We start from the raw sequence: 69,796 nt of genomic DNA, 5'->3' as shown, positions 1-69,796 counted from the left end.
ACTTGCCGTACGACTTCTTCGGTAAGGGCAGGAAGCCGTGCTTGCCTTTCGCCACGGCGGCCTTGGTGGTGAGCTCCAGCCCACGTTGATCCTCGGCGGGTCGAAGCCGTAGAGCGTGATGCGGCGGAACATGCACCCGGTGCCGACGTAGATGGGGCCCTGCATGCCATCCAGCGCCCGGAGCGTGCCGTCGAAGAAGATGCGGTTGTGGTTGGCGTACAGGTCCGTGGGGTCCACGCCCTCGAACTGTTGTGGGAACTGCACGAACGCCACCGTGTCGCTGTCGCGGCCGAGCATGAAGCAGATGCCCGTGCGCAGCGCCTGCGAGTTGTTGATGTAGTGGTCGCAGTCCAGGTTGAGGATGAAGGGCGAGTTGGAGATCACGGCGGAGCAGCGTTCAGCTCGTTCATGGCGCCGGCCTTCTTCTCGTGGTTGAACCCGGGCCGCTTCTCATGGGAGACGTACACCAGCATGGGCTTCTCACGACCTTCTTCTCAATGTGTAATTACAGTAGTAATTAGTTACTCCTCTCCTACAGTACTTGGGTGAAGGTGAAAGCGAAACTGGCGGCGAGTGCAGGCATGGCTCCACCGACGCAAAAAGTCAACGTGCGTGTATGCATGCGTGGACCTGCAGTGAACCATTTTAAAAGTTCATGGACCAAAAATGCATGAGTCAAAGTTGATGGACCTAGATGACACAAAACGAAAGTTAATGGACCCAAACATGCAGTTTCAAAGTTGATGGACCTAAATGACATTTCACCGAAAATTAATGGACCTCCGGTGTATTTTACTCTAAAAAATATATAAAACAACCTATAATTTAGAACGGAGTGAGCACTTACAAATCTTATGCCACTGGTTTCCAAGATCTAATGTTAACTAAAAAAACTCTACTTTAAATTAGACCGTTGGTTTGAGTCGTCGCTGATCGATCACGAGGGCATGATATATACAACAGAAGATGTCTGCGAGAAAGCCCCGCAAAGGATGCACGCACTTCTTGACGATCCTGTGCATGGCGCTGCCGCGGCGGGTCCCCAGCGGGCCCGGCGACTGTTGCCGGCGGTGGTGCGACTTGCCATCCTCGCGCGCGTACAGCCGCGACGCCGTCCTCAAGAGCGGCTGAGCGGGTCGCTGATGGAGGCCTCCAGCGGCCGGCCGCTTCCGTCTCGGTACAACGCGGCGCCGCCGATCACGTCCTCGAAGCTCACGTACCCAGGCGCGGCACTGACATGGAAGTAGGCCTCGGCGGCGTGCTCGTCGGTCGTCCAGACATGGAAGTTGGCGTCGACGGCGTGCTCGTCGGTTGTCCCGCCTCTTCCGTTCCCATGCCGCGGAGGCGGCTTGCTGCTGCACTGGAGTGGGGCACCGCCAGCGGGAAGGATCGCGACGTCCCCGTAAGAGCGTCATCGCAGCTACGACAACGACCGGCCGCCCGAGCTGGCGGTGCAGCCGCCGCCGCGCAGTAGCTCCCCGCTAGAGGAGGATCCGTCGTCGTCCTCCAGGTCGTTGTAGCTCTGCCGGCTTAGATGCGGCTGCGAGTGGATCATCGCCATGGCCGCCTCCATGGATGAGCTGTTAGGCTGTTAGCAGGGAGAGAGGATGCACATGCACGCGCCCGCTTGGATGCAGGCAGTTAGGATTGGGACGTGGAAAGTTGTTATAGTCAGGGCCGGCCATGTGGTGGGCCGGGTGTGCCGCCGCCATGCCTCAATTTTACATGGGCCTGGGTTATAGTCCAACGCATCAACGCGCAGGAAGGCTTTGCCGCTGTTCGAGTTCCGCTCAGAAGAGGATGGACGCCGGAAGCAACGCACACATCGTGGCTAAGAGATCAATTATTCTATTGGATGCCATCCGTCCTGACACAAGAGAACGCGAGTGTGGATTGAGTCAACGGATCTACGAAAAAAGATTAGCATGACCCCACCTATATTAGGAATAATACTATCAATCTATTCCAATTTATAAGACGTTTTGATTTTTTCGAGATTCATGACTTTTGCTACACACTTACATATACGCTATACGCTATGTCTAAATGTATAATGAAAGCAATGTATCTAGATAAGCCAGAACGTCTTATAATTTGAGACGGAAAGAGTATTAGGTAATTCAAGAGGACACCTGGTAATTTTAAGGACAAATGTTCGTCTCTCCTGTAAATATGGAGTTTGTAACTTTTGAAAGCTAGAGAACTTTCTACCCTTTCTCCTAACGTTTTACAAACCTTAACCTCACTAAAGGGAACCGGCCCCTACACGGCACCCACAAATAATTAGGAGTAGAAGAATCTCTATCAAATATGTCCGTGAAATCTCTTAATTAGGAGTAGAAGAAGCTCTATCAAATTTGTCCGTGAATTAGGACTACTACAAAAACTTTACTGGAGGCGGGCGTTTTCGGTTTTCCGCGGCGGGCAAAGCCGTCCGCCGTGGCCTAGAGGCCACGGTAAATCGTGGCTTAACCGCGGCGGGCGATGTAACGTGCCCGCCGCGGTAAATATACTTTTACCACGGCGGGCACGTTACACCGCCCGCCGCGGTTAATCGTTTGGAAAAAACAAAAAAAACCCAAAGCCCACCGACGAGCCCATTGACTGAGCCCACCGGCGAGCCCAATCCCAAACCAAAACCCTAGCGCCGCCATCGTCGTCCCTGGATCCAGCTACAGCCGCCTCTGCAGCGCCGCTGCCGAAGGTGAGGCCGGAAAGGAGGAGGGCGCCGAGCAGCCGCGCATCCGCGTGCGCCGCCACTGCAGCTCCGACGTCCATGCCGGCTCTAGATCTGGGAAAGGGGAGAGGGCACAGTGAGGGAGATGAAGAGAGAAGAGCGAGGGAGACGAAGAGAGACCTGTACCTGCATTGGCAGTGCCACCATTACGGCATTCACTGGATCCGGCCGGGATCCGACGGATCCAGCCGCCCTCCTATAGGATCCGGCAGCCCTCCACCTAGAACCGCCTGCCGCCGTCGTCAGGGAGGGATGGGGAGGCCGCCTCCCACTAGATCCGGCCAGGGAGGAAGAAGGGGGCCAGATCCGCACGAGGGAGAGAGAGGAGACCAGGGCGCACCACCGGTGGATGTCGCGCCGCCGCGCGAGGAAGGGAGCCAGGTCCCGCGCGCAGAAGCCGACGCGCGCCCCATGTCCCCAGCGCCGCCGGTGGATGCCGCGTCGGGAGAGGAGTGGAGAGGTGGTGACGACGGAGTGGAGAGGAGACTGCCTCGGTCTCGCGCGGAGTGGGGAGGTCGCCTCACCTCGGACTCAGTCGCGCGGAACGGAGAGGAGGTCGGGCCGACCGGTGGAGGAAGAGAGAGACAGAGGAGTGGGGTAGAAAACCCTAACTCCTCGTATATATAGTTCAAGGTTAAAATCGGGCATTGCTGGGGATTTTGGGCTTGGGCCTTTTCCGAGGCAGGCCATATAGGATGCCCGCCACGGTAAATCGATTTACCGTAGTGGGCACCTTAAGACGCCCGCCTCGGGAAATAGGCTATTTTCCGGACGCCCGCCTCGGGAAATAGACTATTTTCCGAGGTGGACGTCTTAAGACGCCCGCCACGGTAAATCGATTTACCGTGGCGGGCAAAAGTGCCCGCCTCAGAAAATAAAAAACGCCCGCGTACGTAAATCGACAGGCATTAACCATGGCGGGCAAAAAGATGCCCGCCACGGAGGCCACCCGGGCGACGTTTGCCCGCCACGAAGGCCACCCGGGCGACGTCGCGCAAATTCGATCATGTAGTAGTGTATAGCTAGGTTTTCACGACCTAATAATGGCCTTTAAGATGAGCACGATAATGTACAACAAACACATACCACATCGAAAAGTTAGTTGGTATGCATATTTGCATAGTATAAGTGGGATCATGATGATATGCCTCCATATGCAACGCTACGTGTGTGTTAACCTACGCCACGTCCATTTGCATTTTCTTTCTCTATTTATTTATTACGGCGTGGAGCTGCGCATGCGTTTTGTTCTAATAATCTCTTGGCCTAATATTTCCTCATGTACTATATAAGCTATATTACCGTCATGGATCTTGACTCCGCAGTGAATAATATGTTCCACCCCCTTTTTCTTTTCTGAAAAGACATCAAGAGATTTACTGCACTTTTTTACGAAATATAGTTTAGACGCGAACACATTCTATCGCTATTAGCACCTCCAAAAATACAGTGTTGACATATCTCAAGATTAACACAACCACATCAAGGTGAGGATTTAAACCTGAGTGGACAACAAAGAATCTAATTGGTTGAGTTACACTTGTCAATTTACGATTTACCACAAATTTTACTAGACAAGAAAAGAAAAAAAATTAAAAAAAAGTGTTCAGCCAGGCCAAAGAAATCACACAAAACAAAACCACTATACCGCAACTCCCGGAGGTTAACAAACTCAGGTGCTATATTTTACTGGCTTTTTGATAATTTATTAGGGCAACTACATTGGTATTGTCTCGTAAATAGTCTCATGTAGTGCCACGTACTTGTGAGATGACTTAAGAGGTAACACATACAATAGATTGTCTTTTAAGTTGTCTCATAGTAATTTTAGGGTCCTTAATTTATGCATACAACAAATGAACATTTGTGAGTCACATGACAACAACCATTTTTACAATACTGTATAAGCTGTCTCGTAGTCCTAAATTTTAGCTTACGAGGTTGCTTCACAAAACAACTATCTCTTTCTCTTACCTCCCTCTCTCTTTCTCTTCCATGTCACCAAAAATCTGACGCGTGACACTGCATGAGACCACCTATGAGACTGCTTACGTGTACCCGTGCATTTGCCTTAAGTTACATGCACATACTTATTCGACCCCTGAAGCTTAAGTTCATATGAAAATATTGGTAATATTCACCTATACCTAGCAATTCACTTATATTTGAACCCCTCACGTACAGGCTCAATCAGGCCTTAGAAATAGAAATAGACGGTTGTATTTATTTAACAGAAATGCTTACCAAGATCCGAAATCAATGTCGCTTGTCTTGGTATCATATCGAGTTGCATCCACTAAAAGTTTAAATAAAACCAGTGCAAAAGTTTAACATTATTACAGATTAAGATATGCAATTCACTTTATATACTTTAACATTCTCAATCTCAATTCAGTTTATAGGAGGATGACGACGCATCACATAATTCGTTTTGTTGTTTGGACCTGTCGTGCACGTTGCTTTCTTGACCTAACCTTTCCTCGTATTTTGTATATCGACGACACCCGGTCGATAAGCTGCATAATCGAGATTAGGTACACGAATGAGTTGAGCAGATTCAAGAACAACATATTTGTGGGCTCGCGGACAATCCTTTACAAGCTTACACCTCTAATCGCGACTGATATTGACCAGGTTCGGTAAAGCAAGTTCATCAAATGCTAAACTACAAGAACAGATCGACCAGCTTGACATTATTTTCTTCAGTCCCTTGAGATCACATATAACTGTTACTAATGGACTCGTCGTCATCAGCAACTGACGACAATGTCACCAACATTGTCCCTAGCTCGATATCATGAGGCAACATACGTATAGAGGCGAGGGTTTCCAAGTGACAAGAAATAATGGGTCAGAATAATCACATATACTTGTTCTATGGTTCAAAAGTAGCACGCACTTTAGGTTCTTTTTGGAAGAAGTCTTTCTGCCCGAGCTTGTCTTGTCACAGCACTAGCCCGGTACTACAGGAGAAGTCGCTTCTCTCACGTCCCTCAAATAAAATAGAAGCTGGTAAAGCAACTCATTGTTTTGGTCCCCAGCCTTTGGTATGGATTCTCGTTCAGCTTCTGAAGTTGTTGAGAGCATGCAGTTATGTACCAAACGGCTCCACAATGCTCAGCTTCAAGGGATAAGCTCCGGTATTTCCGCTGAGACAAGCACGATGAGCTGAAATATCTACCTTCTCCCAACTTCTTCTCAAAGTGGTGGCCCCCGTCGCACCCATGGTCGCCTTTGCCCCCGCGGTGCCTACGCGCGGGCACAGACGCACGGTCATGGCAGGCGAGGCTAGCACAGAAAAACAGCTTTAGCTCCATGAGTGAATCTGTTCCACCAGGTGTAGCCAGAAAAAAAAAATACTCTAACATTGAAGCAACAGTCACTTTATTTCATCGGTTCTAACTACTATAGTAATCAAAGCTACAAGGAGCCCCAGACGGGGCCACTTTGTTAATTGTTCTGCCTCCTTCACGGTAGCTGTTGAAACTTTTTTGAAAACCATTCACCAAGCACAATTACACAGTGGCAACATGGGTAACACTGAATGCTTAGGAAGGGAGGATAAGCAATCTAATCCACCTTTTTTTTTTGCCTCCGTCTCGTGTGTGTGTCCTTGCGTGGAGCACTTTTTCTTCTGGTCATTTGGTATAGCTTCATCAAGAGGTGGTTAAGGAGCCGGCTGCTGGAAGGGCTAGCGTTAGCTAGCATGAGAAGACGATAATGATGCGAAAAAGGGTGTCTTTTTTCCTTGCGTTGGCAGCACCTACCGGCCATATATTCCAAGCTCCTCGTCGTCGTGCTCGCGCATCACCATTCGCCCTGGCAGAATATGCCGCCACCGGTTGCATCTGTCCTCGCGGCCCGTTTTGAAAGGCAAGCGCCACCAACACCGAGAGGGATTATCAGAGAATCATCCATCAGATCAGAGATCACAACAGGTAGCCTCGAGTACTCCTACTGTGTTTAAAAAAATGTTAGCATTAGTGATCTGTGTATGTTCACGTGTGCAGTGTGTGCTGGCTCCTTTGTTACTAAGGACAGTGCTGTTGATAGTACTCGACCGATCACTCAGTCATGCATGCCAGCAGATTAAAATACCACCATGGCGTTTGGCTGGCTGAATTTGGCTGAAAAACACTGTTCCGGTCGAAATATTGTGAGAGAAAAATATTGTTCTGGTTAAAAAAACAAGCTGAATAGTATCGTTTTTGGGTAAGCCGAATGGGGCCATAGTCCATAAACATTCATATTCTCTACTCCCTCGATACTGTAATACGATATATTCTAAAAAATCTAAGTTAACTTAAGGGAACAATCAAATGGCATATATATACTCATGGTTAAACCTATTTAACAAGTTTTTCCTTAAATTATGTTTTTTTCACAAACTCTATAAAATGTGAGCATGTTCACCGCGTAGAATTCCTTAATTTTAATATAAAATTTGAAAGTTATAATGAATTGTATTCTACTAGGGCAGGACCCAGTATCTATTAAAATCTGAGGCATTTATTATTTTGCTATACGTCCTCCTATCTTTGAATAAAATTACTTTATGGAAAGAAAGCCCACCATGATCTACATTAGTCAGAGTTCAACGATCTTTGAAAGGCAGTGTATCTGGGACATTTTTAAATTTCAAATCTTCCCCGGCAAGTTTCTTCAGATATTATCGTTTGATTTGATTTCGGGTCACTTGGATTGATTGTACAGTTGTAGTACCCTTGGACTTGACAACTGGGTCAAAGTAGTGATAAGGTAGTAGCTTTGAAAAAACAAAGCTCCAAGTACTACATCGTCCTTAATTGCCTAGTGAGACTAGGGTCTTGTTTAGATTGTAAATTTTTGCAATCTGGATACTGTAGCACGTTTCGTTTGTATTTGATAAACTTTGTCTGGTCATAGACTAACTAGGCTCAAAAGATTCGTCTCGTGATTTACAACTAAACTGTACAATTAGTTATTTTTTTTACCTACATTTAATGCTCCATACATACGTCTAAAAATTGATGTGACGAAGAAAGAATGAAAAACTTAAAATTTGGAGGTGATCTAATAAGGCCTAGACTAAAAAAAAAAAGATAAAGGGTCCCGTAACTCGTATGGCCTGGCAGAAACGATGACTGTCAATTTCCTAGTCTGAAGAAAGTGACTGACAATGGCAGAAACGAAGACGGTCAATTTCCTTAGTCTGAAAATATATAATTAATTAACCCGCTGCAGTGCATACGACATATAGGCCCTGTTCAGCTTACCTTATAATTCACACTATTCAATTTATTTTTTCAACTAGAATAGTATTTTTCTCTCACAACAATTCAGCCAGAACAGTGTTTTTCAGCCAATTCAACCAAGTTTCAGCAAGCCGAACGAGGCCATAGACTTCACTTCACAGAGCCCCGATGCATGGCAGAAACATTGTTTCTTCGCTGAAAAATACTGCTGAGATAATACCGAAGAACAGTGCCTAAGACTCCTACTCGTGCATGGCCAATTTGCATAAAAATCTTTCTCGGCAAGATGTTCTGTTATTTTCGTCAACTTGACTCCCGATCCTCACTTGGAGCGATTTCAAAGCACCATCACCTCCAGGACTTGAGGACTCGATCAAGTAAGTCAATGGTGAGGTAGTGCCGTAGAAAAACGAAATGCAGTACCGTGCTAGTACATTGGCCGTCGTCCATGCCTGTAATATATAGATGTGAAAATTAAAAACCAGTTTTAATTCGAATTCCATCCATCCAAAAAGAATATACGTTAAGTTAAAAAAAGAATATACGTCTCATTTCCCAAGAATTTAAATAAAATATGACTAAATTAATAGAAAACAATATCAATATTTATATCTCTAATAAATCTACTATAGAAATATATATTCTATGATTAATATAGTGATACTTATTTCATATCATAAATCATTTTTAAATATATTTAGTTAAATTAAAAATGTTCATTTTCTCGTAAAACGAGATATATATTTTTCAAAGGGAGGGAGTATGACATATCCAGGGTGGAGAAAAAAAAGGCAACGAGTGCCAATTTTCTTGCCCGAAGAAGAAGAGGAGGAAGAGAAAGGCTGTGAATTACGCAATCTCTAGGAGACCAAGGAAGCCGTGTGAAGATCACTGTGGTAGTGGAGTACAATGGCAAGACCACTTGGAGGGAGCCTCTGCTTGAGGAATATCTTGATGTAGGGTCGAGATGACGGACTAGAGGGAGGATGAATAGTTTTTTCTAAATTTAATCACGCCGGCTAACCGAAACAAATGCGGAATTAAAATAATCGGTTTAGCCAAGACTACACCCCTCTATCTAAGTTCACAAACACCTTATAAAGATCATAATTAGACAACCAAGGTGCCGGGCTAACTGGAGCTCACCTATCTAATTTTAGGAGCAAGACCACACAAAGCTATGCCACTAGTATTTTACACACCGAGAAGCTCCTACACAATTTTAGTAAGCAAAAACACAAAGCTCCTAAGCTCACTAGCAATGCTCAATAACAAGACAACCAATGCCAAATTAGAGAGCGCAAACACTTAGCTACATAAACTAAGCAATGTGACTAACAAGGTTACATAAACCAAATTAGCCACGCAAGGGAGCTATTTCTATGCTACATAAGCAAGTAGGTAACTAGTGAGCTACACAAGCTAACTAATTACAAGAGCAACTACACAAGCACAATGTATATAAAAGTAATTAAGGGGATTACAAACCAACGGAAAGAACAATATTGACATGATGAATTTTCTCCCGAGATTCACGTGCTTGCCAACACGCTACGTCCCCGTTGTGTCGACCGCTCACTTGGTGGTTCGGCGGCTAATTAGCATCACCCGCTAAGCCCGCACGTCGGGCACCGCAAAAACCTACCCCGAAAGTGAGGGTAGCTCAATGACATGCTTAACTAGAGTTGCTCTTCTTGGCTTCCGCGGGGCGAGCACAATGCCCCTTACAAAGCACTTCTCTGAAGCACCACACAAGCTTCTTGTGGGCTTCGACGGAGGCCACCATCCAAGTCGTCTAGGAGGTGACAACCTCCAAGAGTAACAAGCACCACCGACTTGCAAGACGACCACCTAGTGCCACTCGATGCAACCTCACGATGCAATCGCACTAGAATCACTTCTCTCACTCGATCAGATGAACACTATCAAGCTAGAGTGAGTTAATGACTCTCAAGCACTATCACATAAGCCACCAAGGCTCTAGTGTGCTCAGCTCTACTAAGCTTATGATCAAATGCTGACCAACACTTCTATTTATAGCCCCACGGGCGAAAATAGCCGTTACCCCTTTATTGGGTGTTTTTCGGGACGACTGGACGGCACCTAGCCAGCGTCTAGTCAATGGATGCACGCCATGCGTCAGCCTCCGTTCAACCTCAGTCATTGGATCACAATGGTTGATTGTCTCGTGCCAACAGTCAAGACAGCGACCGGATGCAACACAGTGAGATGACCAGACGCTGTTATGCCTGAGTCTGGTTCATTTCTAGAGAGTTCCCCGAGCCTCTGTTTTGCGACCGGACGCGTCCGGTGCTGTATTACCGGACGTAGACCAGCCAGAGTCTGATTATTTCCAGAGAGCTCCCCAAACCTCTAATTTGCGACCGGAACGCGTCCGCTCCTGCACGATCGGACGCAGCACCTGAGTCCGATCATTCTCCGACTGCCACAGTGTCACTATTGTTCCTCATGCCACCACGTCAGCGTACGTCAGCACTAACCAGACGTAGGACCTGAGCGTTCGATCACTCTTTACGCCAGTGTCCGGTGATGAGACCGAGACCGCGCGCTCACTGCTGCCACCGACCGGACGCGCCGGTCCTGCCGAGGCCAGCGTCCGGTCACTCACAGTGACCTCTTTTTCTTCACCGAGTTGATCCATTTCAACTCCAACTTCTCCTTTGCAAATGTGCCAACACCACCAAATGTACAACACCTTGTGCATGTGTGTTAGCTTTTCACAAATATTTTCTAAAGGATTAGCCACTCAAATTACCACGTCACTCGATCCTAGCGACGATGCAAAGTTAGATCACTCAAGTGGTACTAGATGACCGATATGCAAACAAGTTTGTCCCTCTTAATAGTACGGCCATCGATCCTAAACCTGGTCATAAACTTCTCTACACACCTATGACTGGTGAAATGAAATGCCCTAGGTTATACCTTTGCCTTGCGCATTCCATTCCATCTCCATTGTTGATGCAACACATGCACCAACCAATCACCAAATGATATGATCCACTTTATATCATCACGTGACCGTATTGGTTCATCGATCTTGACTTCACTTGCTTTTCATCGTTGCCTTTGTCCATCGGTGCCAAGTCTTGCTCAAGCTTCACCGCCACATATGAAAGGTCCTAATATGGCTAGAGAGGGGGTGAATAGCCTATTTAAAAAACTATAAATCAACTAGAGCAATTTGATTAGTATGACAAATAGCATAATGTAAACTTGCTCTAGCTCTACAAGGGTTGTAAGCCACCTATCCAACAATTCTAGTTACAATGATTACTTAGGCACACAAACTTGCTATGTAATTACCCACTAAGAGCTCTCAATCCTGCTACTCTAAAGAGCTCAACTAGATGAATGTAAATAATAAAGCAAGCTCTCAATTCTAATTACAATAAAGAGCTTGTATCAACTAGTTTGCAAGAATGTAAATAAGTGAGTAGGGTGATTATACCGATGTATAGGGAATGAACCAATCACAAGATGAATATATAGCCAATCACTGGGAGAATGCCAAAGATAAGAGACAATCGATTTTCTTCCGAGGTTCACGTGCTTGCCAACACTGCTACGTCCCCGTTGTGTCAACCAACACTTGGTGGTTCGACGTCTAAGAGGTGTTTCACAAACCTCGTCCACACGATAGGACACTACAAGAACCGACCCACAAGTGAGATAACTCAATGACATGAGCAATTTACTAGAGTTACCTTTTGGCACTTCCGCCGGGAAAGGTACAACTCCCCTTACAATCACCGAAGATGGCCACGAACAATCACCAACTCGTGCCAATCCTCCACCGCTGCACTGAGCCATCTAGATGGTGGCAACCACCAAGAGTAACAAGTGAAATCCACAGCGCAACACGAATACCAAGTGCCTCTAGATGCAATCACTCAAGCAATGCACTTAGATTCTCTCCCAATCTCACAAAGATGATGAATCAATGATAGAGATGAGTGGGAGGACTTTGGCTAAGCTCATAAGGTTGCTATGTCAATGAAAATGTGCAAGAGAGTGAGCTTGAACCGGCCATGGGGCTTAAATAGAAGCCCCCACGAAATAGAGCCGTTGTACCCCTTCACTGGGCAAAACGCGCTCTGACTAGACGCTCCGGTCATACTGACCAGACCCTGGACACAGCGTCCGGTCCATAGATGTAAGCCATGTGTCATTCTAAGTTAAACTTGAGCCGCTAGATCACAACGGCTATTAACTGACCGGACGCTCCAGCAAAACTGACCGGACGCTAAACCACTAGCGTCCGGTCGTTTACAGTAAGGGTCCAAATCCGGTTTTCTACAATCGGACGCGTCCGGTCCACCTTGACCGGACATAGACCAGTGTCCGGTGCTAAACCCTAGTCACTGTGTTGCCATGTCGGTTTGACCGGACACAGAAACCAGCGTCCGGTGCAACACTGAAACTAGCGACCTCTCTGCTACGCCTGATCGGACACATGCTGCCAGGGTCCGGTGCTTTTAGACCTAGTGTCCGGTCAGTTGACCGACGCCAGCGTCTTTACGATCAACTCGTTTTCATTTCTAACTTCTTCACCCTTGCTCCAATGTGCTAACCACAAGAATTTGCATCCGACGCAATAGAAAATAGGCATTCCATTTTCTCGAGAGAGGGACCCAAACCCATCTCAATCCTACAAACACCACCTCCTTTGTAAATGTGCCAACACCACCAAGTGTATCACCTTGTGCACAAGTGTTAGCATATTTTCATAAACATTTTCAAGGGTGTTAGCACTCCACTAGATTCTAAATGCATATGCAATGAGTTAGAGCATCTAGTGGCACTTTGATAACCGCATTTCGATACGAGTTTCACCCCTCTTAATAGTACGGCTATCAATCCTAAATGTGATCACACTCTCTAAGTGTCTTGATCACCAAAACAAAATAGCTCCTATGGTTTATACCTTTGCCTTGAGCTTTTTGTTTTTCTCTTTCTTCTTTTTCAAGTTTAAGCATTTGACCATCACCATGCCATCACCATTGTCATGATCTTCGCCATTGCTTCATCACTTGGAGTAGTGCTATCTATCTTATAATCATCTTGATAAACTAGGTTAGTACTTAGGGTTTCATCAATTAATCAAAACCAAACTAGAGCTTTCAACGTGGTCCATCACTCCAAAGCCTTCGACTTGCCCTTCACGCTTGCAACCAGTCCATCAAGCCAAGTCATGTCTTGATCTTCGCTACCTTGATCACATGACTCCATGTCATGTCTCATATGCAATGAGCTCCTTCATCATCACATGGGTGAGCTTTGCAACATCTTTGAGCCATTTCCATCTTTATGGCATATGTTGCTCAGACACATGTACCTGTGAACTAATCACCTGTATATCTCATATAAATACAATTAGTCCACCTAGGTTGTCACATAATTACCAAAACCACACAATAACCTTTCACTTGGGCTGGCACTCGGCACCGACAAGGAAGGCAAGGGTGCCCATGAACCCCGCAACAGGCAGTACGTTAGCAGATGAGGATGTCGTCACGTTTCTGCCTCGCACACCTGAATTTTTTGTTTTTAGCCCTTTTTAAAAAAAATCACAAATATGCCCCTAGAGGTATGCTTTCAAAATCTAGTCTCTTATCTTGGCATCATCGTATGATCTTCATTTGCTTCACCACTTAGAATGTGCTACCTATCTTATGATCACTTGATAAACTAGGTTAGCACTTAGGGTTTCATCAATTCACCAAAATCAAACTAGAGCATTCAATCTCCCCATTTTTGGTAATTGATGACAACCCTTTTACAAAGATATGAATTGAAATTCAATTAAATCCATGTTGCTTGTCCAAGCATATTTACTATGTGTAAAAGGATATGGACAAGTTTCATGAACTCCACATGATAGCAATTGCTCCCCCTGCATATGTGCTAAGAGTTTGGATTAAAGCTTGCACATATGCTTAGATAGGAAATATAGGAGATAATGTCTACCAAATGATGCTAAGGTATAAAAGATGGATCTTTGAAGCGTGATACCAATCGAAGTGCACCAATATACCATCCTTAGCACCATGGTTAGCTCGATACCACTTGGAAACACTTGGAAATGAAATTACTAGATAAACTTATGCATGCTAGATTTCCATTTCATCATTCAAACCTACACCTAGCATACACCACATAAGCATGGATATTGAAATTTAAAACTTGTGCCATGCAAGCAAATATATGAAATGCACCATATAAGTTTATGAGCTTGCTCCCCCTACTTGTGTGCTCAAAATTTAATCCCTTTCCTTTGTCATATCTCTCCCCCTATGTCAAATTCTCTCCTATCACTCATATCTTTGTTTCTCCTCCCTTGTTATTAATGACCACAAAGACTTAAATTATAGATAGGTTAGGATTATCAATGTCAATCAATAGAGTGAGGATCATTTTTCCAAATTTGGTCCAATCTAGATCATTTACCAAAGATATTTAACTTGGTTTGATCCAAGGACAAGCTTCTTCACACCTTCAAATAAGGGTTATCTTGTACCATGTTGAGTTAAACACTTAGGGCTCATTTTCTAGATCAAACACTAGGTTTACAAGCCCATATAAATGTCATATGCTACCACTAGACCAAATCAAGCATAAAAGCAATAGTGGTATCATATAATCATCAAATTTATTTGATTTTCATGAATGCGTCTAATAAATGTGAAAGATGTCTAGATGCACTAAACATGTCCTTAGCAAGGATATATGCCATGCCAATCAACTTTTACCTTGGATTGCTCGAAGGAGTGGCATGTCATATAAGTGGGGGGATGCATCAACACATATTTGAGAAATCCAATATGTTCAACTCATTCCTTAGCTTACAAAATCTTTTCTCATCCAATGGCTTGGTGAATATATTAGCAAGTTGATCTTCGATGCCTACACTCTCAATGCAAATGTCTCCTTTTTATTGGTGATCTCTTATAAAATAGTGGCGGACATCAATGTGCTTTATTCTTGCATGTTGAATCAGATTGTTGGTTAACTTGATTGCACTGTTATTGTCACATAGCAATGGCACTTGTTTGAACTTGATCCCAAAGTCATTCAATGTGGCCTTTATTCAAAGTATTTGTGTACAACAACTACCGGCGGATATGTATTCGGTTTTGATGGTTGATAATGCAACACTATTTTACTTCTTTGATAACCATAAAACAAATGATCTTCCTAACAATTGACATGTGCCCGAGGCGCTCTTCCTTTTAACCTTGCATCCCGCATAATTCGAGTTGGAGTAACCAACTAGCTCAAACTTTGCTCCTTTAGGATACCACAAACCAATATTTTGTGTATGCTTCAAGTACCTCAATGTTATCTTTGTAGCCTTCAAATGACTATCTCTTGGTGAGGATTGAAATCTTGCACATATACATACACTAAACATGACATCCGGCCTTAATACGGTCATATAGAGTAGGCTTCTAATCATAGACCAATATAATTTTTGATCAACCATATTGCCACTTGCATCACTATCTAAGTTGACATTTGTTATCATTGGCATACTAATGGCTTTGCTATCACTTATGCCAAACTTCTTGATCATATCCTTGATATACTTGCCTTGACTCATAAATGTACCATTCTTTAATTGCTTAATTTGAAGACCAAGGAAGTAACTTAACTCTCTAATCATGGACATCTCAAACTTATTTGCCATCATCTTTCAAAATTCTTCACAAAAGTCTTGATTGGTTGATCCAAATATGATGTCATCAACATAGATTTGCAACACAAATAAATCTTTTCCAATCTTCTTGATGAAAAAAGTGGTGTCAACCTTACCTATCATGAATCCTTTAGAGAGTAGAAAGTCCCTCAGTCTCTCATACCATGCTCTAGGTGCTTGCTTCAAGCCATACAATGCCTTCTTCGACTTGTACACATGGTCGGACTTCTCATCATCTTCAAAACTGGGAGGTTGCTTAACATATACTTCTTCATTGATGTAACCATTAAGAAATACAATCTTAACATCCATTTGATAGAGCTTGATGTTGTGAGCACAAGCAAAGGCTAGCAAGATTTTAATTATTTCCAATCTAGCAACTGGGGCATATATTTCTCTAAAGTCAAGATCTTCAACTTATGTATAGCCTTATGCTACTAATCTTGCTTTGTTCCTTACTACTATCCTATCTTGATCTTGCTTGTTTTTAAAAACCCATTTGGTTCCAATCACATTGTGTCCCTTTGGTCTTTCTACTAATTCTTATACTTGATTTCTTGTAAAGTTATTCAATTCTTCATGCATAACATTCACCCAATCAACATCCTTCAATGCTTTATCTATCTTCTTTGGTTCAATAGATGACATAATGAGAAATACTCACAAAATGAAGCCAATCTTGATCTTGTTTATACACCTTTAGAAATATCACTAATTATAGCATCCAATGGATAATCCCTTATAATATTTATTGGTTGGAGCATTGGAACTTGATTACTTGCACTTGCTTGATCATTGGGTTGAGATAATGTACTAGCCACTTGATCTCATTTATTGTCATGAGAGACACTTGTACTAGCTTGATTTGTATCATCTTGCATATTTGAGTTAGATAGTACTTGTACTTGATCATCTTCATCATCATTCACTTTCCTAGGCCTTAATTCACCAACATCCATGTTCTTCATGGCATTTGAAAGTTGAATGCCACTAATATCTTTCAAGTTCTCATTCTTTTCTTGTGAACTCTTGGTTTCATCAAATTCAACATCATGAACTTCCTTAAGAGTACCACTATCTAAATTCCAAACTCTATATGCTTTGCTTGTAGTGGAATAATCAAGTAGGAATCCTTCATCGCATTTCTTGTCAAACTTGCCCAATCTAGTGCCTTTCTTCAAGATACAACATTTGCAACCAAAGAATCAAAAATATGCAATGTTGGGCTTTCTACTATTCAAGAGCTCATATGGTGTCTTCTCTTTCAATGGGTGACAATAGAGGCGGTTGCTACAATAGCAAGCCATGTTGATAGCTTCGGTCCAAATAGATTGACTCATATTATACTCACTAAGCATAGACCTTGCCATATCAATGAGTGTTCTATTCTTCCTCTCAACAAGACCATTAGATTATGGAGTGTGCTTGGCCAAGAATTGATGTCTAATTCCAAATTCATTACACAACTCATCAATTCTAGTGTTCTTGAACTCACTACCATTGTTACTTCTAACTCTCTTGATGGTTATTTCAAACTCATTGTGAATGCCCTTGACAAATGATTTAAATATTGCAAACACATCACTTTTGTCCACTAGAAAGAATACTCATGTGTATCTAGTATAATCATCCACTATTACAAAGCCATATTTGTTACCACCAATGCTAGTATATTGTGTTGGCCCAAACAAGTCCATGTGCAATAACTTGAATGTTTTACTAGTGCTCATCATGCTTTTCTTAGGATGGGTGTTTCTAACTTATTTGCTGGCTTAACAAGAGCTACAAAGCTTATCCTTTTCAAACACAATATCTTTTAAGCCTCTAACCAAGTCATGCTTAACTAATCTATTCAATTATTTTATTACAACATGACTAAGCCTTCTATGCTATAACCAACCCATGCTAGACTTAGTGAATAAACATATAGATAATTTAGCTTCACTAGCATTGAAATCAACCAAGTATATATTCTCATATCTAAAGCCCTTGAAGATCAAGTTAGAGCCATCTACACTTATGATCTCTACATCATCTACCCCAAATATGTATTTGAATCTAAGATCACATAATTGAGCCACGGATAGTAAATTGAAGTTCAAGCTCTCTACTAGCAATACATTAGATATGTTCATATCATTGGATATTGCAATCTTACCAAGCCCCTTGATCTTGCCTTTACCATTATCACCTAAATGTGATACTATCATAATCATCATTGCCATTGGTGTTGATTGAGTTAAACATTCTTGCATCACCGGTCATGTGTTGAGTGCGCCCACTATTAAGAACTTAATGCCTTCCTCTGACTTTATAATTAACCTACAAAAAAAGATCAATTCTTTTTAGGTACCAAAATTTGCTTGGGTCCTTGAAGGTTAGTCACTAAGCTCTTTGGTACCCAAATAACTTTCTTCTTTAAGCCCATCCATGGTTTACCAATAAACTTAGCCTTCACACCATTTATACCCTTAGTAAACACATAGAAAGAATTAATCTTAATTGAGGATACATTAGTATTTTTGCTCTTGTTCTTGCACTCATGCTCTTTATAATCAACTTGCTTGCAACTAGTGCAAAACCGACTATTGTTTTTCACAAAATTAGCCTTGTGAGGAGCAATGGTTGTCTTACCTTTCTTGGGGGTATAGCCTAATTCCTCTTTATAGAGAGAAACTCTTTAGCTATCCAAGCACATAAGCAAGCGGTCCTCACCACCATAGGCCTTAGCTAAGGTGTGAGTGAGCTTATTGACCTCCTTCTTGAGGTTCTCATTCTCAGCCATTAGTGAGGCATCACAAGTGAAACCATCACTACTTGATGAGGTGAAAGTGAAGGTACTACAAGAAGGGTTAGCGGGAGCAATAATGATAGGCATAGATAATGATTCATTAATTATATCACAAGTCAAGCCTATATTGCAAGTTTCAACATGCTTCTTTTTATTTTGCTCATCAAGCAAAGAGAAATGAGCCTTTTCAAGATTTTTGTGAGCCTTACCAAGCTTCTCATGGGCTTCCTCTAGCCTCTCATGAGATGCATTGAGCTTATCAAAGGCTTGCTTAAGGGTTTTTAGTTCCTTATGCAAGTTTTTGCATTTCCTTCTCTAGATGTCAAAGTGTTCTCTAGCATCTTCTAACATGTCAAACAGTTCATCCTTAGTAGGTTAATCATCATCACTATCACTTTTATTTTTATTTTCATTATCATATTCCTCATCATTTCTATCATCACAAATCTGTACCTTAGTGGCCTTAGCCATGAAGCATGATAGAGTGTCGAAGAGAGAAGGCTTCTCATTGATTGCAATGCTTGCAAGTGCCTTCTTCTTGGTGGTCTTTTCATTATCACTATCATCATCATCACTTGAGGAAGCATCACTATCTCAAGTGACCACATATGAACCACTCTTCTTCTTCTTGAAGGTCATCTTATCCTTCTTCTCTATCTTTTCCTTCTTGTCCTTCTTGTTCTTCTTATTGTTATCATCATTATCGCTATTGTATGGACATTGAGCAATAAGATGATCTTTGCTTCCACATTTGAAGCATATTCTTAACTCTTCCTTACTCTTGGATGAAGATTTCTTTCTTCTAGTATAGTACCCTTTCTTCATCATGAATTTGCTAAATTTCTTGACAAAGAGAGCCATCTTCTCATCATCACCATCATCCTATGAACTATCATCTTCACTTGATGTTTCTTGCTTTGTCTTGCCCTTGGATGATGTGGCCTTGAATGCCACACTCTTCTTCTTCTCATCATCATCTCTATATGTATTATCGGTCATTATATCTCCCAATACTTGATTTGGTGTCATGGTGTCCAAATCACTCCTCACTAGAATAGTGATCAATGTGTCAAATCTTGAAGGCAAACATCTCAAGAACTTATGGGAGAAGTCCTTGTCCTTCACCTCTTCTCCAAGTGCTTTGAGATCATTGATAAGCACTTGAAGTCTATAGAACATCTTCGGCACACTCTCATCCTCCTTCATCTTAAAGCTTGCAAACTTCTCTTTGAGAATGTATGCCTTTGCACCCTTTATGGCTTGAGTGCCCTCAAATGATTCTTCCAACTTCTTCCAAGCCTCATGAGCCATCTCAATATTCTTTATTTGCTCAAATCTTCTCTCTTCAATTGCATCATGAATGGCACTTAGAGCAATGCCATTGTTTTGGAGAAGCACTTCTTCGGCTGTGGTGGGATTCTCTGGATCATTAATCTTAATTTTGGTTTCTATCATCTTCTATACTTTTCTATTGATTGACTTAATATGTGTGGTCATCTTTAATTTCCAATATGGATAATTTGAGCCACCAAATTGGGGTGGCTTCTTAGTATTGTTGATTTGAGCCATTTTTACACCAAAGGTTGTTAAGTCTCAAATCATAGTGACCTTGGCTCTGATACCACTTAAAAGGTCCTAATGGCTAGAGGGGGTGAATAACCTATTAAAAATTTCTACAACAACACTTAATAAATCGGTTAGACAATTATGAGACAAAACAAGTGTTGCGCTAGCCTACTAAAAAGCAAGCCACCTAACACAATTCTAGTTTATATAGTTTCTATTCACACAATAGCTATGACACTACACTAAGTTAGTATGCTCTCAAAAGCTAACTAAAGAGACATACTAACTAAACTAACAAGCTCTCACAACTAGCTACACTAAAGAGCTTAACAACTAGTTTGCGGTAATATAAAGAGAGTGAGCAAGAAAGTTATACCGTCATGTCGAGGAGGGAGCCAATCAATCACAAGAATGAATAACAATGAAGACCAATCACATCAGAATCAAATGATGACATAATGATTTTTTACCAAGGTTCACTTGCTTGCCGGCAAGCTAGTCCTTGTTGTGGTGATTCACTCAGAGGTTCATGTGCTAATTGGCATTACACACCAAACCCTCAATAGGGTGCCGCACAACCAACACAAGATGAGGATCACATAAACCATGAGTAATCCACTAGAGTACCTTTTGGCTCTTCATTGGGGAAAGGTCAAGAACCTCTCACAATCACCACGATCGGAGCCAAAGACAATCACCACCCTCTGCTTGATGATCCTCACTGCTCCAAGCTATCTAGGTGGTAGCAACCACCAAGAGTAACAAGCGAATCCCATAGCGAAACACGAACACCAAGTGCCTCTAGATGCAAACAGTCAAGCAATACACTTAGATTCTCTCCCAATGTCACAAAGATGATGAATCAATGATGAAGATGAGTGGGAAGGCTTTGGCTAAGCTCACAAGGTTGCTATGTCAATGCAAATGGCCAAGGAAGTGAGCTTGAGCTGGCTATGAGGCTTAAATAGAAGCCCACATAAAATAGAGTCGTTGAGCTCCTCACTGCACTGAACACGGGCCGACTGGATGCACCGGTCAGATTGACCAGACGCTGTGGTCGTGCGATGCACACCACATGTCTCCTTTCTTCAAATACTGAGCACCTGATCCCAACAGTCAAGAGATGATCGGACACGCTGCTGCAAAGTGACCGGACGTTGGACCTTAGCGTCCGGTCGTTTCCAGTAAGCATCCAGAAGCGAGAAATCACGACCGGACGCGTCCGGTCATGCTCGACTGGACACACCCAGCGTCCGGTCACATGGCATCTCCCCTATGCACTACCACACTAGCAGGGCCAGACACACCTCGTCAGCGTCCGATCACTAAATGACCCAGCATTCGATCAAAGACCGACGCAGCGTCTTCGCTGCTTCTTCTGACTGGACACGCCAGTCCTACCAAGACCAGCGTCCGGTCACTTACAGTGACCTTCGTCTTTTCTGTCTAGGGTGCCAGTGGCACCATCGGATGTCCACACTCTATGGGCAGACACTCTGTCGGTGAAGTTTCTTACCCTTGCTCAAATATGCCAACCACCAAGTATATCACCTTGTGCACATGTGTATTAGCATATTTTCACAAACATTTTCAAGGGTGTTAGCCCTCCACTAGATCCTAAATGCATATGCAATGAGTTAGAGCATCTAGTGGCACTTTAATAACCGTATTTTGATATGAGTTTTACCCCTCTTAATAGTATGGCTATTGATCCTAAATATGATCACACTCACTAAGTGTCTCGATCACCAAAACAAAATGGCTCCTACCATTTATACCTTTGCCTTGAGGCTTTTGTTTTTCTCTTTCTTCTTTTCAAGTCCAAGCACTTGATCATCACCATGCCATCACCATCATCATATCATGATCTTCATTTGCTTCACCACTTGAAATGTGCTACGTATCTCATGATTACTTGATAAACTAGGTTAGCACTTAGGGTTTCATCAATTCACCAAAACCAAACTAGAGCTTTCAGATCTTCGAGAGCAAGGTATCCTCGCTCCCTCCTTGTTTTTTTGAAATTGATTCAGTATATATTTATCGGATTTTTCAACTTAAGAATCATCATTACTTAGGGTTTATTGCAATTTTAATATTTATATTATACAACCATAGGATGCCAAGGAGTGGAAAATCTTCTAAACCAAGGTAACCTCAGCGTACGTTGTTATGATATGGGTTAATTGCTTTCAGTTCTTAGAACAAAAATGGTTAAATTGTAGTTATGGTCGGATGACAAAAAATACCTTCGACCCATTGCCTCTGCCTAGTGGTGTTCCAGTGCCCATGTGCTTTTATGGTGATCCTTGCAAGGTAGCCAAATCCGATGAAGAGGACACGTATAGGCAGAGGTATTGGATGTGTTCCAATTTTGCGTTTGAGCCTACACTTCGTCAGCACCGCATTAGGAAGATGGTGATGAATTGATGTTTGTGTCATATGACATCTTGCATGATTTTTTTGTTTTGTAATAATTGCATTTTTTGTAGACCCCTCCACCGTTCTGTGATTTTGAGCAGTGGATCGACACTGAGATCAAGCCTGAAGATAAGAAGTGGATGCAGAACTGTTGCGGTGGGAGGCAAAGGACAAGGAGATGATGGAGAAGAGACTGTAGAGAGGAGGCTGCAAAAAAGGAGCATAAGGAAAGAGGAGGAAAGGAGGTGTGTTGCTACGTATAGGGAGGATAGGGAGAAGAAGCTTGAGCATGCATGCCGAGTGAAAGCAGCGATGGCAGGAGAATCCCGATGCCTCGAGGAAGGGAAAGTGGCCTCGTTGCACTCAGTAGTCTCCATTACTTGCTAGTTCTATGGTTTATTCATGAACAATATTGTCTACTAGTTGGATTTTTCATTGTGTTGTCATATAATGCACTTTAAGTATGGGCATGCTTAGGTCATGTACTGCGTTATTTAGTTTGTCGGCACGTACTTCTAGTATTATTATGTTGTTTAATGTGTCATAGTATTAGACTTTTTATTATATGGTTGTTTTCATTATTTGTGGTCATAATATTCAATTTAATATTGTGGATGTAGTGAAAGGTGATCACGTGCTGCAAACAAAACCTAACGAAGTAGGGCATTATATAATTCAACACACAAAACACATGAAATGTCATGTGAGAACATATACCGAACTAGGGTACAGAGGTCCTGAACTAAACCTAACATGCCTTAGGTTGTTGAAGCAAACAACAAGCACAAAAAATGACATGTGAGAACATGTACCGAACAAGGGTACATAGTTCCTTCGGCTAAACCTAACACGCCTTAGGCTAATTAAACCAAACAACAAACACATGGATGTGTCATGAGAATAAGATAGGATAGTCCTAGTAGTGTGGCCACATAGCAAATTGTGTTGTACCTTATCCACAGTAGCCTCCCATTATTGGTGGTGGTGGTGGCGGGGGTGACGGCGGAGGGCCCTTATTCTTGTGATTAGGGTAGGTGCAATATGGATCATTGCAGAGTGTCTTCTATGAACTTGTACCATTATTGTTGTCATCATCTTCGTCTTGCTTGTATCCACTGCTAACTTCCCTTTGTAGATCAAAAATTTGGTCCTGTAGGTAGTAGATATGCTGACGCAGATAAATTGGTCGAGAATCGACCCACCTAATGAACCCATAGTTTTCTTCGGACTCGGAAGACTACAATAAGTATATCCTGTGAGTTGTAAGGGTATTCGAGAAACATATTTAACAAAGGAAATGTAATAGCAATTACCCATGCTCGTGGGCATTTGAAGAAGCAACGACCTACGTCAATCTCCTCGGTGAACATCTGCACTAAGCAGTCCTCACCATGCATGCATTTTGGCCAATCTTTCTTCCTGTTATCGTATCCTCTGAGAGGGCACTCTTTAGTGAAATTACTCTTGCTCTCGGGGGAAAACTAAAACACTGGTTTCTCAAAGAAATTAGGCCTAAGAGACCCCTCCCACACAATGGGAGTTCCCTTCGTCCCCTCCTTTCCTCTCCCACTCTCGAAACCCTTTTCTCTAGATGGCCCTCCAGACATTCCTACTCCAACAAAACCGAATACTAGTTTAGTTTTCTTTTTGGTTAGCAATGCATCCTAGAACGCATATATATAGGCGGAGGCAGATTTGCTAGCCATTGTATTGTGCTGTAAATGCTCCTGGAAAGTATACTCAGAATCACTAAAAAGCCTATATCGTAGGACACTAGAGAGCCTAGATTCCATGACTGAAAATCCTATTCGATTTCAGACTTCAATCACTATTTCGAATGACACTGAAAAGTCTATTCGACGGTGACATGACAAATAACTGTAAAGGCTATTACCCCTAGATTCCATGACTGAAAAAGCCTATTCGATTTCAGACTTCAATCACTATTTTGAACCAGAAAAACTGATGCTGCTGATTAATACGTACTTTAGGCAGAAAATTTTGCTATAATTTCCTCTATTTTTATGCCATCTATACACAAATATGAGATTAATATTTAACCTCAATACAACATGTACAAACATACAAATATATACCACATTCATCTAAAACTATATACATGAGCATATTAATAGTCCACACAGTCCATAATTATAGTCTATAGTAGTTCATATTCGATAATTATAGTCTATACAGTCCACAATAGTTTATAATGAAAGTCCACAAAGTCCATAATACTACATAATAATATCTACCACAAACCCTAACTGCCTCCTAGTCTTACCCTTACCCTTATGACCAAGAGCGTCGGTGCCTGAAGTGTAAGGGTTAGGTGGATGGTGTCGCCTAGTGTCTGAAGGCTGAGTCGAGGGAGCGTCCTAGAGCTCAGATGAGCCAAACTCCTCATGTCTCTAGTCCATCTTGTCATCGTCCTTGTCCTTGTCCTCGTCCTCATACGCAATGTCTATGGATCCTATAAGTGCTTGGTTAGACGAATCTAAGCCTTCTCTATCCGCGGAAGGAACGTGCACGTATTGTGTCGTGGCTGTCCTGCAACCACAATGAGAAGCCGCATGGTATAGCTGGCGTGACAATCTCTGTTGTACAAAATAATATTAACTGAAAGAATTTAACGTATTAATAATATATTTCAAAGAATATTTTGAATCTTACGTCTAGAAAGCTACGTGTGTCGTCGTCCCTGACTCTTGGACGAAAGCGCTCAATGTCTTCAACCAAGCATTTGAGGGTACTGTCCTGCAACAAAGTTCACAGTGAGATTATGGTGGACATTGAAAAATGAGGACGCTACTAATCTAGTACATAGTACTAGTTAATTCTTGACCAGTTCCTCAACTCCATCTGTTGTACTGAATTATAAGGATGCTACGACTCGAATGTGCCACTAACTAAAATAGAGACTTCAAACGCAGAATGTATTGGTATGCAACTTAATATAGAAAAATAAGGCAATTGATTTACCACTCTGTCTAAGATTGGTCCTGCCTCCACTTGCCTTCCTACACGAGTAGTTTGGTCATATGTCGTGTCTTCATCGTCGGAGGACTTGATGTCAGCGTAGTCATCTTCTGTCCATTGTAGCCTCAACCTGCAATGTGTCGCACGTTGGTACCAAGCTTGGTAGCGCCTGTACTCACGGTTCGTGTGCGGCTCGTTGTTCTTGTCCATGTTGTCGTGCAACAGCTCCCATTAGGGTGCTTCTCCCAATAAAAATTTTTCCTGTTCTTCTAACGATCCAACCTGCATGTCACGTAAGATGTTAGTTTCTGGCAGGTATGAAATTGATGTTGTAAAACGATGACGCCTAAGCTATATAACGTGACTATTTGATGTAAGCTTATCAAGAAAGGTACAGAATGATTGAAGAAATCATACGTAACAGTATCATCATATGTAAGCTTCACTATAGAAAATGTTACCATGTGGGTTCCAAAGAAAGAAGAGAAAATATATCACGACATGGGTTGAACCCATAGTCCTATAACTTGCCATAATGATGAGAACAAGAAATGCCCACGTCTAAACTTTGGAACTGTCATTTCATAGCTGATCTCACATAGTTCTTCCACTGGTCTACACATCCAATTAGGATCATCTTCCTTAGGATGTTGAGAGAGGAACCTAGGTGAAGTACACCCTCCACTGCGATGCCATCATCATCATCAGCTCAATGGTAATGTAGCTCCTCCCGAGCCCTTGCAACCAACTCACTAAATGAAGGCTTCTCATTGAATAACACAGGCATGCTTTGCATCTCAACAAACTCAATATATCCATAGCGATCTCTTTCCACGCTGTCTCTATGAATATGCTCACTAGGTTGTCCATCTAGTAGTTCAAACAAAAATTGGAATACAGTTCATTTAGTCCAAAGTAGCTGCTATATAGTATCTCTCTAATAGATACTAACCAACTACACCCTAAATAACTATGTCACTAGCTATCTAACTATATTTATCTCACTAACTAAATCAACTAGCTATCTAATAACTATATCTATGTACCTATGTCACTAGCTATCTAACTATATATATCTCACTAACTAAATCAACTACCTACATCATCAAATTTACTAGAAACTACCAAATAATCAAAGTAGCACTACAATTCAAGCTAACTAAGTACCACGGCGCCAAGATCTACGACGTCAAGCTCGGCGCCAAGATCTATGGCGTCAAGGTGTCTACCAAGTCACCACCATGTATGCGCCGAGCCCAAGACCTAGACGCCAAAATCTATAGCGCTGAAACGTGTAAGCTCAGCGCCCCAACGATGACGCTGAGTTAATGTCTATATTTTAAAAGCATACCTTTAAAGGTATATTTATGATTTTTTTTAAAAAAAAGCTAAATAAAACAAAATAAAAATTCGGCCCGCACGCAGACGCCGGCAGCTTGTGCAATCAGCCCGGTGACGCACGCATGTTTCACCCACCGAGCCCAGTGGCTCAGTGCAGTCCCATGGAGACGTGCAAGGATCGTCGCTGAACGCACTGCACTGGCCGAAGGTTGGTTCACTGGGTGGCGAGCGGCGTGGTGGCCGATGCTTCCCGCCGCCTGCCGATCCCATCCCACCACACGACACGATCACACGACAACACGCCGAGCCGACGTGAAGTGAAACTGATCGGAACCTCCGCACTGCACTCCACTGCCGGCGAACGCGACATCGGTTGGGGCCAGGCCACAGGCCAACCTGAGCATGCACGGACTGGCATGGCGGGCATCCCAAACCCCAGGGGCTGGGCAGGCGCCAGGCGGGACCAGCTGCCGTGACTGACCGTCACCGGTGGTGCGCTCAAGCAAGCGGGAGCCCGCGCGGGCGGGTGCGGGTGCTGGCTGCCGTGCCGGGCCGGGGAGGCAGAGCCAGACAGCCAGAGCGCGCAACGACAAAGGAACCGGAAAGCCAGCCCGACGCGACGAGAGGGACACTGGGACAGGGACTCAGGAGGCGGCGAGGCGCGCGCCCCCGTAGCCAAGCGAGCCGGCCCCGGCCGCCCATAAATGAGGGAGGCCGTCGACTGCCCTGGAGCCGAGGAAGAGGGGCAGCCGAGCCAAGCAGACCGACCACGCGACGCTTGCTGCTGCCGCGGCAAGCCGGGACACGCGACCTGACCTCCCCAGCCAGCTAGCTAGCTACCAGCCGCCTACAAGGCACAGGCAGGCGGCACGCCCTCCAGCAGTGAGGGAGGGAGGCCCTGCTTGCCACCCGTGCCGTCCCGCCCCTCCCCCGCGGCCGAGAGAGAGAGCGCGCCGAGCCCGCCTGCCCGCCGGCGCCGCGCGATTCGCCGATGCCCAGCCATGAGGCCTGCTGCGGCACCATGTTCTGGGTGTACCTCATGTCCTGCTTCGGGCTCGTCATGTTCGCCGGCCTCATGTCGGGCCTCACCCTCGGACTCATGTCCCTCAGCCTCGTCGACCTCGAGGTGCTCTCCAAGGCCGGCACGCCCAGGGACAAGCGCAACGCCGGTACTCCTCCTCCTCCTCCTCGTTTCGTCTCACCCGCGGCGGCGGCGGCGGCATGTCCGGAGCAGTTGCTGCTGCTTCTGATTAGCAGCTAGCCCGCACCCTTGTTTCTATTCTGATTCTAAGCTGTGTCATGTGTGTTGCCCTCGCCCCTCTCGCGCGCGCAGCCAGGATCCTCCCCGTCGTGAAGAACCAGCACCTGCTCCTCTGCACGCTCCTCATCGGCAACTCGCTCGCCATGGAGGCGCTGCCCATATTCCTCGACACGCTCGTGCCGCCCTACGTCGCCATCCTCATCTCCGTCACGCTCATCCTCGCGTTCGGCGAGGTGCTCTGCTTGCTTTCATTCATCCACTTGCTGATTCGGTTCCTGCTGCTACGTCGCCCTTTCGTCCTGAAAAATAGTGCCCCCCGCCCCCCCCCCCCCCCCCCCCCCCCCCCCCCCCCCCTTGCTTCCTGACGAATGAATTGAGCCACCATCTGATTCGGTTCCTCCTCCTCCTCCCACAGATCATACCGCAAGCCATCTGCACGCGCTACGGGCTCAGCGTGGGGGCCAAGGCGGCGCCCGTGGTCCGCGTACTGCTCATCCTCTTCTTCCCCGTCGCCTATCCGATCAGTAAGGTACGTTACGTGCTGCTGATTTGTTCCTCGTGTTTGAAAGAGGCAGTGAGGGATTGGAGCCTTGTGCTTGGCGGATTGTCCGCCTGAATTTGGGATGGGACGGCACAGGTGGGCGGCCGCGAGCAGGATACAGATTGATCGCTAGCTGGTTCATTATTTTAATTTCATTTGACAACGAAAAGGGATTTTCGCTCGTCTAGTCGTCCAAGTTACACGGTGTCATTGGCCCTTCGTCCTTTTATAAAATTGAATTGGATTGGATTGCGCACGCTGACTATGAAGTCACTTATTTAACTTGGTATCCGCCCAATGACACAAGAAGAACTAACTGGAACCGTGAAGTAAGAACCGTTGTCTTGATCTTATAATGTCGCTGGACTAAGTAAATGGAGATGTCTATATATATGCACACGTCTAAATGTGGCTGACTCATTTAGGGCAAAGCACTTCCAGTTAAAGAACAGTTTGATCACTTCCATGATAACCTGACTGTTACTGATTAGCAATTCTATGGAATTAATTATACATCTGATTGTGAAGTGAATACCACAATTTGTCAATTCTATAGAACGTGAACGTCAGAAACATATTTTTCACCAAATAAAAAGAAGGCAGCCAGTTTGGTTGAGGGCAGCAAACTTCTTATTATTGTAGTATATGTAGTATGTGTTACTTACCCTTTGCAGTACCTTATTTGATTCTTATAATTGTCTCCATTTAGTTGTTGGACCGGCTACTGGGAAAGGGACATTTTGCACTAATGAGAAGAGCTGAGCTAAAGACATTAGTTGATATGCACGGCAATGAGGTTGGTATACACTTCTCTTCAAAGACTTCATATACAGTTTAAACATTGTCATATGTACCTATCAGTTTCTTGCATTCATGTTATGCTACTTCATTTATTACATGTTTATGCTACTTGAATTATTGTGCCTATTTTACTCATGCAACTCGAAAGTTATCTCTAAAGTTCCTCATTTTCTTGTTCATTGGATCCCAGATAACCCTTTTTCATTATGTTTTAACACTTAATATGAGTGAACAAGGACGAACGCCCAAACAATTGTGATTGCACATTCCTATATGACATCAATATTATCTTTTTGACTTTTATTTAATATTAACTCTCAACGACTAAACAACAGTATGGGCTACCATCTAACTCATGGTGTTTTGTTACTTTGTTGTTAGGCTGGAAAAGGTGGAGAGCTGACTCATGATGAAACCACTATCATTACAGGAGCTCTGGAGCTGACTCAAAAGATTGCAAAAGATGCCATGACTCCTATATCCGAAACCTTCTCACTTGACATAAATGCTAAGCTGGACTTGTATGAACCTTTCAACTTAGAGTATTTGCATTCCCTAATTGTTATATTATACTCATAGAACTATTTGATCTTTCTGTAGACACACGATGGGTATGATAATGACTAGAGGGCATAGTCGTGTTCCTATATACTCTGGGATTCCAAGCAATATTATCGGCCTTATATTGGTGAGTGACCTAAATTGATTGCACTTTTGGATAACATCAATTGCTACCCTGGTTTATTTTTTTCCAGGGTGGCCCTTAATGTAAAAAAAAAATGAACAATTTATAAATTTCCTAATTGTTTGTTGACCAATAGTAAAAAAACCTCCTTTCAGGTAAAAAACTTGATTAATTGCCGAGCTGAGGATGAAGTGCCCATTCGTAATGTTACTATCAGAAAAATTCCAAGGTATCATCAGACCAGCCCTAGCCCCTAGGGGCAACCATAATTTTTTTTTTCTTATTTGTGCAATCTTATTTTGAGGTTCATAACTGTATAAGAGCTCATTGCGTTCAATATATTATTCATAAATGTTTTGGATAATATGGGTGCATATCTTTCTCCTTAGTAATCTGCGTTGATTGTCTTCTAATTTCCACAACATGTTGCCACTGTTCTGTATATCAGGGTGGCTGATGATCTTCCTCTCTATGACATTCTAAATGAGTTCCAGAAAGGTCACAGCCACATGGCTGTGGTAGTTAAACGAACAAAGGAAGCAGGAGCATCCACTGAAAAGCAAAAGAGCACTACTGCAGATTATAAAATAAACCCCAAAGATGCTCATGCTGATGGTACATGCCTTTTAATTTTTCTAGTAATTTTTCTGCAGTGATTAAGTTTCACTCTAAAAAATGTGTGTTTCTGTGTACGCAGTACTATTCCATTAGCCTTTTGCTGATCACACGCATTTCCAGGAAATGACTGTGATTTGTCTTTGGCTTTCAGGCTCATCCCCTTCTTCTGCTAGCACTGCCGGAAGTCGTAGAATTAACATAGAGAAGCATGGAGACGGGCGCTCATATAATAAGAAATCAGAAAGGAAGCGGGAAAATATTCTTGATTTTAACACCGATCCACTTCCAAGCTATTCAATGGATGAGGAGGCAGTCGGAATAATCACGATGGAAGATGTCATGGAAGAACTGCTACAGGTTGCGCATATTTCTTAATTGAAGTTCCCATGGTGTGGAACAAGTATTTACATTGTTCACAGCATGACATTTCTATCATGCTTTCAAAGTATGCGCTTAGATCACCAGATAATGATGCTATGTGAGTGTTCTCCATATCCTATGGAAACATCATTTGGTTGCAACATGTTAGCCATCTTTAGGTACTATTCAATTAGGAGAGAAACTACAAAAGAAGCGTAGTTGAACTTGAATTGTGGTAATTTGTTTGTCTTCTATTTTTTTTCTCGAACAAAGTTTGGCTTCTCTCAGATATTGTAAACTGACATGACTCTCTTCGCAGGAAGAAATCTATGATGAAACAGATGAGTATGTTGATGTACATAACAAGTAAGTATTTCACTAATTCCCACTTATTCTGAATAGCTGATCTAAATCTATGCCACAGCTCATGATTTTCTTGTTTTATTACAGGATCAGGATAAACATGTTACCTCCAGGCAAATCACTGTCACCTACTATATCTCCTGGTGGTGGACCCTTATCTCAGGGGCTTCGAAGGACTCCTATGGCATCTCCATTCTCACCATACCACCATGGTAGTTCTGTCTTACGTTCCCCAGCTTCGAACCATGGTCAGTCACCTGGGATTTTACCGACAATACTTTCTCCTGGAAGATCACCTACTGCACAAACACCTGGGCAAAGTTCACCAAGTGGAAGTCAGGTGAGCATTCATTTTGCGTTAATAGACTGTTGTGTGAACTGTGTACTTAATTTTTTCAATAACTATTAAAAGAAGTCTCGAAGGTCTCAATGTTGTCCTCGTTTTTGGTAGGTTTCAATAAATTCCAACGGCCAACATAAAAAGGACGGTGAGAGCTAACATCCCAGAAGATTGTTTTTCAGATGAAGGCGTCTCAAGATTCAAGACGGCATGCATGATCAAATTATGACATTGCTAGCGTAGGATTAAGCTGCGAACATAAGTAGCACAGCTCTCTTGTATGGTTATTAGCCCATATTTATTGATTGCTTGCCTGCATATATATGCTTCAGCATCCGGACCTCAGTATGGCCTAATCCTCACTATGTATTGTAGAGGTCTTCCTAAGGATTCTCTCTCTTTTTGGTGTCGTCCTGTAGTTATCTGGAGAGGGAAAAAAGGTAAGCGTTGGACTGAATATATTTACGCAAAAATTAAGCCGATTTTGCGACTTGCCCTGCCCCGCTCATCTCAGCTGGCTTTGCATTGTTTTCATGGACTCGGAGGAGACGACAACAATTCAGATGTGATTGTGCAGAACAGCTGTCGATCTTCATCGTTAACAATAAGCAGGCTTTGTGTACAATGATAGGTTCAGGCCTAGTCAATGGCTGGTGTGTCAGCAGCATCAATAGAATGATCAAAGTGTTGCAGTCAGCTCCTGGTCCTCCGCTACATGCCTGCTTAGCTGCTGTTGCCTGTTTCTGTGTCCAGGAAAGGAGCAATGCAATCTCACCAAGTAGCCTGGTAGGTACGATCCCGAATCCCGATCCGTTGAGAGTCTCTTAAATTATTGGTTACGAGTGATTCTTTTTTTTTTTGGTCAATGATGTGAGACACTGCGACTAACCATTGAAAAAAACGTGCCCAGATGAGCTACTCCTCCTCTTGTTCTTGGCGAGCTGCAAGATGCAACCGGTTAGTGCTGATGCCGTGGTGCGTGCGACTATCTTGCAAAGAGAAAGGACGTCTGGTGCGGAGAAATTCAGGGACAGGCAGTGCCGCTGGAAAGAGTGTAACGACCACTAACTTACTCCAACGGCCACTCGGCCAGCCATGCCCTCTCCCAAATCTTCCACTCAACGGGTGCAGTGCAGTGCAGCGCACTGAACGACGACTGCAGCTGCGGCGGATCCGCGTTGCCGAGCCCGAGACCGGACCCGGACAAGGCGGCGTTCGTTGAACTGGCCTATCAGCCCGTCACTCACCCATCTTCTAGCCTTGTATGCCTGCGACCGAAGGCACGGGCCGATGGGCGCACCGCCCGCCGCACGCTCGCCTGCCTCTGCCTGAGCCTGGCTTCTAGATTGCAGCGTGCCCCTTCCCCACAACAGCCCACCCATCGGTTTCGTGAGCCGAAGAAGATCCGCCGCCCCTCTGGACGGGACGGGGGCCTGGCGTGTATCGCGGTGCGTCCGCGCGTTGCGTCCCGCGCCACCACCACCACGTTCCAAGTCGCCGGATCGTCGCGCTCGCACCCATCCATCGATCACGGCCACCACCGCTTCTTTTATATCGCAGCGGCCACGAACAGCGAGCAGCGCCCAAACACACGACTCCACGCGGCTACCTGCGACCATCCGCTCCCGCTCGCTCGGCGGAGTGGTGGACGACCGCGAGCGCGGAACGGGAACTGGGTCGATCGATCGAGGTGGTAGGACTGTGGGACCGACGGAGGAGTAGGCATGCTGCGGGCGAGCTCGGAGCGGCCGGCGGCCGCGGCGGGTCTGCTGTGGGTGCCCGGGATGAGCGCGTGGCCCACGATGGACGCGGGGTTGTCGGCGAGGGCGCACGAGATCGCGCGGCGGCGGGAGGAGATGCTGGGGATGCTGCACGACCTCCCCGAGTCCGAGTACGAGCTCTCGCTCACCGACCTCGTCGAGAAGGCCGGGGGCGGGGCCGACGGCGACGGCGGGGAAGCCGAAGCTGCGACCGCGGCGCCCGCGCCAACGGTGAAGACAGAAGGGAAGGACCCGGGCGCCGCGCGGTCGGCGTCCGGCGGGGAGCAGCAGGCGCCGCCGGCAGCGGGGAAGCCCGAGCGGAGGGCGTCGGCACGGCGGCGGGACAGCGGGAGCGTCGGCGGGGGCAGCTTCCGCAGCAGCAGCGACGGCGTCCTGCTCAACTTCTACATGCCGCGGTCGCTCACCCGGAGCTTCACCGCGCCGCGCCACACCCGGACGCCGTCCGCCTCCGGCTGCCGGAGTCCCAGCGTCGCATCCGACTGCAACAAGAGGTAATTAATATAATCGATCATCTCCAACTCCAACCTCCAAAACAAACAAATTCAATCATCTCCAAACACTGCGTAGGCGTTTGCCATATGACTTGATCGATCAGTTTGATTTTATCCCAAAACACGTAGCATAATATGAATGGCGAATTCATATGTCTGTTTATTTTATTGGTCGAAATACATGTCTGTTTTTTTTATAAAAAAATGGCAAACCCACGAGTGTGCAAGTATTATTGCTCCAGTTTTAGTTTTGTTGAGTTAGGAATATTCTTGGTTTGGTATGGTAATCATAGTATAGTATAGGGCCCCATCAAATCAAATCCATGCGATGAAAGTTGGCACAAATCCGAGCTAAGTACAGCTTGTTCGCTGGCTCGTATATGATCGTGGATTATAAGCTGGGACAATATTTTTCTCTCACACAAAACCAGCCAGCAGTAAATAATTCACGATCGTTTACGACGAAACGAACAGGCTGGTAATCCAAAGCCGGCACGACATTTCCAAGGGAAGCACGCCTATCTCCTGTTCGCTTGGCTGATAAGCCATAGCTAAAAGTACTGTTAGCTGATTTGTTGTGAGAGAAAAATATTATTTGTTGGCTAAAAAAGTACGGCTTAGATGAACAGGGCGCTAGTCGTCGTCTTCTGAATACATGGTCGTAGCTGAGGTGCTGGGTGCCGCCAAAGCCAAGCTGTGTTTGAGGCTTCAAGCTGAGATGTGTAGACACTTCCTTCCTTAGTCTAAGTGTCAAGTGTCCACTGCCGATGGTTTATTCCATCCCTGTCCGTCCACGTATCATCTTACAATGTATTAGTACTGGCTACTACTTAGCAGCATGATCATGCATCATCATGCACCTGTCAAGTAGTAGCTCGGCTGGCGGATCTAGGATTTTTATGTAGGGTATGCCGGATTAAAAAAAAATTATATCTAAACCGGTGAAAATCATTTAACAATTCGGTAAACTATCATAAAAATTGCTCACAATCCAATATAGAATTACCAAATCTAACATATAATAAGTCAAATTACAATACAAATAGTTCACATGCATTATACTAAAGTCCATTTACGAACTCACTAAATAATCTTTGGACGGTGACCGCTAGGCAAATCAACGCCAAGATTATTCTTGCAAGTGCAATATTATGCAGACATTAAATGGCAAACCCTTTCGCAGTATCTAGCCTCGACGCCATGCCTCCACGGCTCCGCCTCCAGCAGTCCAGCCTCCGTGTGAGGCGCGATGCTGCCGTGACAGCTGACCAGCGGAGGTGGGGACTCCATACTTGCGACGAATGTGTGATTGACTGAGTTTGTGTTTACAGTATATATATACTCCTATATTTAGTACTTTGCACGGCTCGATCGCAGGGTATGCCGTGGCATATACGGCATACCCTGTAGATCCGCCCATGGCTCGGCAGTAGGCAGGCACTGAAGGCTGATAGTGATAGCCAAGGCCTGTGAAAGCGACTCCTGTGAAAGCATACTCCGTAGATAGGTTGGTTACCACACAACCACACCTTGGCTTGGAAAACGTCTTCGTACCAGTCAGTCCGTAGCTGCCGTGCGCTCTTGTTCGGTAACCACGTACTCCTACTGTTAAGTAAAGCAGCAGTCCATAGTGCCGTGCACTCTTGTTTGTTTGGTGACCACGTACAGTTCAAGTGCGTGCATGGCCCTGGTTCGATTATTATTATCTACTAAGTATATTGCTGTTTGTGATGACTGATATAATAACCGATGATGCGCCGTGCGGTTGGTGGTGGTGCAGGGAGAGGGACCCGGACGCCGAGACCGTCAAGTGCTGGTCGTTGCTGTGGGATCGACGGTGGCGCAAGTCCAGCCGGCGGGACCCGGGCGCGCCGCCCAGCGAGAGCGACTCCGCCATCCGCGCCGCGTCGGCCGCCATCCTCAAAGCGGCCAAGCACTCCGGTCCGCCGTCCAATATCTGAGCCGTTTCTTTTCGTCTGCTGCCGGATGCGTTGCTGGCTTCCAGTTGCAGCTCTGTGCTGTACGACTCTGTACATATGCTCTGCGTGTGATGTGATATAGTACTGAATTACTGATGCGTTTTGTTTAGATTGCTCGCTCAGTGTCTCTAATATAGGCCTTGTTTACACGCTCACTCTAAAGTTTACTCCCCGTCTCATCGAATATTTGTCACATACATAGAGTATTAAATATAAACTAAAAATTAATTAATTACATAGTTTGCGACTCATTTGTGAGATGAATCTTTTAAGCCTAATTAGTCCATGATTTGACAATGTTGTGCTACAGTACACATGTGTTAATGATGGATTAATTAGGCTTAATAAATTTACCTCGCAGATTACCGACGGATTCCGTAATTTGTTTTTTATTAGTATCCGAACACCTCATGTGACGCCTCTATATGACACCCGATGTGACACCTTAAAGCAGTGTCACATTGGGTGTTCGGATACTAATAAAAAAATAAATTACAGAATCCGTCAGTAATCCGCGTGATGAATTTATTAAGCCTAATTAATCGTCGTTAGCACATGTGTTACTGTAGCACTACATTGTCAAAACAAAGACTCATTGGACTCAAAAGATTCGTCTCGCAAATTAGTCACAAACTGTGCAATTTATTATTATTTTAGTCTATATTTAATACTCCATACATGTGTCCAAACATTCGATGGGATAAGAAGTAAACTTTAGGGGGGGAATTAAATAAGGCCTTAATCAATGGGGATATGAACTTTCAGTTGCAAAATTTGAACTGAAAGCAGGGCTTTCTTCTAATTTCAGGACATGCGTTACGAATGGGGATAGCTCTTCCCATGCCATTGCAAAAATGTTTTTAAGTCCTTATTCTCTCCATTACAAATGGGTATTTCTTCACATGCCATTGCAGAATGTACGATCCATTGCAAACATAATGCAGCATCACAAGTTCACAACATCTTACCTATGTTCATCTACCCCGTCAAGCAGAATGAAGCACGCACCACGCCTTTCTATCCAAAAAGCTTAGACCCTGTTCGCTTTGCTGAAAAGTCATAGCTGGAAGTACCGTTCGCTGATTAGTTGTGAGAGAAAACACTGGTCATATTCACTTCTTTTATAATTGTCTTTTTCAGTTTGTTTTTTCAGTCGGAACAGTATTTTTCTTCCACAACAAATCAGCCGGAACAGTGTTTCAGTTTGTTTTTTCAGCGAAACGAACAGGGCAACTGTTCGTTCGCTAAAATAGTACGGCTCATAAGAGAAGCGAATAGGGCTGTTAGAATCTCTTCTTGACACATTTTTCTACACAACAGCACTGCTAATACATAAAGCAGACTAGAAGTTCACAACAGAACGCGAGAAGAAAAAACCAATCATCCACGGATTACAGATGGACTTAGCGGAGCCCTTATTTGCCACCATTCCTCATGTCTTATTGCAGAAATCCATCTATTGCTACTCAATGTCACTCAGTCTATGGAACTCTGTATCAACAGGGTATGGGAAAGGTGTCATGTTCAATATTTAGCTAATGAAGAAGACCCATTAGAAGCTATTATGTGCTTACATTTGAAACCTTTATCCAAGACTCAAGTGTATTAATGGCTTTGCCGGACCGCTGTGTCTCCTGTGCTAGTGCAACACCGTCATGTAAATTCTTCACTTTACCACTGACAAGTAGGGATGCAGCGGCATTTAGAACCTGTGTAGCAAAATAGGAATTAGTCTAAGCTTATAGACACCAATTGATCATTACAAGTGTAATCCAATTCTAAAATTTTTAATCATTTTATTTTAAGCAGGTACTACATGAAAACTGTTTTGTACTAAAAAGTGGTAATCAAGACACCAAATTTTAGTCAGCAAGCTGCTTAAAAAGATCTTGGGTACAGAACGTTGTGAATCCATTAAGATATATGCGGCCATTTCTTCAGGAAATATAAAATGCACAAAAACTGGAAAGAGGTAGCTAGGGCTAACTTACAAGGGCATCTGCAATGGACCCCCTTTGACCAGCAAGAACATCCTGGAGAACTTTTGCATTAAATGCTGGATCACCTCCTTTCAGATCTTCCAATGTGCAACGAGGAATGCCAAAATCCACTAGATTGCAATACATACAGAAGATGTTAGATCAAAGAATTATATTGTTTCCCTTCATCCACTAGTTCATTGATTTGGTTATCATATACTCCTACTTCAGCAGTAACCAAACATATCTAACATAGAAAAGAAAGCAGACAATATGAGTTGGAAGTGCAAATTGATGCGACCAAAATAAAATGATCTCGCATAAAAGGATGCCCATTGCAGTCTACTTTTGCAGATTTCAATAGAAAAGTAAGAAATACTCTTACATGGATCGAAGAGCATTTTTTCAATCTTCCCTGGAGTAACATCAAGGATATATCCAGGACCTGCAGCAATTAAAAAGAATCTTCTGTCAAATACATAGTCGACCAAGAAGATACGAGGTAACTTCTTGTGTAAGCACAGCCATTTGTAGCGAAACAGTGGCACCAACAGAGTGAAACCATTTGAAAGTGTGCATACCAAGTGGGCTTATTTCATCCAAACCCTTTGAATGGACGACCAATGCTCTCTTCATTCCAAATTTCTGAGCAGCCTTAGCCATCTTGGTAACCTATTGCCAAAAGATTGCAATGCTTTGGGTCAATGAGTATTGCAATGGATCAACAGTAATCATATGGAGCTTGTTAGATTATTTCTATTTTCAATAAATCGCTACTATATTTGTAAAAACTATCAATAATATTTTCTCCAACAGAGTAAAAAAAACTGAAAAAGAGCATTCATCTGAAAAACAGACTTTGTTTAATGGACTGACTGAATCTTCTAGCTGCTTTTATCTGATCTCCATTTTATGATGATAATCATCGGACATACTATGCTTGTTGTATAGTTGCATCATACTACTACAAGAAAGGACTAGATGAATGTATACTTACTATGTTTTCATGGTAAACACCAATAACAGCATGAGGCACCCTTGCTGGATTCAATAGAGGACCAAGGATATTGAAAACTGTCTTTATCTTAAGCTTCTTCCTCACAGGTCTGACAATTTTCATTGCAGGATGATAATTTGCAGACATCATGAATCCAACACCCACCTCATTGACACATCGTTTAATACCCTTGCAATAGGAAAGGTTAGCAATGTTAAGCTATTAATCCCACTTGCCAGCTAATGCTAAGATTGAAATACAGTACATCAAGGTTAGTCAAGGACAGTGGACATAAAGCCTTTTTTTGGTAGGTGATAAAGAAATATAGTATTATATAACAAAAGTAGATTCATGCACTCAGAGCACAAGAAGGTTGTTGGGATTGCCTATGCGATCAGACCATATAGTGCACAAATTACAGAATCTGAACATAGCCTATTTAAACCAACTGAGCGTGAGCAATTTAAACTATCTCTCGATTATAGAATCAATGGTAGGTATAGTTGATTCCTGTATGTTGTAGTTAACCACTCAAGAGTATAGTTCAAAAGTTTGACAAACAGAAATGTTATTAGAGGCAGACAACTTATTTTCACTTAACAGTACATTCTGGAAATAGATCATATAATAGATAAACTCATAAGTGAGGAGCATGAACTAGACATGAGCCTATACGTGTTAATCATATTGTCAAACTCACGGAGAAAAGTAATCAAATGAGCAGCCAGTTTGAAAAACTGAAACATCAAGAAAGCTCTCCTGACAATTAAACATACAGACATCTAAGCAGCAGCAGGGGCATCTCTGGATAAATATTCTCGTAATCTACGAATTGCATTTGAACTAATGGGTGAAATTCAGTCTGTAAATGTTGAGTTATGTGGAAATAAATTCATAAGTATGAAGCACCTTTCAGCCTCAGGATGTGACTGCTTAAATCGCACAAGTTTACCGGTACACGTAATCATTGGTTTGACTATATAATCTTGCATTGTAATCCACACACTAATAAGCATGTTGTAGAAATAAAATGAAATTGAGAGGTCCCAATCTTCATATCAATCATCCTAAAGCCATCACACAGCATATTTCTTAGAGAAAGGGGCAGCTCCTGGCTCCCTTTCACTAGGATAGTCAGATCTGAAGTTTAATTTTCCATACCACTTCTGTGGATGGTAAGAGGCCCCGTCAGTGGTACCCTATGACCTGGTAGTTCAAAGGTACTAGGACGCTAACAAATGGAAAAGTCACAGGACACTAGAAAACAGTGCACTAGCGGAGCTGCCATCGTGGTACTTAGGATGCTGTAGGCAGAATCTGATGATTGATTAAGAAATACGTGTCGGTACCTCAGGTCCAAGCTCGATGTTGACCCCAAGCGCCTCCAGCACATCGGCGCTGCCGCACGCCGACGAGCTGGCTCTGCTTCCTTGCTGCTCAACGCAATCAACGCATCAGCAGGACCGCCAGCGTCCAAACCCAAGGTCGATAATCCCAAAAGCGCAAAACACGATACCTTAGCGACCTTGGCGCCGGCCGCGGCGGCGAGGATGGTGGACCCGGTGGAGATGTTGACGGTGTCAGCGCCGTCGCCGCCGGTCCCAACAATGTCGACGGCGTCGTCCAGCCCGTCGACCCGGACGCAGCAGCTCAGCATCGCCTTCGCTAGCCCCACGATCTGAAACAAAGTCGACGACAAAAAAACCAATCAGCGTCCGCCGAAATCCAAGCCGTCCCGGGCTCCCGGTAACGAAACCAGCCGCTTCCTCACGAACACAAACCACACCTCTTCGTAGGTCTCGCCCTTGGCCCTGAGGAGGACGAGGAAGGCGGAGATGCGCGCCTCATCCTTCTCGTCGAGGAGCAGCCGCAGCGTCGCCTCTGCGTCCTCCTCCGAGAAGTCGGTCCCGCCGATCAGCGCCTCCAGCACCTGGCGCCACCACCACGACAGCAACAAACGAAATGAAGCGACCACCACCACAACACCCAAGGCAGAAGTACATCCGCTCAACGGGGACGGGAGGGCACACCTTGTCGAAGGAGCCGATGCGCGGCGCGGCCGGCGCGGAGGGGGGCTGCACGGCGACGCAGGCAGGCGGAGCGAGACGGCGCGCCGGGAGGGGCCGCGCCTGGGCGCGGCGCCCGCGGAGGAGCGCGGACGGCGCGGAGGCGAGAGGTTTGGGGCTGGCGAGCTTGAGCGACGCGGCCGCCATTGGTCCCGGCGCGCGCGTCCGTGCGCGCAGTGGGGGATTCCTTCTGGATTCTGGCGTGGGATGAGATGGTCGCGGGAGTCGCGGGACAGGAGGCACAGCACGTTTGGGGCGGGCCGTCCACGCGAGCAGAGAGCTTTATGCGCAAAAACGGAGCAATTCGGATCAGTAAAACGACACGGCGGCTGAAGGTGAATTTGATTTGATCTCCACCAGCCACCTACCTCCGTGCGACCGTGCCGCTCGAAAACACCGTTTGTCTTGCCAGCATATAATCGATGCTGCAGCAGGCCTATGAGCTTTTCATCTGTATCGTAATCTATTTTTTACAACACAATGTACCCGGCACAAATAAATCAATTTATAAATTAACTTTTAAAGTTGTTATAAGTCAAAGCTTCTTAAGCTCAACCAAATTTATAAAAAGAGTATATAGCGCCAAATTAATATCATTATATACACCATAAAATATGTTTTTGTTGTTTATGTACACCATAAAATATGTTTTTGTTGTGTGCTTATTTTATGTTATAAATATTAATATTTTTAATAAATTTAGTTAAATTAAAGAATTTGGCTTGCAACAACTCGAGAAGTTGATTTTTTTAGGGGGCGAATGAAGTATTATCCTATGATCATCTCCAAGATATCAACAAGATATGAGATTGACAAAGTTAACACCGATATCGTTTGTTGTGACTTTACCTCATCTTGAGATTTGTCGCTTTAGTCTCTTCAAAGGTGTTTATAAGGTATTGAATATGTGTAAATGTGTATAGTTGAATATATGTACACGTATGAATATTTGTGTTTGTACTATGGTTTGATAAAAAATAACGGTTATAAATGGGAAAAAAATCTATTTTACGGGTATGGTTTGATCAGTTAGGATTAGTTATTAAATAAATAAATAGAGCTAAAAATTAATTCAAATTAACACGTTTAGATAACTAGTTGGCTTACATGTAGTTGGAGGCTTAGTTAAAAATTACTAAACTTAGAGCATCTACAAAAAGACTCTCGATATCTTTCCTAATTTACAGGAATAGAGATTTTGGTAAGAAAACACCCTCCAACGACCTATTCAATTGGATATCCAAATATAGATATCATCTATTCTGGATTTCTTGCTAGTGAAAGATGGAGAGCGAGAATGACTCTCTAGATTGGGCGTAAGATATACAAAAGCTTTTGGAGAGTAAAAAATATAAAAAATAATTTTTACTCAAATAACTCTTCAAATGATTATTTAGATAGTACATTTTGAAAAGGCTCTTGGAGTATTAGCCTTTGTTTAAATAGATTGAGGTTACTAGCTAAACAATTAGTTATACGCATACGAACAGGCTCTAAACGTTTGCACATTGCGTTTGTCTATACGTCTGTACACCTATTTGACTCGACGTACCAGGAGCAGAACCCAACTTGCCCTTTCCTTCGGGCAAAAGTTTAGACACGTCACGTTGAATGTTTGATATATGCATGGAATATTAAATATTAATTAATTATAAAATTAAATACACAAATTGAGACTAATTTAGGAGACAAATTTTTAAGTCTAATTAGTCCATGATTTGACAATGTGGTGCTACAGTAACGTGTGCTAATGACGGATTAATTAGGCTTAATAAATTCTGTAATTTACTGAGGACTTCTATAATTTATTTTTTTATTATTATCCAAACACTCGATATGACACCCCCATATGACACCCGATGTGATACCCTTAAACTTTAGTCTCTGGATTTAAACACCCCTTCCTCATCTCGATTTGCGACCATGATGATTGACGAGATCTTGATCATTCTTGCGTCTCACGTGGGTTATTTTTATGTTATCTTCGAGATGGGTTTCACGTGGTTTCAAGACTAGGATCTTGTACCGACCTGATCATCTCCCATTTGTACATTTGTGAAATTAGCTAACATTCAATCGGGCTCCTCGTCAGAGGTTAAGGGCTTGTTTAGATGACACAGTTTTTTTTTTTAAAAAAAAAGAAGTGTCATAAAACTATGATTTTAAAAGCCAAAAAGAGATAAAAAAAATATAGTTTAGAATAAAAAAAGTCATGAGTGAAGTTTGTTACATCGAAACACCCAATTGTTTTTGAGAACCAAAATATTTTATAAAACCATAGTACTTCAATACTTCAAAATATTTTGCATCCAAATAGGGCCTAAAGCCCAAAGTCTCATTTAGCACGATTCCAAAAAACTTGATAGAACCAAGAGTCAAAACCAATAAAGCTAAAAATAATAAGTTTATCACCTCATAATTCATTTTTGACAAGAAAGATAAAACGGTTTCTTACGGCAACGGAGAACGCACGGAGAAACCAAAACCGAAGCCAACATGAGCTCCATCAAACGAGGCGAGTCCACCATGTGCTTCAATAGCAACAACCCGACAAGGACGGAAGAGAGACGATCTTGTTGATGTTAAGGATACCCGCATTTGTCACAACTTTCTAGTCCATTTGTCACAAAAAGAATGTACATCTCGTGATTTATTTACTGTAAAAATGTATTACATGATTGATCTAATATACTTATTTGACATCATAAATTTTTTTAACAAATTTAATCAAACTTAAAATTTATGTTTTATAAATTTAATCAAATTTAAAATTGCTGACTTCTTGACAACAAGTTGTGCCCTCTTTTTTGTGGCGAGGGAGTACAGACGAAGAAAGTGAAAGTGACCTGTTTGTCCTGGGGTTTGGTGGGTCTCGATTATCCGTCGCTGTAGAAAATTCGGAGGACCCGTGCAGAAGCATATACGTTGCCGCTTGCCGGTAACTGCCCGGCGTCCTGCGGTCTGGTGCCGGAATTTGCACGGCGTTAGGCCACCTGTGGACGCATACCTGGGAAGATCATCAGTCGCAGGTCAAGATTTCCATGTTAAAAAACACCAACGGACGTCTTGTGCAGTTTACTTGTATATAGGAGTATTGTATGCATAACAGCAAAAGCCACTGCACCAACCACGTCTCTGCATGTGCACCGAGTAAGAGAAATATGCGAAGCTACACTGTGGAAACTGAAAAGCATGTTACACGAGGATATATCTGACCATAGCGACAACTCAAATGCCATCTGACATATACCACACTATTAACGTGATGGGCATACATGATGAATTGATGTGCCTACATAACATCAGAAAGGACAAAATTGGGCACTTAAGCAGAGGGAGAGAAAAATTGGAAGCTAAATTTTCCACAACAAAAAAAGGAAAAATTGTAAGCAAACCGAATCAAACAACAATGATGGATCCGATCCATTTTACAGTCCGCAGCATGGCTAATCAGTAATCTAACCACCTAGTGACTCCATCCTCTTCACTTGGTGCTGCGAGGATCTCAATGCAGACGTCCAATACAGCCTACAGGGGGGGGGGGGGGGGGGGGGGGGGGAGGAACCAATTAGCTGGGAGCTGAGTATAAAGTTGCAAGATTTGTTGATAAAAAGACAAGAGCCACAATTTAACTGTTTCAATTTAGAATTTACTACCTCCCGTGTCAAGGGTACTACATAGTCTATTAAGAAATTATACTGAATTCCTGCTACATCTTAGCTTCCGTTGTTCAGAATAGCAATTAGAAACGTGCATACCGAAGGATTTCTGCAATTGATAAGCTTGCTACCCTCCAGCAAGGACCCGTCCAGCATCCAGTTCTCCCAAACATCAAAAGAATGGCTTGCAAAGACAAACTCCGTCTTCCTATTAATCTGTCAATGCATTGCGATAAAACCTTTATAAGAACATCAGCGAACAAGGGCACCAAGCAAAAGGATGCCTCTATTTCTCAAACTTTTTCTTGTTACCAAAAAAAAAATCTTGGCAGTTTTCACACTAAAGCAATTGTCATTCTCCTTGAAAGCTAATAACGTAGAACTTATTGTATACAGTAGAGGATTCCAAATTTCCAAGGTACAAACTTGTGGACCCAAGTGTTAAGAAGGAATTACTGACAGAAAAAACCAAACAGGTGAACGTCAAATTAAAAATGTGGACAAGTAGGTGGCTGAGTCAATAAATTAGGTGTTGAGGTCTATGTGCTCGTTATATTAGGTGTTTCATACATGTGTGGATATTGACTTTTGTAAGCTATATTTTTCCAGCTCGCATAAGTAAAGTTTGTGATAATTATAGTTCATGTCAAGAGACAATAGAGTAGATTGTGTAATATCAGTAATATCAGCTTAGCTACTAGGTTCATTTATTTGTCAAAACAATACAACACCGAATAGATCAGGTTGCGCCGAATATCAGCTATTCAGCTTGGCTACTAGTTTCGTTTATTTCTCAAAACAATACAACACCGGTCACCTCATTGTCATGCCCAAAGGGTCCACATGATGGAGGAAGGATTAGCACTAAACCTCCCTAGGCCTGGCTCATTGTTCAATCACGTGCGCAACTGTCTCTTGACACTCCATTCATTTTCTACTGGTAAAATAAAATAGCTACTCCTACAACTAGTCAAGTAACCATAGAATCAGACAGGCTTATACCTGTAGTAGCTTACCACCAGCAACAAAGGATCGGAGCCCCATAGTATCCTGAAAAGTACATGTCTTGTCAGTGCCCGCTTGTGCATAAAACCGTAGCAGGCATGAAAACTGAAGGAGGGAGTGGCGGACATAAGCCTACAATCGTACCTTGTTTTTGAAAGTAACGAGGAACTGAGCAGCGGGGTCCCTGTTTGTAGCATTTGAGACAACATCAAGAATCCAGCCACCACCACCAACTGCTCTTTGTCTTGCAACATGGTACCCGGAATTATCTCTTGCTCTCAAAGCTACAACAAACCCATCTTTTAGTTTATCAGGGTACTTTCTACTGAGTAGTACAGGCACCTTCTTCTCAGATGTCATTTGCATCGGGGATTCAGCAAGAGATTTATGCTTGTATTTTGAGTCCTCAGGAGAGGCAAATCGTGAACTGGAACTTACAACCTGGTCCCTGCTACTCATTGCAGTGTCATCATCTCTCCGGGACGAATAATTACTGTCACTCTCTGCAGCAGACAAGTCATCTGATTTCTGTTGAGGTCTGCGATGGGCAGGCCTCTTTTTTCCTTTCTTTCCAGAACGACTACGCCTGCCTTCAGGTCGGGAGCCAATGTTTACAGACTTTCCAGACACCTGAGGTGCTTTATGGTGGGATATGGCTCTTTTCTTTTCATACTCCAGCGTTAAGTGGCTTTCATCTATTTCAGCATCAAAAATCTGTGACTGGCTATCCTTTGCCTCTGGGTCAAGATAATCATCTTCATTTCTAGCTTCACTTATTTCCTCATCTTCATCAGAAATTGCACTACTTGGAAGAACACCATCAAAGAAAAAGGACTGTAACATAGTGATTGCTTTCTCTCTTATTTCCATCCACACTTCTTCGCTGTAGTCTGCACTCCGTGGAAGAATTAAAACATTTGGCATCTCCCGCACCTGCACCCAACAATGATTAATCGCCACTTTGCAGAACAAAATGTAATGCAACAGTAACAATGAAAAAAGGACACCAACTATTTGTACTTATCTACAAGGGCATAACTGTCAAGTGCATTAAGGATGAGAGGGAGCAGCTCTTGGTGAAGGAGGATGAGATCAGACATAGATGGCAAGAGTATTTTGATAAGTTGTTCAATGGGGAGAATGAGAACTCCACCGTTCGGTTGGACGACTCGTTTGATGACACCAATAGGCGCTTTGTGCGTAGGATCCAAGTGCAGGAGGTTTCGAGAAGCTCTGAAAAGGATGAAAGTGGGTAAAGCGATGGGTCAGGATGGTATTCCGATCAAGGTGTGGAGGTGTCTCGGGGATTTAGCTATAGTACGGCTAACGAAGATGTTCAACAATATCTATCGATCGAACAAGATGCTTGAAGAGTGGAGAAGCATATTGGTACCAATCTACAAGAACAAAGGAGACATCCAAAGTTGCACTAATTATAGGGGAATTAAGTTGATGAGCCACACGATGAAGCTGTGGGAGAGAGTTATCGAGCATCGACTATGAGGAACGACACGGGTATCTACAAACCAATTCGGTTTCATGCCCGGAAGGTCAACCATAGAAGCAATTTTCTTAATAAGACAAGTTATGGAACGGTTCAAGGAGCAGAAGAATGACCTACACATGGTTTTCATTGACTTGGAGAAGGCTTATGACAAAATACCAAGGAATGTTATGTGGTGGGTGTTGGACAAACATAAAGTCCCAACAAAGTATGTTACCCTCATCAAGGACATGTACAACAATGCCATGACTAGTGTACGAATAAATGATGGTAACACAGACCTACACATAGTTTTCATTGACTTGGAGAAGGCTTATGACAAGATACCAAGGAATGTTATGTGGTGGGCGTTGGACAAACATAAAGTCCCAACAAAGTATGTTACCCTCATCAAGGACATGTACAACAATGCCATGACTAGTGTACGAATAAATGATGATAACACAGATTACTTCCCGATTAAAATAGGACTTCATCAAGGGTCAGCCTTCAGCCCGTATCTGTTTACCTTGGTAATGGATGAAGTGACTAGGGACATTCAAGGGGATATCCCTTGATGTATGCTGTTTGCAGACGATGTAGTGCTAGTTGATGAAAGCTAGACAAGAGTAAATAGGAGACTGGAGTTGTGGCGACAGACCCTTGAGTCCAAAGGTTTTAAAGTAAGTCGAACTAAAACAGAATACATGAGATGCGACTTTGGCAACGCTACACATGAGGGAGACGTGAGTTTGGAAGGTCAAGTGGTGCCTATGAAAGATACCTTCCGTTATCTAGGATTGATGCTGCAGAAGGATGGAGATGTTGATGTAGACGTTTGCCATAGAATTAAAGCAGGGTGGATGAAGTGGCGCCAAGCATCTGGCATTCTCTGTGACAAGAGGGTACCACAAAAGCTGAAAGGCAAGTTTTATAGAACGGCGATTAGACCCGCTATGTTATATGGAGCAGAATGTTGGCCTACAAAAAGACGACATGTCCAACAACTGAGTGTCGCGAAAATGTGTATGTTGCGTTGGATTTGTGGTCACACAAGGATGAATCGAGTTCGGAACGATGATATATGTGATTGTCTAGGGGTAGCACCAATTGAAGAAAAGCTTGTCCAACATCGGTTGAGGTGATTTGGTCATGTCCAAAGGAGACCTTCAGAAGCACCAGTGCGTTGTGGAGTTCTAAGTCGAGATATCAATGTGAGAAGAGGTAGAGAAAGATCGAAGCTGACATGGGAGGAGGCAATTAAAAGAGATTTAAAGGGTTGTGATATACCTAGAGATCTTTGTTTGGATAGGAGTGCTTTGAAAACAGCTATTGACATGCCTAAACCGTGACTAGGGGCTCATGTTGGGTTTCAACTCTAGCCTACCCCAACTTGCTTGGGACTAAAAGGCTTTGTTGTTGTTGTTGTTGCTGCAAGGGCATAACTATTAGCCTGTTGAACAGAAAAGTCCAGAAGCTGGTCATGTAAGCCAATAACAATACATAAAGCAAGCTCCTAACTAAAATACCACTTATGCCAACTGAGAATTTTATGTGAAATAATAAGCAGATGCTACAATGTGTAAATAGTAAAGTTCAATACATAAATATAGGACACTTAGTAGAATGTTTCTCTAGCCTTTTGTTCAGAGAAGACCTTAATTATAACTTTACAAATGATGAGAAGTTTGATTTTAGATAAATTTATTCATCCTAAATGACCATTTACAAACATTGTTTAATACTCTACTTCTAATTTGCATACCCATGCTTCCATCCACTGTGGACCTTCAGCACCATCCAATGCGCAACCAGCTACGGTACCATCAATCAAGAGCTGTTTGAGTGCACAGTCATCTATTAGCTGGCAACTACCAGTGTTGACTATGAAAGCTCCTGAAGGATTCAAAACATTCGATGACAGGATGTTATAAAACGAAAATAAAGGAAGGGTGTGCACTATTTCAGACAACAAGAAGCAACATAACACAATTAAAGCAGAAAAGACATACCAGGTTTTATGTGCTGCAGGCAGTCAGCGTTAAGTATATGCATGGTTTCATTTGTTAATCCGCAATGCAGTGAAATAAGATCACTTGCTGCTAATAAATCATTGAGAGTGTCCATTCTCCTTGCTGCAGAAGGGAAAACAATAGAGGGACGCTTTGTTTTTCCACTTGCCTTCTGCGGATGTGCAAGAAGTCAGAATATTGAAAGCAGTATTCTTAACTTACGTCTTATTTCAAAATGAGCACAAAAGGAAGAGAAATGTGAGTTGGAGAAGATTTCAAATAACATGATCTTGTAGCATAAGGAGGCTTTAGGAGTATTAAATTATGAATTTGGTGAGCATATTATTAATGTAAGACAGCAATGTTGCACTTGAAAAATGATATTTAGGTTTGATTCTCTTACCGCCACCCCTACTTTTTGCATCATAGAAGTAATAACTAGTAAGATGATTCTTAGGTTGCCATTTATCATAACCATTTTTTCATTATCATATGTTACTAATGTTCACTTAGCCTTGCTGTGCATAGAAAAAAGAACAGTTAGTAGTAATCATAGTACTCAAATTACATAGCCTATATAACAATCCCCTCCAATTAACTGAGAGGGTGAGATCATTTAAATTCCATGTTCCAAATGCTTGGGGTCCCATCAACTTCAATTCTACAAAATTTGTAAAATCCAAGATCTGAACAGAAAACAACCTAGTAGAATAAGTCAAAAATATCATAACCAGCAACGCAAGCATGAGGATCCATAGTTGTTGAACTGTGCAAGTACCACGTACTAGTAAGCAGATGAAACAATAAACGTGTAGAAGGAAGTTGCAGATCCAGTACCACGTAGCGCGGATCGAAGTAGAGCACGCTCATCCGAAACGCGAGACTACGAGTGGCGAGGCAGCGGGCGGCCGCGGACCGGCCAATGATGCCAAGCACGAGGCCGCGGCAGCGCCGCATGCCGCGGCACATGGGCTGGACAGAGCCGAGCCAGCCGGCGGCGACGGCGGCAGGGGCCGACGAGGCGTGGCGCGAGAGCAGGTGGGTCCGGCGGAGCAGGCCGAGGATGAGCGCCATGACGGTGTCGGCGACCTCCTCGGCGCGGTTGGCGTCGACGTGGACGAGGCGGAGGCCCAGGTCGGCGGCGGCCGCCGCGTCTGCCGCGCGGTCCGCGGTGCCAAGGCAGAGCAGCAGCTGCCAGGGCCGCAGCCGGCGCTGCGCGGCGCGCGGGAGGAAGGCGAGGGACGGGAGCAGCACCGCGGAGGCGGCCTCGACGCGGCCGGAGGCGACGGCGGAGAGCGGCACGTGCTCCACCGCGGCAACGCCCGCCAGCCCCTCCTGCTCCAGCGAGGGGTCGTCGAGGCAGTTGAGCGACACCACCAGCGGCTGCTGCCCCCCGCCGCCGCTGGGCGCCGGCGAATGGGCCATCCTTGATGGCTCCGCTTCCGCTTGGGGCGCTCGGATCGGGAACGGGGCTGTGGCGTGGGTTTTGGTCCAGGACTCCCGGCGCCGGACGGGGTTCGGGGCTTTGCCTTTGCTTTCGGGAGAGGGGAGAGGGGAGAGGGACTGCCGGTGTCAGAGCGGTAGCCCCACACCACCGGTTCACGAGAGGAGAGTTGCAGCCGTTGGATCTTGTAGCGTTTCGCAGCGGCTGCGCTCGTGTTCGTGTCTCGCCTCTCGTGATGCGTTGCACGGCAGTTAACGCTCAACTGTCCAGTGACAGTGACATTCCTTACGGAATATTCGAAGACAAGCCACTTGGCTGCCGCCGGGAGCCGGCGAGTGACGACTCGCGAGCGCGGTGGCGGAAACAGAGGTGGCGTTTGGTTCATGGGATACGAGGGTTGGAACAGGGATATCATGATCCAACAGCAGCATAACCTTTGTTTGGTTCATTGGTTTGGGATACAGTGGGAGTTTAGGTTTAGGATAGGATGACCTCTCATCCCACCCAATCTATCTCGGTGGGGAGGGTGGGTTACGACTTACGAAAGGAATAGCACTGTAGCAACGAGATTGGAGCAGCGAGGCGAGCCAAGAACCACAGGCGAGAAGCTCAATTCCAGCGGGGTGGAGATCGATCCGGCGACTTACAGCTCGATCCCGGCTCAAGTTGGCATATAACGGCGCCGGCGCCGGCACCACTCTGCCTAACGTGCGGAGCAGCAGCCGCTGCCGCCACCACAGAGATGGACGCCGTGGCGCTGTCCATCTACTCTCCGGAGGTCGATTGGGGGTGCTGGTGGCTGGTTCGCAGCTGCCTGGATGAGCACCGTCGCCCCCGACCCCGCTGCCCGCAAGAAGCTGTGGCCAGAGAGGATTGCGCAAGCCGCTGCTGCTATGCGGATTGGCAGCCTGGAGAGGGGCTTGGATGGCGACGACAGATGGCAGATGGGACCTGGGGCGAGGAGCTCGCGGGCAGCAGTGGGCTTGCTGCCTGGAGCGTGAGCGGCAGCGGCGGCGACGGCTCCTACGAGTGTGAATGGCGGCGGCGGGTGGAAGGCTGGGGAGATTTGGGAGTCGGGAGAATCATGGGCTCACGGCCTCACAGGCCATGGTTTGCATTTTTTAATAGAGAAGGCGTGGGTCTCACTTCTAAACCCAAACACATACCCAATCTCATCCAAACAAAGGATTTGCCTTCCAACCTTTATTTCCCGGTCCATAACCAGCTCTATATTTCCTAGTCCATAACCCTTACCCTATCCCTCCTACCATCCAAACGCCACCCGGGGATGCAGGCCAGCAAGACCGAGGTGATGGCAGAGCTTGCGCTTGAGGCAGAAATGGCGAGTGTTGGGTCAGAAGCACCGTGGCGGATGTAGTGACACTATCTTACATTTTCTTTAGTTAGACTGTCTCCAACGAGGAGCACCCAACCCTAAAATGGGTAATAAGAGACCCAAAATCAGTCTCCAATAGAGTACCTATACGGGAGATCTATTTTGAGTTGTCTGAGAGACACAACCCAAATATGGACATCCTCTTTCCTAGAAACCCATTTGCAGAAAAGATTCTCTTTTGAATCTTGTTATTGGAGAAGATGCCGAATAGATATTGAATCTTTTGCCTATAGCGCTACCCAAAAGCCGAATGGGTCTTGTATTTTTTATGTTATTGTTGGAGATAGCCTTATATATATGCAGGTAGGAGTAGGACGACAGCAACGTGACATCAGAAAGATGTTAACCCTGCAACTGTAAACTTACCTGATGAACTTTCAATACAATTTATGTATGGTGTCCAAAGCACACCTAGCATGCATTCAGAGGACGCCATCAGTGTTGGGTGCTAAACGAACAGTCATTGTCAGTGAATGCTACTGGACAGCTGTTCACATAAATGAATTTGTCACTTTGCGGCGCCACAAAGGTATGCATGTGGGCTAGCAGCAGCATATGACCAAAAACAAAAGGACCTTTTGTCTACGGGACATTGCTAAAGTGCTGTTTTGTGCAGAGCACATCGCAATCGTTTTTGTTACTTGGACACTCTCAAAACTACGTTTTGGCGCAGCACACACCGCCGGCGTTAACAGAGCCTTTTAGACCTGACAGGGAACGAGGGCATGCTAAGTGGACTAATTTGCCCTTGCTTCATTCTGTGGTTGGAGTCAGTTGTTGCTACATTCTTACCGTACCGTTCGTCAGCCTGATCTAGTCATGTCATTATCAGCCTCCTCAACGGGGCATGGTTCTGGAGAACGGAAGCAACGCCATGACTCACAAGCCAGCAGATGAAGCGGGCCTGCTTGCACTGGAGCAGCACGGAGTAAAGCAAGATGGCCAAGTCCATGAACATAGCGCTCTGGAGCAAGGCCGTGACGGCAAGGAACGCGCTGGAGCAGCTTGTGCTTGTCCACCACCAGGCGGCGGTGTTGGCATGGTCGTTATCCCCGGTCACTTTGCATTCCACACGCGCGGTAATGACGACGGCGAGGATGCCAACGACGGCACAGCGCTGCCCACGCAATAGCTCAAGTTGCTGCACAGGCATGTGACACTGAGCTTGGCCGTTTTATCCAAGGGCATTTTGGCCTTTTTATTCAGGGTCCTCTCTTCTACAAGACTTGAAAACTTAATTTAACAGATCAGTGTGTTGCACACAAAATCCACAACTATGTAGTGTCCACACGGCTAAATCAACGAGTGGAATGTGCTGGGCACAAAACCACCGTTTCTTGATGTCCTGGATACAAAATATGTTCTGCGGTATGAACTGCAAAATTCTGTCTTTTACATGCTCTCTCCTCTCTCTCTCTAAAGAAAAGAATAGGAGTTGGTTTAAGCTACTATCAAGGTTCAGATTCTCTCAACAACTAGGGAGACTGTTTGCCATTTGGCTACCTGTGTTGTACTTGCACTCAAGGGTCAGTAACAAAACTCAATGTTTACCTATTCCATTCCATGAACATCTGGGGTCAATACTGCCTCCGATGCAGATGATGCCACAAACACACCTTTAAGTAAAACGAGACGTGCGACGAGACTTTCCAGTGCGCCGGATGGCTGCATAGCCCGCCAGTAGATCCGGAAATAAAGCACTGTGGATGGCACCCGCAGACGGTTGAGCTTACTCACCAGAAATTGAAGGGGCATGGAGATTGGAGAAGGCCGCAGAGGTCATGGAGAAGTTGCTAAGGCAAATTAGGTGCAACTAGAAGAAAAGAAAATGCCCTTCCATCACGCAAGATCGCATGGCACCCATTGTTTCACCTTCGTGCTTAGCTCACTAGGAACCGAGGCAGACCACTCGTCCAGGTCTGGAAGAGGTCCCGTCAGGGCAACATAGTTTACACTCTCTTTCTCCGATAGTCTCTTCCAGCAAAGCTGCAATTCAACACCATTTCATTTTAGCAAAACAATCTAGAGCCAACTAATGGCACAATAGTGCTCAATTGCTCATAAGATAACTGGTTTAAACAGATCTCGAGAAACTGGCATCCAATGCTAAAAATTTCCTTATTCTACAAGAGTTTAGAATGCTGCTTCTATATCTTTACAGTTTAGCAAAGTTCATGGTAGGCTACCACATGAAGTACAGGTTTTTTGCATTTTAACAAAAGCGGATTCCTAAAAATCACATGGTTACCCATAAAATTTAATAATACATCACTGATGATAATAAAGGTGCATTATATTTAATGCAGAGGAAAAATGATAACAGTACAGAGGTGTAGAGAAAAGGTGATAAGCGCACAAAACAACAAGCACAAAACTAATGCATAGTTTAGAAATTACTGGTTAAAGATTATTTTATCACCAACTAGTAGCAAACTAGCAGTTGAAAATAAGTGGCTTTAGCAATTGAAGTGTGAATACGTGTATGGCTGATGAATGGTATCATACCTGCCCAGGAAATGCGGAACAGAGTGCTTTAACTGTAGGATTTTGAACCCAAGACGATGAAAGAGATTCTTCAGTGTCTCCTCCACCACAATTTACCATGATTCGACCATCTGGCATTAGCTTTTTTGCAATTTGCAACCATGTTTCAGCCTGTATCAATATTGAAATAAAACTAGCACACAATAAACAATGGTAGAATAAATGAAGCTCCATAAAACAATCATCCAGGCATCTAGTTCAGAAAAGAGCCATATCAAGGACGTCAGGTCCGAGACTAGCAGGACCCGGCTACGGAGTTCGTAGCCGCGACCCGTGGTAGCTGGGCGAGGTTTTGCCCCTCAGCTCCAGTCGGTTTGGAGGAAGAAGAAGAGAGATTAGGTAATAATTCTTGCTTGATTCTTATTCATCCTGATGATTCTCATATATAGGCCATTTGGCACTACAAATTGGAGCTAATTGCTCCTAATTCTAAGGCCTTGATCGGCTATTATTTCCTTCTAGCTACTTGCCATTTCTTCCTGACCTGCATGTTGAGTGATCACGCCATATCCTCAACTGGCGCGCCTGCCTGCATGGTGACCGCGCCCAGATCCTCAGTGGCTCTGCGGCCATCCCGGGCGTGCCGTTTCCTTGTATAGGCGTAGCCCCACATGACATCTCTGCCCCCCTTGACTAGCAGCTCGTCCTCGAGCTGGAACGCAGGGTACTTGAGGAGGAAGGAGTCCACATCTTCCCAGGTTGCAGAGGCCGTGGTTTCGCTCTTCCATTGGATGAGCACCTGTCGAACGCCGCGAGCCAGGCGGATGCGCACTGCCCGTTCGGGCTCCGGAACAGTGGCGCCGTTGTGGATGACCGGGAGAGGTGGCGGTGTAGCTGGCGGATCACCGATGAACTTCTTGAGGAGGCCGATGTGGAAGACGTCGTGCAGCCTAGTGTGCGGAGGCAAGGCGAGGCGCACGGCAACCTCATTGATGAGCTCGGGGACGCGGTACGGCCCGAAGAAGCGGGGCTTCAGCTTCCCTGTGGTCGCCTAGGGCAGTGAGGCGGCCGGGCGATGGCGTAGACGGAGTAGAACCCAGTCGCCCACCGCGTAGGAGACCTGCCGGTGCAGCTTGTCATAGTGCACCTTCTGTACCGCCTGGGCTTGTTCAAGCCGGTAGCGGACGTCCTCCAGAAACTCGTCGCGGTCTGCCATGCTCTTGGCGACGGCAGCGACACGAGTCTCGTCCGGCTCATAGGACTGAATGGTAGGCGGGTCTCGGCCGAAGACCACCCGGAACGGCATGTCACGGAGCGAAGTTTGATAGGCCGTCTTGTAGATGTATCCCGCCCACGGCAGCCAGCGATGCCACTGACGGGGCCAGTCGCCGGTGAAGCAGCATAGGTACATGACAATGACGCGGTTGGCTGCCTCCGTCTGGCCATCCGATTGCGGATGAAAAGTCGTTGTCATGTGTAGCTTGGCGCCCATGAGGCGCATCAACTCCCTCCGGAACTTGGAAGTGAACACAGGGTCGCGGTCGGACACCATCGACTGAGGCATGTCGTGGAGTCGAACAATGTCGGTGAAGAAAGCCTGGGCCACGGACTCTGCAGAATACGGGTGAGCCAGGGGAATGAAGTGGCAATACTTGCTGAAACGATCCACCACTGTCGGTATGACAGATTTCCCCCCGACGCGCGGCAGCGCCTCCACGAAGTCCAGACCGATGTCGGTCCAGACCGCCTTCGGGACCGGCAACGGCATGAGCAGGCCAACCGGATGAAGATGTTCCGATTTGTAGCGTTGGCAGGTGGAGCAAGCTCGGACGTAGTCCTGGACCATGCGGCGCATGTTGGGGAAGTGGAAGTCGCGGAGGAGGCGTTGCACGGTGCGCTGCACACCCTCGTGGCCGTCCTCGTGCACGACGGTCATGATTTCCGGCAGTAGTGGGGATGTCGGCGAAACGTAGAGGCGGGAATCATAGGCCACCATGTCGTCGATGAGGGACCACGGCGCCGCCCGGGTGCCTGCAGTGATCTCGTCCCTGATGGCGACGAGGGCCGGATCGGTGTCCTGAGCCTGGCGGAGGTGCTCGATGTAGTCGAACCGATGCGCGGAGATGGCGAGGACAGTGGCCTCTTCAGTGTCGCGGCGCGAGAGGGCGTCGGCCACTGTGTTCGTAGCGCCGGGCTTGTACTCAACGGTGAAGTCGAACCCGAGGAGCTTGCCGACCCAATGATGCTGTGGGATCGTCGCGACGCGCTGGTCGAGGAGAAATTTGAGGCTGTAGTGGCTCGTGCGCACCAAGAAGCGGCGTCCCAAGAGATACGGACGCCAATGACGGATGGCGTGGACGAGGCCGATCAGTTCCCGTTCGTAGGCGGCGAGGGAACGGTGTCGCGGCGCGACGGGCCGGCTGAAGTAGGCGATCGGGTGTTTCTCCTGGATGAGCACTGCCCCGAACCCGTGGGTTGACGCATCGCACTCGACAACGAACAGCTTGTAGAAGTCCGGCAGGGACAAAACCGGAGCCGAGGTGACCGCGGCTTTGAGGGCCTGGAATGCCGCGGTGGCGTCGGGGGTCCAGCGGAACCCTTCCTTATTTAACAGCGCCGTGAGGGGAGCCGCAATGGTGCCATAGTCGTGGACGAACTTGCAGTAGTACCCCGCCAAGCCAAGGAAGCCCCGTACTGCACGCGCCGAGTGGGGCTGGGGCCAGTCCTGGACCGCCTGCACCTTGGCTGGATCCATGGCGACGCCGGCCTCAGTGATGACGTGCCCCAGGTAGGAGATGGAGGCGACCCCAAAAGCGCACTTAGAACGCTTGACGAAGAGCCGGTGCTGCTGCAGCACGGTGAGGACGGCATGGAGGTGCTGGAGATGATCCGCCCAAGATGAGTTGTAGATGAGGATGTCATCAAAAAACACGAGCACAAACCAGCGAAGGAAAGGACGCAGGACGTCGTTCATCAGTGCTTGGAACGTGGCTGGAGCGTTGCACAGCCCGAACGACATCACCAGAAACTCGTACAACCTGTCGTGTGTGCGGAACGCCGTCTTGGCGATGTCGGCGGGCACATGCGGACCTGGTGGTAGCCCGAGCGAAGGTCCAGCTTGGTGAAGAACTTGGCGCCGTGGAGTTCGTCCAGCAACTCATCAACCACCGGGATGGGAAAAGCATCCTTGACGGTGATCGCGTTCAAGGCGCGGTAATCGACGCAGAAACGCCACGACCCGTCAGCCTTCTTGACGAGGAGGACCGGGGAAGAGAAGGCCGAGGAGCTCCGGCGTATGAGCCCCTGGTCCAGCATGGCGCTGCATTGCCGCCCCAGCTCGTCCTTGTGCGTCGCCGGGTACCGGTAGGGGCGGACCGCCACGGGCTGCGGTCCTGGAAGGAGGATGATGTTGTGGTCTCGGCTGCGAGGAAGAGGCAGCCCGTGGGGCTTGGCGAAGACGTCAGAGGAGTCGAGGAGCTCGTCCAACAGGGTGGCGCTGGCAGTCGTTGCACGGAGGCCAGCCGCGGCAGGACCTGCCATCCCGTGCCAGCAGACGTCACGCGCATTCCGCTTGAATGTCATCGTCCGCGCGCTGAAATCCCAGAGGATCGGCCCCAGCGACGCGAGCCACTGCGTGCCGAGGACCACGTCGTAGCCGGTGAGAGGCATGACAAACAGGTCTGCGGCGAAGGTGTCGCCGCTGATGGTGAGCGCGGCCTGGTGGATGACGCCCAGGCAGGAGACGCGCTCGCCGTTGGCCACCGTGGCCGTCAGATTAGGACAGTGCTGCAGAGGAAGTCCTGTGCGCTGTGCGGCTGCCTCGGAGATGAAATTGTGGGTCGATCCAGAGTCGAGAAGGGCGATGAGGGACATGTCGCCCAGCGCGACCTGGATCTGCATCGTGTCGCTGAAGTGGATGCCGGCGATGGCGTGGAGCGAGAAGTGGGGGCTCGTCTCGGTGGCGCCCTCTTCAACGTCCTCTTCGTCCTCCACAACGCCTTCCAGCAAGAAAAGGCGCTTGCAGACCCGGTTGTGCCCCCGGCCGAACTTCTCGTCGCAATTGTAGCTGAGGCCCAAGCGACGGCGTTCCTCCTGCTCGGCCTGGGTGAGGCGCTTGACTGGCCGGCCCTCCACGGTGACTGGCTGGGGCGGTCGAGGTGTTCACGGGCAGCGCCGGCAGAGCAAGACGCGGTGCGGGCGCCGGTAGAGCAAGACGACGTCGGCTGGGCAGCGTTCAGGTGTTGGATCGCCTGAGAGTTGGCATTGACTGATGCCTGCAGAGACTTGAGGGTGGCGGCCAGGGCGTCTAGAGTAGCCTGGAGGGCGGCCTCCCGGTCTCCCATGACAGCAGCTTGGTGAGGGGTGGGCGGGGCAGAAGAAGCTCGGAGCAGCGGCGGAGGCGAGGATGATCGGCTAGGCGAGGAAGGTCTGGATCGTGATACCAGGTTGTCAAGGACGTCAGGTTCGAGACTAGCAGGACCCCGGCTACGGAGTTCATAACCGCGACCCGTGGTAGCTGGGCGAGGTTTTGCCCCTCAGCTCCAGTCGGTTTGGAGGAAGAAGAAGAGAGATTAGGTAATAATTCTTGCTTGATTCTTATTCATCCTTATGATTCTCATATATAGGCCATTTGGCACTATAAATTGGAGCTAATTGCTCCTAATTCTAAGGCCTTGATCGGCTATTATTTCCTTCTAGCTACTTGCCATTTCTTCCTGACCTGCATGCTGGGTGATCACGCCATATCCTCAGCTGGAGCGCCTGCCTGCATGGTGACCGCGCCCAGATCCTCAGTGGCTCTGCGGCCATCCCGGGCGCGCCGTTTCCTTGTATAGGCGTGGCCCCACATGACAAGCTATATATTCTTATAAGTGATTCATAACTCCATTATATAACTTAATTTTGTTTACACGTTATAGGATTGAAAATAATTCTCAAAGGTACGATATGCTAACCATCACTGGATACAGAACAAAAATAAAAGAAGTAACAGAGATGGAAAAGGATATTTACTTCTTGTAGCTGAGGTATGACCTTTCCATCACAAAACAAATCTACAACAATTCCTGCAGGATGAATAGCAGTTCAATTTAACCACAGATAAATCAAATTATGTACTCAAAGAGTAAGGTGGTACAAGTGCAAGATATATATTCCATTCACATCAGGTTAGTTATTCACCAGCAAATCCTCCTTCAACTGTAGCTGATGGAGAAAGTGCATCACCAATGTGCACCGAAAGTGAACCACCTGATTCTGTGGCCTTCTCTAAATCAGACATACCAAAATAATCCCTTGGCAATTCAATTATCTGTCATGACACACAATCAGCTTTTCCAATATGAAAATTGGGTACATGAAAAGCATGTGCATGAAGCACAATAGATAAGGCTGCAAGATAAGTTGAGCATAACCAAGGATAGATTACTAATGTTCTTGTGACAACTGACAAATCGATAACATAGCGTTCACATGGTTGAAATTGGTAAAATTATCAAAAACTTAAGCAGTGTAATCAATAAGAAAACAGAACAAAAGTGACTAATGAGAAGAGTTGTCACCATAGGATCGATCTCCCAGCCAATAAGTTGTAACCAAGGCCAGAACTTTAGCATTAGATGTGTTGCGGTCCCAGCACCCTGAAAGAAACAGGGAAATGAAACAGTCATTAGGCACAGACTATTCACAGGAGTGAAGAGCAGAGTATGAAAATAAGTAGGTATGGTTTTTCCCTAAAGAAATCGCTTATTGAGCTTAGAGAATGTAGTTTACTCATGTAAAGTCTGGTTATAAATGGTAAATCATATGCCCTAAAAAATAAAAAAAATGGTAAATCATTCTCAGAAGAAGACAGAAAACATCCCATCCCCCATTCCCCATGAGCATGCTAGGATTTTGCCTAATGTACAGTAGTTTTGCTGGAAAAAAAATATGAACTATGACTGACAGGAAAAATAGGTTGTAATTATCCTCATGAAGTGATTTACCAAACCTAGAAGTGCAACAGGACCCCGTGGAACAATAGCTGGCAGGCTCACAAACTCATCCTGCATTAAGAAAAGGCAAAAGCAGATTATATATAATTAATGTAAAACAATGATTCTAAGAAAGAAAAGGAACGCAAGCCAAAGAGTTACTAAAACATATAAGTTCGTTCACTGAGAAACCCCTCACTAGTTTTGACATGAACCAAGAAATTGCTCGCCAGTCTTAACTTATATACGATTGATGATACTACAAGACAGGAGAATCAACATATTAGTATTGTTCTGATCAAGTGCTTAGTGTCGAATGGCTAAAGATAAACACATTATCAAGTATCAAACTACTATTGCCTATAAGGGGCTTGAAAAGATTGGTGAGTAATGTACAAAACGGTACAGTATTCTATTAGTGAATGGTTGTCCAAGTCTCGGGTCTTAAAATTTTCAAATCGTTTTAGATAAGTAATTAAGCAAGTGTCAAGTGTGCATACCCAGTACGAGTTGGTCCAAACAGTTGTCTTGGGGAGAATGCTGTGGATATTCCCTGCACGACACAACCAAACACTGAGCTCCGACTGATCAGCAAACCAATCTACTGTCAAACTGAATAGCTGTAGGCAGTTAATAACCACCCATACGTACTGTTGTGGTCGAGGACGAGGTACCGCGCGGCGGGCGAGTCGATGACCATGATGATCTCGTTGAAGTCGCTGCGGTTGGCAGCGAGGAGCATGAAGTCCTCCGGCCGCTCTTGCGGCGCTTGCTCCTCGACGGCTGCAGAAGCGGGAGGGGCCGAGACCTCGGCGCCGCCACCGTCCGGCTCCGGCGCACAGTGTAGCCCCGCGGTGCGTGTTAGGCGGCGCTGGGGACGCGGGTGCTGCTTGGCGTGGAGGCGGCCGCGGCGGCGGTGGAAGAGGTGGCCGCGGACGCGGAGCAGGGAGGCGGTTAGGGGCGTCACGGTGGCCATTGCTGAGGGGATAGAGATTAGAGTGCAGTGGGGGATGAGGGGTCTGGATCATTTCTGAAGAAAGGTGAGAAACACGATCAGCCTAATTAGGTCCACCACGTGAGAATAGAATTATGATCTAGACCTGTATTTTTCTATATTTCTCTAAAATTTAATAAAGCGATTTCTGTAGGAAAAATTTGTGTGATTTTCGTGAAAATCTTGTGTTCTAAAGCAGTATACTTTCTTCGTTTAAAAAATGTCGTTCTTTCTTTTCGATGTGTTAATCTTAAGTTTAATCAAATATAAAAAAAACATCAATATCTGTAATGTGTAATAAGTACCATTACATCAATCATGAAATACGTTGTCACAATGAACATACTTGGATAAAAAAAAAGTTAATATGCTCTATAAATCTATTGAAATTTAATAATTGATTTAATTTAAGTTTAGAATGATATTCTTTTGGGACTGAGATAGTACACGATTGATATAGTTAAGTTATGAGACACTACTAACTACCATTATAGTTTCTTTTTCCAGAAATGTTATATTATACCCGTGTGTTTTTGTTTAGATCGGCGCCCGATTTTCTGTTCATCGGATCCACGGCGGGGGACGCGGTGGAGCCATCTGATTCGGCGACCCTCTTGCCCGCGGCTCCTTCCTCCCTCCCCTACGACGGCGGCAGCAGCGGGTTCCGGTGATCTGTGCCGACCGGAGACGACGGCGGCGGTGACGGTTCCGGCGAGCCTCTCCCCTAAATTTTGTGTTTGTTCTTTCATAGAAAAAATTGTTCCTTGTAATATGTGAATTGTAACTTGTGATCTGTGATTTGTAACTTATGATCTGTGATTTGTGCCAAGGAAGAAGATGAACTATACCAAGGGCGGCGGGCTGCGGCAGTTGGCTGAAGGTAGAATATGAACAGTGACAGCGGCTGGAGCTAGAAGATGAACAGTTCCTACCAAAAAAACCGGGCTTGGGTTGGGGGCAAAACACCTGGATATGGGTAGACAGACTCTTTTTTTTCTGCCTAAACCGTACCACTTTGTACGCCTGTGACGATGTTGGCGCGCGTGCAAGCCTTCGTAAATTAACAAGAGTGCCCGTTGTTCTCCCACATGCATCTCCGGGCGTGTTTGATCACTTGCATCTGGCTGTCCTGGCTGGTTGGCCTAGCCATGGCCAGCCAGAGTCCGGTCCAAACGGTGCAAGTGCTCGTGTGTTGGAAACGTGGCCCAGCAGAGCCGAGCTCGATTCAGATCGTGTTTGTTTTGCCTGTACAGATGAACGCGGTAACATTACCCTCCATTGTCATTGTCATTTCATCGAACACGTGCAGGGCGAGCGGCATGGGGAACGCAGACTCACCCACCTCGGCCAAGAAGCCACCACCGTTCTCCAGCGCCATTGCAGGCCAGGAGGAAGAAGATAGGGAGGGAGAGGAAGAGGCAGAGGGAATCGCAGGAGCCGCGGTCGAGGCCCAAGAAGCTGCACATGCCGATGGCGAAGGACGCGGCAGCCAGGGCGCTGTTCATGCCGTCGCAAGCGCCGGGGCCACCCGTGAGCTCACCGGCGTTGTGTTGGGGGCGGGAGCAGCGCGTGACCTGTACAGCCAGGTCGTGGAGCTCCGTGGCACGCGACCGTGACCTCGTGCTCGGCGTCGTCGTTGTCGTGCATGACGGCAAAGACAACCAGCCCGCGTACGACTCCGCCCACGCCACTTGACGTGACCGAGACAACCACCGCTCCTTCAGCCTGTACTGCTTCTGCTCCGACGACCTCGGACCCGACCTCGCTGGTGGGCCTAAGGTACCGAACAGATGAAGTTGCACGCCGGGAACTCAGCCGTACCGGCGGACCACCCTTCCAAACACGCCCTCCATCTCCTCCGCCGTTCCGTGGCCACCTGAGTTCAAATCAAGTGCCAGCTCGCGGGCTCTGTTGATTGCCGGCCGCCAGCCTACCACCATCCTCCAGTCCCTTCTACACCGCATCTCCATATGGTGCATTGCCTGAAGCACATCGCTTCATTGTCCTCGTGGACTACCGCGCGTGTCCATGGCTTTTACCGTTGGTGGCCCTTGCTTCACGCTCCTGTTCGTCGCCACTGCCGGAGTAATCTTCTCCATGGGCACCCAGGTGCACATTGTCAAGATTTGTCTGGGTGTCACGATGCTACCATAGTCGTCCGGGACTCTCCTCCGGTGGTGCCCACGACGACGACAATCCATAGCCTTCAACAAATTGTGACACTTTCCAACTCCCAAATCTGTGAATCAAACCACATGCCATGAAGTAACTCAGGCCCGCTGGTGTGACGACCCACGCCATGCAACCCTTGCCAGACTCAGTCAACCATGCGCCGTGATGAATCCAGATCACACTTGCCTTGTCTAATCAGCCACGCGCCATGATGAATCCAGATCACACTTACGACTTACCCTCTTTGTCCTATGAAAAAAAGACACCATAGGATTTTTTATGACCTTATCGGTGATGAAGCAAATTATCTAGATAACCACTAAGAAACATTGATGAACAGTGTTAAATGGTGGTACACACTATATCAATATAGTGCTGAAAAGTGATAGAATGTCTTCCTTTGTGAAGACAGACTTTGGATGGTATAAGATTGATTCATGAGACGATAAGCCGTGCTGGAGCACCGACCGACGAGAGTTAACAAAGCTAGAATAGTAAAGTCAACACCTCAACGGTTTTCCCAGTGTCAGTGGTAATATCCTGTACTCCAGCAGTAGCATAGAATGAATCTGTAACTACCAGTATAGCCGTTTCGAACTTTTTTTTTTGAAATTATAGCCGTTTCCAACTTTCAATCACGGGATCCGTCTGGGAGCTTTTTGGACGCATCCCATCAGATTCTTATATAACTGACTTCCGGAATGTACACACGAGTACGTATATATCATGCATCAAATGCGTCTTTCAGTGCTCGCACATCGGATGCGTCGTGCAGACTTAAGCCCCTTTCGCACGGCTCATCCAAAACGGCTTTATCGGTGAAGTCAAAGCTGATGAAACCAGAAAACTAGTTTTTTTTTTCTAGTTCATTTTAACCCGGCTTACAAAACGGCTTCACGCTACAGTGCCTCGATTTGCGCAAAATAGATGAAGCCGAAGCCGGCATAAGATGAAGCCGAAGCCGGCATAAGCCGTGCCAAAGAGGCCCTTACCGTGACTTTAAGGTCTCGTTCGCTTCGCTGAAAAAATAAACCAAAACATTGTTCTGACTGATTTATTATAAGAGAAAAAACTATTTCAGCTAAAAATATAAATTAAAAAGTACGGATTATAACAAACGAACAGCACCTAAGAGCTGCGACGACGTCAGACGAACAGCGAAATGTTCCTTGGCATCGCCGGCAATGGCAAATACGCCGCGAATCGATGTCTCACCGATCGAGCGAGTCCGACCGACCTGCTGCTCCGTGCGCACGTCTCTTTTGCGCCGGCTGCTCCTCCTCCCGCCGACGCTGTATCCATCACCTGCCCCTGCTCGTCAGTCGTCGCCATCGGCGAAAGGCAAAGAGGTTCAGGTCGGTAGAGTCGTCTCGTCGCTGTCGCGCTTTTGAGTCCTACCGACGAGCAGCGTCGCGAAGAGTGCCCGTTGTTCTCCCACATGCATCTCTGGGCGTGTTTGATAACCTGCGTCTGGCCGTCCTGGCTGGTTGGCCTAGCCATGGCCAGCCAGAGTCCGGTCCAAACGGTGTAAGTGCTCGTGTTTGGAAACGTGGCCCAGCAGAGCCGAGCTCGATTCAGATCAGGTTTGTTTTGCCTGTACAGATGAATGTGGTGGCCCTGGACTCAGAACATGGTAACATTACCCTCCAAACATTGTCATCACGTGCAGGGCGAACGCCATGGGGAACGCAGACTCACCCACCTCGGCCAAGAAGTCGCCGCCACCGCCGCCGCCGTTCTCCAGCGCCATTGCAGGCCAGGAGGAAGAAGATAGGGAGGGAGAGGAAGAGGCAGAGGGAATCGCAGGAGCCGCGGTCGAGGCCCAAGAAGCTGCACAAGCCGATGGCGAAGGACGCGGCAGCCAGGGCGCTGTTCATGCCGTCGCAAGCGCCGAGGGCCACCCGTGAGCTCACCGGCGTTGGTGTTGGGGGCGGGAGCAGCGTGTGACCTGTACAGCCAGGTCGTGGAGCTCCGTGGCACGCGACCGTGACCTCGTGCTCGGCGTCGTCGTTGTCGTGCACGACGGCAAAGACAACCAGCCCGCGTACGACTCCGCCCACGCCACTTGACGTGACCGAGACAACCACCGCTCCTTCAGCCTGTACTGCTTCTGCTCCGGCGACCTCGGACCCGACCTCGCTGGTGGGTCTAAGGTACCGAACAGGTGAAGTTGCACGTAGGGAACTCAGCCGTACCGACGGACCACCCTTCCAAACACGCCCTCCATCTCCTCCGCCGTTCCGTGGCCACCTGAGTTCAAATCAAGTGCCAGCTCGCGGCCTCTGTTGATTGCCGGCCGCCAGCCTACCACCATCCTCCAGTCCCTTCTACACCGCATCTCCATATGGTGCATTGCCTGAAGCACATCGCCTCATTGTCCCCGTGGACTACCACGCGTGTCCATGGCTTTTACCGCTGGTGGCCCTTGCTTCATGCTCCTGTTCGTCGCCACTGCCGGAGTAATCTTCTCCATGGGCACCCAGGTGCACATTGTCAAGATTTGTCTGGGTGTCACGATGCTACCATAGTCGTCGGGGACTCTCCTCCGGTGGTGCCCACGACGACGACAATCCATAGCCTTCAACAAATTGTGACGCTTTCCAACTCCCAAATCTGTGAATCAAACCACATGCCATGAAGTAACTCAGGCCCCTGCAACCCTTGCCAGACTCAGTCAACCATGCGCCGTGATGAATCCAGATCACACTTGCCTTGTCTAATCAGCCACGCGCCATGATGAATCCAGATCACACTTATGACTTACCCTCTTTGTGCTATGAAAAAAAGACACCATAGGATTTTTATGACCTTATCGGTGATGAAGCAAATTATCTAGATAACCACTAAGAAACATTGATGAACAGTGTTAAATGGTGGTACACACTATATCAATATAGTGCTGAAAAGTGATAGAACGTCTTCCTTTGTGAAGACAAACTTTGGATCGTATAAGATTGATTCATGAGACGATAAGCCGTGCTGAAGCACCGACCGACGAGAGTTAACAAAGCTAGAATAGTAAAGTCAACACCTCAACGGTTTTCCCAGTGTCAGTGGTAATATCCTGTACTGCAGCAGTAGCATAGAATGAATCTGTAACTACCAGTATAGCCGTTTCGAACCTTTTTTTTTTTTTGAAATTATAGCCGTTTCCAACTTTCAATCACGGGATCCATCTGGGAGCTTTTTGGACGCATCCATCAGATTCTTATATAATTGACTTCCGGAATGTACACACGAGTACGTATATATCATGCATCAAATGCGTCTTTCAGAGCTCGCACATCGGATGCGTCGTGCAGACTCCCTGTTCGCTTCGCTGAAAAAAGAAGTCAAAATATTGTTCTGACTGATTTATCGTGAGAGAAACACCGAACGAACAGCACCTAAGAGCTGCGACGACGTCAGACGAACAGCGAAATGTTCCTTGGCATCGCCGGCAATGGCAAATACGCTGCGAATCGATGTCTCACCGATCGTGCGAGTCCGACCGACCTGCTGCTCCGTGCGCACGTCTCTTTTGCGCCGGCTGCTCCTCCTCCCGCCGACGCTGTATCCATCACCTGCCCCTGCTCGTCAGTCGTCGCCACCGGCGAAAGGCAAAGAGGTTCAGGTCGGTAGAGTCGCCTCGTCGCTGTCGCGCTTTTGCGTCCTACCGACGAGCAGCGTCGCGAAGATCACGGCATTCCCCTCGCGCCCGGCCCTCTGCCCGCCACCTGACCTCTCCAGACGAACAGCCCTCCCCCTCCATCGCCTCACGCCCTCACCAGTCACCATGTTCTTCTTCTGCTGCCACTAATTCCTGTTTCTCTTCTCCTCCGACGTACCACGCGTAGTCAATCAGCGGTGTTGCAGTACAGCACGACCATGCAAAAATCACGGGGGGAGCTACGTATGATCTGCACGAAATCGCAATGAAAGTCACAGATTTTCTGTTGACGGCGCAGAAAGCCAAGCGTGCAGGCCATGTCATGTTCATTACGTATTTTGGACACGGACAGCAACAATTCCCGAGGAGAGTGGTTGCATTGTACTTTGGACGGACGAGACGGCTGTGGGTGGCTAACTTAACGTGTCAGCGCGACCGCGTGGACGTTTGCTAGCTCTACTACCGCTGCCGCCGTGCGAGGGTGCCCCGGCGGCGGCGAAGAGCTCCTCCCAGACGTCGGCGAAGGCGCGGAGGATGAGCTGGTGGTGGCACGCGGCGTTGAGCGCGAGGAACCGCCGCAGGAGCTCCCGCAGCTCGGTGCCGCCGGTGATGCCGTTCTCCACGATCATCTGCGCCATCGACCGCCGGAAGTCACCCAGCGGGTCCGCCGACTCCGTCACCACCGCCACGCTCTCGGAGTCCAGCCGCCGCCCCACGACGCTCGCGCTCCGCGCGTGCCCCGGCCGCGACGGCGGCCTTGCCTTCGCCGTCGCCGTCGTCGTCGTCCCTGCCGCGCCGCTGCCGCCGTCGCCGTCCTCCTCCCGTTCCCGGACGCCCAGCGTGCGGACGCCGCGCTCCAGTTCCCGCAGCTGCCGCAGCAGCGAGTTCACGCTGGGCGTGCCCTCGGCGCCCGCGTCGTCGTCGGTGTCGCGGCCGCAGCCCACCGTCGTCTTCGACGCTGGCTCCCCCGTAGAAGCTGCCGCCGTTGAAACGTCGTCTCTCTTCATCGGCATCGTCGTGACAGCGGAGATGTCGACGGAGACCGACCTGGTGCCGCCGCAGCCGCACATGAAGCCGCGCGGCGCGGGCGCCTTCTTCTTCGTCTTCGTCTTCCTCTTGGCGCTGGCGGGTAGGGTCCCCGGCGCGCCGCGCCACGTCGTCGCTTTCATGCCCTGGCCCTCGGCGGGCGGCGGCGGCCGGGAACAAGCGGGCGTGCGTGACCACCTCGGTGGCTCAGCTAGTGTGGGAGCTATGAGCACGTAGCGCTTGAGAAGAGCACGGTAGAATGGAGGAGCACTAGTACTTGTTGTCGAACACTTCCATTGTGGTGGTGGGATCCAGTTAAGTAGTGGTCGCGGCGTTAATAATAATAATTCCAAGCATTGCGATCTGGTGAACTGAAAATTATAGTATCCGGCTAGTGGCTGCTACGCGGTCAACGTCGGTTCTGGTTCGATTACCAGCAGTAATAATTGGCGCAAACCACTGTGTACTAATCAGCTCAGCTCATGAGTGGTGACTCCGTGCCGTCACCGGTGCTGCCTGAATCCTGATCGATCTGTTCATGCTTTATTTGGAAATGAGCAAGTGTTGTGAATTGGAGTGAGTTGTACCCTAACCCTAGCAGTGTTCTTCCTTGCAGTCCATCCAGCACGGTGTCTTGAGAGTTGAGACACTGTTTGTTTGCACCTGCAAGCCAAGATTTCTAAACATGAAACGCGACCACGGTACGTCAATAGTGTCTGTCCCAGACATGCGCTCTGTGCCGCCGGTACTTCTTGTTACTCCTCTCCATAGATTTTTTTTTGACACATGCATGTAGTATTAAATATAGAATAAAAAATAATTAATTACATAGCTTCGATTAATTTGCGAGACGAATCTTTTAAGCCTAATTAGTTCAGTATTTGACAATGTGGTGCTACAGTAACACACATGCTAATGCCAGGTTAATTAGGCTTAATAAATTCGTCTTGCGGATTACTAACGGATTCTGTAATTTCTTTTTTATTAGTATCCAAACATTCCATACGACATCCCTATGTGACACTGATGTGACACTCCAAAATTTTACACCTGGATTTACACAAGACCGAGAGACCCAACGCAACAAGACAAATATCCATATAAACGATTTGACATGAGATCTGGATGGGCCTAACCAAAGTCTTGTTTACATTTTGGATTGGGATCCAAGCTTCGATAGATAATGAGATATTGAGATGCCTTTGAAGAGACACTGTGCTGGACCCGGACCCGGGCGCTTGTTTGCTTCCTCGTCCCGTGCATCGGGTGACACATCCCGGTCACGCTAGGCAAGGCAAAGCGCCGCGCACGCCGCTCATCATGGGCTCAGCAGCAGACACAGCAGGTTACCAAACGTAGCGCAAAGCATCTGGCGCTGCTCCGATCCTGCAAATCTACTAATGAGCGACATGCAATCAGGTGAGTGAGCAGGTGTAACCGCACATT

General features: G+C 46.2%; 6 protein-coding genes across 9 annotated transcripts; 2 read left to right on the top strand and 4 right to left on the bottom strand.

Moving 5' to 3' along the window:
- Positions 1 to 27,361: 27,361 nt before the first annotated feature.
- LOC136535765 (DUF21 domain-containing protein At2g14520-like) lies at positions 27,362 to 33,298 on the top strand. Of its 3 annotated transcripts, XR_010779044.1 has the most exons (15): positions 27,362 to 27,958; positions 28,123 to 28,283; positions 28,466 to 28,579; positions 29,301 to 29,387; positions 29,774 to 29,913; positions 29,993 to 30,080; positions 30,233 to 30,306; positions 30,526 to 30,692; positions 30,847 to 31,052; positions 31,375 to 31,421; positions 31,506 to 31,758; positions 31,870 to 32,036; positions 32,134 to 32,198; positions 32,307 to 32,548; positions 32,669 to 33,298. XR_010779044.1 is itself a non-coding variant. In XM_066528160.1 (12 exons), exons 1-12 carry the CDS (start codon positions 27,781 to 27,783, stop codon positions 31,915 to 31,917), a joined length of 1,563 nt encoding a protein of 520 aa, XP_066384257.1. In that variant the 5' UTR covers positions 27,362 to 27,780; the 3' UTR covers positions 31,918 to 32,250. The 3 variants fall into 3 exon arrangements, 1 of the variants encoding a protein (XP_066384257.1); XR_010779043.1 differs by lacking the exons at positions 32,307 to 32,548; positions 32,669 to 33,298 and having other exon boundaries at positions 32,134 to 32,250; XM_066528160.1 differs by lacking the exons at positions 32,307 to 32,548; positions 32,669 to 33,298 and having other exon boundaries at positions 31,870 to 32,250.
- Positions 33,299 to 33,349: 51 nt separating this feature from the next.
- Positions 33,350 to 36,118, top strand: LOC136535767 (uncharacterized). Its single transcript, XM_066528162.1, has 2 exons — positions 33,350 to 34,030; positions 35,811 to 36,118. Exons 1-2 carry the CDS (start codon positions 33,483 to 33,485, stop codon positions 35,989 to 35,991), a joined length of 729 nt encoding a protein of 242 aa, XP_066384259.1. The 5' UTR covers positions 33,350 to 33,482; the 3' UTR covers positions 35,992 to 36,118.
- Positions 36,119 to 37,149: 1,031 nt separating this feature from the next.
- On the bottom strand, positions 37,150 to 41,481 carry LOC136535766 (anthranilate phosphoribosyltransferase, chloroplastic-like). Its single transcript, XM_066528161.1, has 11 exons — positions 41,420 to 41,481; positions 41,016 to 41,331; positions 40,772 to 40,915; positions 40,502 to 40,663; positions 40,335 to 40,418; positions 38,986 to 39,174; positions 38,570 to 38,660; positions 38,374 to 38,433; positions 38,001 to 38,119; positions 37,584 to 37,718; positions 37,150 to 37,500 (listed from the first exon to the last, which is right to left on the bottom strand). Exons 1-11 carry the CDS (start codon positions 41,464 to 41,466, stop codon positions 37,486 to 37,488), a joined length of 1,362 nt encoding a protein of 453 aa, XP_066384258.1. The 5' UTR covers positions 41,467 to 41,481; the 3' UTR covers positions 37,150 to 37,485.
- Positions 41,482 to 44,259: 2,778 nt separating this feature from the next.
- LOC136535764 (C-terminal binding protein AN-like) lies at positions 44,260 to 51,179 on the bottom strand. Its single transcript, XM_066528159.1, has 7 exons — positions 50,048 to 51,179; positions 49,211 to 49,382; positions 48,964 to 49,094; positions 45,860 to 46,648; positions 45,713 to 45,760; positions 44,810 to 44,926; positions 44,260 to 44,579 (listed from the first exon to the last, which is right to left on the bottom strand). Exons 1-7 carry the CDS (start codon positions 50,633 to 50,635, stop codon positions 44,502 to 44,504), a joined length of 1,923 nt encoding a protein of 640 aa, XP_066384256.1. The 5' UTR covers positions 50,636 to 51,179; the 3' UTR covers positions 44,260 to 44,501.
- Positions 51,180 to 52,739: 1,560 nt separating this feature from the next.
- LOC136535763 (uncharacterized) lies at positions 52,740 to 61,524 on the bottom strand. Of its 2 annotated transcripts, none has more exons than XM_066528158.1 (8): positions 61,161 to 61,524; positions 61,010 to 61,062; positions 60,522 to 60,581; positions 60,096 to 60,173; positions 59,716 to 59,845; positions 59,548 to 59,600; positions 54,556 to 54,675; positions 52,740 to 54,036 (listed from the first exon to the last, which is right to left on the bottom strand). In XM_066528158.1, exons 1-8 carry the CDS (start codon positions 61,483 to 61,485, stop codon positions 53,890 to 53,892), a joined length of 966 nt encoding a protein of 321 aa, XP_066384255.1. In that variant the 5' UTR covers positions 61,486 to 61,524; the 3' UTR covers positions 52,740 to 53,889. The 2 variants fall into 2 exon arrangements, with proteins under 2 accessions (XP_066384255.1, XP_066384254.1); XM_066528157.1 differs by having other exon boundaries at positions 52,742 to 54,036; positions 54,556 to 54,705.
- A 6,136-nt stretch (positions 61,525 to 67,660) lies between these two features.
- Positions 67,661 to 68,659, bottom strand: LOC136540744 (transcription repressor OFP8-like). Its single transcript, XM_066532757.1, has one exon. It carries the CDS (start codon positions 68,491 to 68,493, stop codon positions 67,738 to 67,740), a length of 756 nt encoding a protein of 251 aa, XP_066388854.1. The 5' UTR covers positions 68,494 to 68,659; the 3' UTR covers positions 67,661 to 67,737.
- Between the last annotated feature and the right edge of the window lie 1,137 nt (positions 68,660 to 69,796).

Source organism: Miscanthus floridulus, chromosome 2 (assembly GCF_019320115.1).
Source record: "Miscanthus floridulus cultivar M001 chromosome 2, ASM1932011v1, whole genome shotgun sequence".
NCBI lineage: Eukaryota > Viridiplantae > Streptophyta > Magnoliopsida > Poales > Poaceae > Miscanthus > Miscanthus floridulus.
This window is presented reverse-complemented; position numbering and strand designations above follow the sequence as displayed.

Coding starts and splice junctions, on each gene's coding strand:
- LOC136535765 (XM_066528160.1), top strand. CDS start 27,781: ATGCCCAGCCATGAGGCCTGCTGCGGCACCATGTTCTGGGTGTACCTC. Junction 28,580..29,300: donor TCGCCTATCCGATCAGTAAG/GTACGTTACGTG, acceptor GTCTCCATTTAG/TTGTTGGACCGGCTACTGGG. Junction 29,388..29,773: donor TTGATATGCACGGCAATGAG/GTTGGTATACAC, acceptor CTTTGTTGTTAG/GCTGGAAAAGGTGGAGAGCT.
- LOC136540744 (XM_066532757.1), bottom strand. CDS start 68,493: ATGAAAGCGACGACGTGGCGCGGCGCGCCGGGGACCCTACCCGCCAGC.
- LOC136535767 (XM_066528162.1), top strand. CDS start 33,483: ATGCTGCGGGCGAGCTCGGAGCGGCCGGCGGCCGCGGCGGGTCTGCTG. Junction 34,031..35,810: donor GCATCCGACTGCAACAAGAG/GTAATTAATATA, acceptor GTGGTGGTGCAG/GGAGAGGGACCCGGACGCCG.
- LOC136535764 (XM_066528159.1), bottom strand. CDS start 50,635: ATGGCCCATTCGCCGGCGCCCAGCGGCGGCGGGGGGCAGCAGCCGCTG. Junction 49,383..50,047: donor ACTTCGATCCGCGCTACGTG/GTACTGGATCTG, acceptor GCACATCCGCAG/AAGGCAAGTGGAAAAACAAA. Junction 45,761..45,859: donor TCGTTACTTTCAAAAACAAG/GTACGATTGTAG, acceptor TGTACTTTTCAG/GATACTATGGGGCTCCGATC.
- LOC136535763 (XM_066528157.1), bottom strand. CDS start 61,485: ATGGCCACCGTGACGCCCCTAACCGCCTCCCTGCTCCGCGTCCGCGGC. Junction 54,706..59,547: donor TCATACCTCAGCTACAAGAA/GTAAATATCCTT, acceptor ATATTGATACAG/GCTGAAACATGGTTGCAAAT. Junction 54,037..54,555: donor GTTCCGCATTTCCTGGGCAG/GTATGATACCAT, acceptor GTTGAATTGCAG/CTTTGCTGGAAGAGACTATC.
- LOC136535766 (XM_066528161.1), bottom strand. CDS start 41,466: ATGCTGGCAAGACAAACGGTGTTTTCGAGCGGCACGGTCGCACGGAG. Junction 40,664..40,771: donor AGGGCGAGACCTACGAAGAG/GTGTGGTTTGTG, acceptor ACTTTGTTTCAG/ATCGTGGGGCTAGCGAAGGC. Junction 37,719..38,000: donor GGTCCATTGCAGATGCCCTT/GTAAGTTAGCCC, acceptor TTTGCTACACAG/GTTCTAAATGCCGCTGCATC.